This window comes from Mus caroli, unplaced genomic scaffold (genome assembly GCF_978045245.1).
Source record: "Mus caroli unplaced genomic scaffold, Mus_caroli_1 scaffold_14, whole genome shotgun sequence".
Classification (NCBI taxonomy): domain Eukaryota; kingdom Metazoa; phylum Chordata; class Mammalia; order Rodentia; family Muridae; genus Mus; species Mus caroli.
In genome coordinates, this window is record NW_028227269.1 from 30,220,505 (window position 1) to 30,292,593 (window position 72,089).

The 72,089-nt window shown below is 42.5% G+C and overlaps 1 protein-coding gene across 2 annotated transcripts; it reads right to left on the reverse strand.

Moving 5' to 3' along the window:
* Positions 1 to 4,082: 4,082 nt before the first annotated feature.
* Pik3cg (phosphatidylinositol-4,5-bisphosphate 3-kinase catalytic subunit gamma) lies at positions 4,083 to 39,468 on the reverse strand. Of its 2 annotated transcripts, none has more exons than XM_029484962.2 (11): positions 39,417 to 39,468; positions 34,770 to 36,776; positions 31,614 to 31,679; positions 31,279 to 31,504; positions 29,827 to 29,930; positions 26,852 to 26,998; positions 25,305 to 25,395; positions 24,384 to 24,514; positions 23,285 to 23,396; positions 21,764 to 21,921; positions 4,083 to 5,602 (listed from the first exon to the last, which is right to left on the reverse strand). In XM_029484962.2, exons 2-11 carry the CDS (start codon positions 36,762 to 36,764, stop codon positions 5,324 to 5,326), a joined length of 3,309 nt encoding a protein of 1,102 aa, XP_029340822.1. In that variant the 5' UTR covers positions 36,765 to 36,776; positions 39,417 to 39,468; the 3' UTR covers positions 4,083 to 5,323. The 2 variants fall into 2 exon arrangements, with proteins under 2 accessions (XP_029340822.1, XP_021034635.1); XM_021178976.3 differs by having other exon boundaries at positions 39,339 to 39,462.
* Between the last annotated feature and the right edge of the window lie 32,621 nt (positions 39,469 to 72,089).

Genomic DNA, 72,089 nt, shown 5'->3' on the forward strand with positions numbered 1-72,089 from the left:
CAAAAAGCCTCAATACAAACATGTCTTAAATTGTTGTGAACTTGGGACTGAGTTGCTATCTGAATACTCTTCTTCTCCCCCCACCCCTGCCCCCAGTTGTGCTGGACTTAAATATGCCTAGAGTAAAATGATCTGGGCCAGACTCTAGAAGTTCTGGTTTAGCGCTGGTTACAATAAAATCAGGCTGAACCGAGTTCCATTCTTATCTAGTCCTGATCATTTTCCCCTGATCGCTGTGAAGCCTGCAAGGGAACACCACACAAATTCTGCTAAATTGGCTGGTTAACTGGCCAGAGAGAGAACTCTGTCTCCCCGCCTCTGCTCCTCAGCACTGGCCTTATAGACACACTCTGATGCCCAACTTTATTTGGGTACTGGGGGGCTGAGCAGGTCCTTATGTATGCACAGCATACACTTTATCCACTGAGCCGTTTCCCCAGCTCCTTGTAACTATTTCTGATGATTAGTCTTCACACACTTCATCCTTTCTGATGGACAAATTCTTGGATGTGGACCGACTGAAGCAGAGAATAGATACAGTAAGTGTGATAAATGTCATTACTTTGTTGAGGTACCCTTTCCCTTAAGTCAGCACCAGACGTGGCCAGTAACTAATCGTTGCTGATGGAAGATGAACCTAAGTTATTTTGATTGTACATGTTTAATAAACAATGCATTGGGTTTGCTGTCATGGTTACTGGACACACACATTTTATTCTTCTGGAAATTCGCTATTTTCAAGAAGTATTTATTTCTTACCCACTGAATTAGAGTTTCTCATCATTATTACCATTGTCATGGTTTATATATGTTTAAATCCTTCTGACAGTAGCAGAAAACATCAATGACTTCTGGGATACTCATCCAATATGATTCTATGGAATGTTGTTATTCACTTGGAATCAGTACCCTAAGGATATCAGAACCAAGTATCCCAGACTGGGTGGCTTAAAATAGTAGAAATAGATCTTGCTACAGTTCTAGAGGCCAGAACTCCAAAATCAAAATGTTGGCAGGGCCATGCATCTTAGGAAGGGTCTTAGGGAGGATCTTCTGTGTCTTTTCCCTCCAGTGTTCCTTGGTCTGCAGAAGGTTCATTCCAATATTGTGCTTGCCCCATGTGTCACTTCTCAGTATTTAAGGATATCAGTCATTCAACCACATCTTAACTTGAATATACAAATATAATCTGTTTCCACATAAGATTACACAGATACTAGAGCTAGGATTTCCATGTCTGTCAGGTGCTGCCCCTCCCCAAAGAAAATCATTGACCTGAAACTCATTGCCAATACTACATTGGGGTTAGGGAGATAGTTTAGTCAGTAATGTGCTTGCCACACAAGCATGAACACTTGAGTTTGTATTCCCAGAAAGAAAAGCAGGGTGCAATAGGCTGCATGAATAACCCCAGCATCAGATAAGAGGGTTGGAAAGGTTACAGCCACAGGAGGTCCTCCGCAGCTTGCTGGTCAACTATTTGAGCCAATTGGTGACCTACAGTTTCAGTGAGAGAGTCTGTCTTAAGAAATTAATATGGAGTATAATAGAGGAAGGCACCCAATGTTGACTACTGGCCTGTACATGCAGGTACACATATGCATATGCACCAGAACATACAGGTGCATGTATACACAGGAACCCATACACATGCACAAATATCACATACACGCACCAGTGCAGACACACACACACACACACACACACACACACACACACACACACACACGAGTAGGAACTGGGATTCAGTCCATCTTGTTGCGTCCTCAATTCCTCGGCACACTGTGCAGTTTCTTGTAGGCAATGAGCATTCAATAACGATTTCTTAAAATAAGTTTCAGTTTCAAAATGAGTTTCAGAAACATTTGGAAGTTTAAACATTAAAAGATACATAAGATGTCAAATTCTTTTTTTTTTCAATTTAAATTAACATTTGTAATTAAAATACAGGAGGCCGTCTTAGCTTCCAGTAGGGCTAGCCATGCTGTGCTTTAGAGTTCCCTGGCATCTGTCCTTAAATGAGCCTTTGAGAACATGTGAACAAGCACTAAGACTAGAATCAAATGAGCTCACAAGAATTATTCGGTTGGATAAAAATGGAAATAAGTCTACAGAATCATTAAGAAATCCTAGCTCATTTTATTTCCTTCACATTGTTAAACATAATTGCTGATGATTTCAGAAATGTATTTTCTAATTTTTTTATTTAAGATTATATTCAATTGTCATTAATATAGGACTAACAGCTTCCAAATCATGCTATAGAATTCCCAAAATGACCCTTCATGGCTTGCTGTTTTATCTATAGATTAGTATATCTCTCAACCTGCATCAGACCAGTGTCTGTTTGCATAGATGACGATCACCACTGAGATTCATAACTAGTCCTGGTGCAGAGAGTAAGAGCCTGCAGAATACTCACCCCTAAACAGAGCATCTATACGTCCCCGTCTCTTCCCAAGGCTCAGTGATCATTGGAAGAGGGCCTGGAGAGACTGTGAGAGACAGAGGTGGTGAACGAATACAAGGAAGCAGAATCCTCTGGACACGGTAGGGCAGCTGCACATATGAACTCACAGCAGCTAGGACAAGCCCCATAAAAGCTCAGGGCACGTGCACCAAATCCCAGCGTGGAGAGGGGAGGTGGATATGAAGTCCCACCCCTAGCCAAGAACTGTTGGCAATTGATAGCTGCGGAGAGAGGAAGTTTTCTTGAAGAGTGTTGCCATTGATGGACAAAAAGAAAAAAAAAGAGAGGACACAATTGGGTGGGCAGGGAAAGGGGGTGAATCTGGGAGATGTTGGGGGAATGGGTGCATATGGTCAAAACTCTTTGTACACAATTCTCAAAGAACTAATAAAACCAAAACAACTCATCTCCTGAAAAAGATGGACTTACTACACTTAATTTATTTGCAAGTCTAGAGCTTTTTTTTTTTTTTTCTGGTTGGTATATTTTATTCATAATGTCTTTCTGCATTTTTCAGAGCACCACCAAAACCAGTAGAGTCATATTGGACCAAGTCTACCATGGAAGCTTTGTGTCTTTTGTTGTCTTAGATACACACGTAAGTTGCTTTAACCCGACCCATCTGACCTGTGATCTATGTTTTCTTCACTCAGCACTGAAGGTAGAGGTATTGGTATTTACCTGGAGACCCTAGGTCTAGATTATTTTCAAAGGTGTAGAAATCACTGGACAATATCACTCACAGGAATGGCAAGGTAGCATATGAAGGTGGCTTTTACTTATATGCAAGTCTATGGAGTTGAAATTGCATTCTTTGGGAAATGGAAGAATGAAACCCAGTCTAAGGCGCCATGTAGTTCAGCCTTATGAAAAGGCTGGCTCATTTAAAGAACTAATATGCATGCATGTGGTGTCGGAAGCTAAGTATAGATATACTCCGTAATTGTTTTATCATCAAGATCATCGTTTCAGCAATTCAGATGAAAGGCAGAGTCTGTGTATGGTTCTTTAGAAGCCTAAGCTTGCATCTCGTTTAGAGTTAGAAGGCATTACCCTTCCTGTTCTTAGATTAGCAGGAATCACGCTCCAGAAATGCCATAAAATATCTAACTTACATTCATAGAGAGAAACACAGTTTCAGCACAGGGCATGGCCTGTACAGGAGACAGCGTAGTTTTAGAACAGTTACTTCCCAGGGATGAGGAGATGTTTTTGTAGATAGCTATGAGCCAGGGAAGGTCCAGTGCGCAAGGAGGCAGGGTTACCTATACCATCATGCACCAAATAAGCCTCCTTCCCCTGCATGTATGTTAGATTCAGCCACAGTGCTTAGAAGACCATACCCAGGCTCATCTCACACTAATGAAATTATAATCTGAAAGTGGGGTGACTTTAAAATGCAAGGCTATGTTCAGAGTGTCCCTGATGGTTCTCATTTGTAGCAGAATTAGGTGCTACTTGGCTTCGGGAGACACAAAGGGAATGTTGGGTTCCTTCTAATGAAAGTGTCTATTTTGACAATTTAAAAATCAGAAAGAGTTATATCTGATTATATCTAAATATGGACATCTTTGACATCTTTCTTCCTATGGAATTAATGATAGCTAAAGATATTTGATTAAATAATTTACTGATCCCTCTCAAAGGTGGATCAACACTGATGACAAACAGCATAATATTTAAGAAATGAAAAAGTACTTCAAAGGAAAGTGGTTCAATTGTCTTTATGAACTCTGGGATGCCTCAAAATTTAAAGTCCTTTAAACTGAAAAAATGAATATCTAAATAAGTATTGTTATAAGCTTAGAATACATTTGATAGCAGGTATCTTCTATTAAAAAAATAAAGAAAAAACTTCTCAGATTTAAAATGTTAAATTAAAGCATTTAGAAACTAGTATTTTCTGGAACTCTTTTTTTTTTTAATAATATTCTTTTTAAAAATCCATGGAGCGGCTCCACAAATAAGTACCTATAATGCTCCTGAACCTAGAGTAGACTTTCTTTTTCAAGTCATTTTGAGATGTCTTTGAAGATTCCACAAGTCCAGGAAGAAGTACAGGAAGTGTTGCAGCATGGGTAAGGGAGAACAGAACAAGAGGGAAAGATGACATTTGTGGGCATCCAGGGGTCCAGCTAGCGACTTCCTGTTTTTGTGCAGGAGAAGATGACACTGGCTGTGGTAGGTTATTCGCTCTTGGTAAAAGGTCTCACCTCCACTTTTCACATCCGTAACCCTAGAGCCACAGCTGCTGGGGAGGGGCAAGGCTCCGGATCGGAGCTTGTGTTCAGTGTCTGGGCATCGCAGTGGTATACTGTGGGAAACAAACTGCTGACAATACTCTGGTATTCTATGAGCTAACTTGCATTCCTTGCTCTGTGGGCACAGAGGGGATGCTTAGAAACATCCTTTAAAGAATGCAGCAGAGCTTAGCAATGCTTGCACCTTTTTCTGCCAAGAGCTTAGAGAACACAAGGAGAGCCAAAATACATGGTGAACACACGAGAAAGAGTGCCGTGTGTTCTACGGGCTTTCAGAGATATTCAGTACGAGATCATCAGGCATACTAAGCAAGGTTGCTTTAAGCTATTTAAACTGAGAATATTCTTCAACATCATGGAGACTGAAAGGAGGGAAAAGGAACAGAGAAGCCTCGCACTGAATATTAACCAAACCATCAGTAATGCCAACATATTTCCCCCCTCCGGTGAAGAGTTCAGTTGGGGAAAGAGCTGAATTTCTGAAGTGCAGTGTTCAGAGAGTCCTATTGCGTTTTAAATCTAACTCTGATGACTGACATGCTGGTTTAAAAGCTCTAGAACACTACATTGCTCTGGGCCCTAGCACCACATATCAAGCGGAGTGCTTTTCCCCTTGTTTGATGCCAAGAACAAGATGTAGGAACCAGTTAAACTGCACAGTCCATCCTTTGTCTCTACAAACTTCTATCTGATCAAGGAAATATTTCTTAGCGTCTTCCTCGCTTTTTCCCACGGTGAGGGCATCCCGGATATATTCAATGTCCTCTTTGCTTGTCAGCTGGGGCATTCCTGTCATCAGCATCATGGAGAACAAGATGATCAGCAGGTTTGTGTGATGGCGAAGAGCTAGGTAAGCTCTAACGCAGACATCCTGGACAAAGGAGAAGGACATACCATTGTCAGTGTGTTCTAGCTGGACTTTAAATGCTCTGGGTTGATTGTGCCTTTTGGCTGATCAAGGGCGGGCTCTGAAAACTTTAGGCTGTGCTGGAATTTACATGTTTCTGTTCATGCAAAGAACTCTTTGTGAACAAGGCAGGTCTCTGCTGCAGGTAAAAAGTGTGACAAGAACATAAACTATTTTTATGATCTTGTCTACCCATCAGTGAGTTCCAGCCAATGAGTGTAAGGAGAACCAGCTGACTCACAAATCTCATGCTATTGGTTACTGTACCTTTCAGATTCAAGTTCCTTGCTAGGAGATCAAAGGTAGAGACAACTGTCCTATCTGAAGAGGGCTGAGACACTCACTTTTGAACACTATATTGGAATCAATAAGCTTTATGTGAGTAAAAGTAATGTTTGCCAAGAGCTAATGAAATCCAAAGAAACGGAGGGACTTTAGCCATCTATCTATCTATCTATCTATCTATCTATCTATCTATCTATCTATCTATCTATCATCTATCTATCTATGTATCTATCTATGTATCTATCTATGTATCTATGTATCTATGTATCTATGTATCTATCTATGTATCTATCTATGTATCTATGTATCTATGTATCTATCTATCTATCTATCTATCTATCTATCTATCTATGTATCTATGTATCTATCTATCTATCTATCTATCTATCTATGTATCTATCTATGTATCTATCTATCTATCTATCTATCTATCTATCTATCTATGTATCTATGTATCTATCTATGTATCTATCTATCTATGTATCTATGTATCTATCTATGTATCTATCTATCTATGTATCTATCTATCATCTATCTATCTATCTATCTATCTATCTATCTATCTATCTATGTATCTATCTATCTATGTATCTATCTATCTATGTATCTATCTATGTATCTATCTATCTATGTATCTATCTATCTATGTATCTATCTATCTATCTATCTATCTATCTATCTATCTATCTATGTACCTATCTATTTTACAATTTATTGTATTTTAAGAAACAGATGAATTTGCTTTTCACCATCTGATTTTCTAAACTCTTGAATGAGCTTAGGGATTTTAATTCAAATTCCCAACACTGAGCAAAAGAGAGTGCTTAAAAACTGTGATGCTAGCTAGCCAAGCATTGGTGACTTTAAGCCTGTCATCTCAGCCCCTGGAGGTTGAGGCAGGAGGATCACTGAGTTCCGGGCAAGCTTAGGCTACAGAGTAAGTTCCAGATAAGCCTGGCCTACTGTGAGATCCTGCCTCAAGAAACCAAGAGAAAGAAAAACTAAACTAAACCAAACAAAGGGAGAAAGGCAGACAGATGCGAAGGCTGTTGCCTCCATAACCACCTTTGGCAGGCAACAAGTCTTGCCTTCGTGTTAAGCAGCAGCCCATCTATGTCATTGCATATTTTACAGCATAGGGAAAGGTAGAGGGTGCTCGGTCTCATAAAATCAGGACTCACCTAAACATCAGGACCTGGAAGAGAACATGTACAGAAAACCAAGGTGGATGATTATAGATCTAAATATTTCATATTAAGATACTGAAAAAAAAGTAAAAGAAGGAAATGAACAAATAAACCAAAACCCTCCTACACCATACTAAATAGGATCTATGCTCACACTTTAAGATTTTCTGACCATAACTATAATCACAAAAAAGCATCCATTTGTGATTTGTATAAACTATGAAAATGAATATGACATTAAAATGTAACAGTGTGAAGTACTGGATTTTATAAAAATTTTAAATGCCAGAAAAGAAAAAGAATAGAAAAAGAAATGAATTATAAAGTCAGAAAAGTGGAGATAAATTGATTAGGATGTATAAATGTTCATTTTCTTGGATCTCTGAGGGAAAGAAAATTCCAATATTATTATAATCAGGTTTTAGTAAACTATGCTTTGTGTATTTGTGTATGCAGGTAGAGGTCAGATATCAGTGTCAAGACCTTGGGTGGCTTCCTCAGTCCCTTGCAGCCTTATTGTTTGAGACAGTCTCTCTTGGGTCCCAAGGCTCAGCAATTCATCTAGACCAGTTGGCCAGCAGACTCTGGAATCCATCCAACTCTTCCTCCTCAGCCCTGGGAAGTCATGGGTTTGTGCCACCATGATCATCTTTTATGTGGGTGCTAGGGAGGCTGAACTTGCATCCTCACTCTCCTGCAGCAAGTGCTTTCCAACCAAACCATCTATCCACTCATGCAAATGTTTTTATAAAAACATATAGTAAGAAATTAAAAAATCATTTAAATAGTCGCCACCAGTTGGCAAGTACCATGAAAAAACAAAAACAACAGCTGCTGTGAATATTGATAACAAGATGAATGCTATACCTAGAATAAACACATCACAAACTTGTGGAGAACCCACTTAAAGAAACTGTAGAATGGGGCTGGAGAGATGGCTCAGTGGTTAAGAGCACTGACTGCTGCTCTTCCAGCAAGTTCAATTCTCAGCAACTGCATGGTGGCTCACAACCATCTGCAATGGATCCCATTGAAGAGAACGACAGTGTACTCTGATATAGAAAATAAATAAATAAATCTTAAAAATAAAAGAAAATGTAGAATTCTCTTGTGTTATATAAAGGAAAATTTGAATACACGAGATAACATAGCATGTTTATCTGAAAGAAAACTCCTCTCAGGATATTTATTACGCTTGGGTTAATCTACAAGAGGTGATATTTCAGTAAAAATCCTCACTAATTAAATTCAAGTATGAGTTTTAGTTCGTTCAGCTTAGTCAGGGTCTGAGAAGACATTTTTAGAGATCACAGTAATGAGAAGCTGTGCTCGCTACAACAGATAGTAAAACATTTTATGGGGCTGCAGAGATGGCTCAGTAGGTTAAGAACACTGTTTGCTCTTGAGAGGACCCGGATTCTGTTCCCAGCACCCACACGATGGCTCACAGCCATCCCTGTTTCTAATTCTAAGGGAGTAGAAACCCAACAACAAAACAAAACAAACAAACAAATAAAAACCCAAAACCATTTTTGAAGCTATTTTAAAAAAAGGGTGAAATCGTACTTATTGTTTAAAAACGAAGGTAAGAAATTTTGTGGAACAGAATAAAGAGTGTGAAGACACAACTGAGTGCCTAGCAATTGTGAGATGTAACCAAGACAAGCGTGAAGATTCGTGGGGAAAAGGTCTATTCTTTGGTAAATGGGGTCTGGATAACCAATTCATTATTCGGGGTAAATAAAATTAAGATTTCACTCCCCGAGACAAGACAAAAGAAATTCCACATGAATCAAAGGTTTGTACAGAAAGAGGCCAAATATTGAACCAATCAGGGCGAGGAAGGTGCTTTACCAAGGTGGAAAAACATGGAGACATTATAGAGATGCAAACACACACAATCAATTGTTAACAGGGACTTACAAAGAAAGCATTTGTGCAATGTGACACATGACCGTCCTATCCTAAAGTACAGGCAAGGATATGCAAAAACTCACACTGGCAGACAGGAGAGCAGATGAAAAACCTTGAAGAATGTGAATTAGCAAGCCAACCAACAAACATGAAGGAAGGCAGAAACATTCCATAGGCAATGGAAAGGTTTTACTCTCTCAGTTTCTTACAGATAGAACCTGTTCACCTATAAGAGGTGATAGGAGGGCACAGCATGACTTTACGGACACACCACTTGATAACATAGTTGCTGTTGTGATAGGGACTTAGCTGTGGAGGTCAACATCACATTGGTCAAAACTCAGAACTGTACACCTAAATTAGGTGAAAAGTTCTGGCTGAAATATGCTTCAAAGTTGGACATTTAAAAGAATTTATATGACTGGGCAGTGGTGGCACATGCCTTTAATCCCAGCACTTGGGAGGCAGAAGCAGTCGGATTTCTGAGTTCGAGGCCAGCCTGGTCTACAGAGTGAGTTCCAGGACAGTCAGGGCTATACAGAGAAACCTTGTCTTGAAAAAAAAAAAGATTCTCTATGCTTTCCCCCAGATACTTCTATGCTAGGAACTGAACTGTTAGTAAGTTGGACACCTTTTCCATGAATTTACCTACAAAAGAAAGTTCTCAAGAACATCATGCAAGAAAGCGGCAACCTAGTGCCTGACAAATACAGAAGTGGCTGCTCACAGCCATCCATTGGACTGAGCATAGGGTCCCCAATGAAGGAGCTAGAGAAAGGACCCAAGGAGCTGAAGGGGTTTGTGGCCCCATAGGAGGAACATCAGTATGAACTAACCAGTACCCCCAGAGCTCCAAGGGACTAAACCACCAACCAAAGAGCACACATGGTGGAACTCATGGCTCTAACTGCATATGTACTAGAGGATGGCCTTGTCAGTCATCAATGGAAGGAGAGGCCCTTGCTCCTTTGGAGGTTCTATGCCTCAGTGTAGGGGAATGCCAGGGCCAGGAAGAGTGAGTGGATGGGCTGGTGAGCAGGGGGAGTGGGTAGGGATGAGGGGAGGGGGTTTTTTGGAGGGGAAAAGAGGAAAGGGGATAACATTTGAAATGTAAATAAAGAAAATATCCAATAAAAGTCCATTTAGTGCTGAAAAAAAAAAAAAGAAGGTGGCAACCTCAATGTCCTGTTCTAGAAGATGGATAGGGAGGCTGAAGAACACTACCTCAGTCATACTTTCTGAGTCTCTGAGCTGGCGGAGAATAAATAAACAATTGAAAGTGTGATATGAAGCAGGACTGAGAGGACATATGGCTATCCTCACATCTTTGTCAGTTAACACAAGATGACTTTGTCTGTATCTACCAGTCGCTCTTTCCTTATTACTATGACAAGATGCCCACATCCTAAAGGAGAAAGGATTTGTTTCAGTTAATGGCTTCAGAGTGATAGTCTATCACTGTAAGTAAGACGGCACAGCAGGAGCTTGAGGTGACTGCCTGGTCACACTGCGGCAGACAGGAACCTGAGAACTCAGTTTGGAACCAAAAACAGACATAACCTTCCAAGACATGTGTCCTCCAGCTGTACTGTGTGTCCTAAGGTTCTGCAACTTACCCAAACAGTGCTGTCAGCCCAGGACTGAGTGTCAAGATGCATGTAGGTGTGGTCTCAAACCATAACACTGTAACAGTGACCACAATGACAATAGAGGTCAGGCCTGGATCACACTGGACAGTGGAGGGTCGACATATTTACCCTAGCTTAATCAAATGACCCAGATCATTCTGATCCAACTAAGGCAATTTATATAAAATACAGGCACAGCAGGCTGCACAGCCTGAGTATGCCAGACATGTTAGTCCCTTCCTTTCCTCCCAGAACCCAGAATCTCCTTTTTGCTCACCGTAGCAGAAGGGCTAACACAGTCCCCAAAGCATCTTGGGGTTGTTTCAGCGGCAGCCCAGATTTCAATTGTTACCTGGCGGCAGCCCCAGTACATTAGTGATCTTGCATTCCAAGTGACGCCTCTGATGCCCGGAAATCATTTTCTTTGCTTATCCAACCCACCAAGGCATCTCGAGTTTCTTGGTAATTACAGAAGCTGAGTGCAGACTTCACCTCAGGCCACAGATTCATTAATTTGCCAACTCTTGTGCTTTTCACACAGACTTAGGAGGACGTCTTTTGATTTGGAGCCAGAAGTACATTTTGATTTTTAATTATTTCCTATTCTTCTATACACTAGAGGCTCCAGGCAAATCTCCTGATGTGTGAGCCCACTGTGGGGTCAATCTCTTTTTAATAGAAAAACTTCAAGGAGGCAAATTAAGTCCAGACAAAGTCACTGTCACCCCAATCCATAGGTGTTCATTAAATACTTTCAGTTGATGGTAAGTAAATCCAACTATCCCTGTGCCCAAAGAGATACACAATGGGAAAAGGGCAGGTGTCCTGTGTCTCTTGAAGGCCATCCCACCCATATGAGCTATCATCTTCTGGAGGATGTTGAGGAGGGAACTCAGAACCTTATGCATACCCGGTGAGCATTGTATGACTGAGCTGCATTCCCGGCTGCAAGACTGGGTTTTTGTTGGTTTTAGCTTGTTTGATGAGTGGTGACTTTCACATGCAGGCTCTTCTGTGAGAAAGAAATGTCTTCCCTGAATTTAACCGCATGTTTCGTACTTGGCAGACAGAATGTCTAGGTTCCAACGGACTCTAGAAACTTAAAACTTGAGTGCAGACATTACCATCCTCTGCTGAAGATGGAGTGGAACAGCAGCTAACACCTGGCCTCACACCTAGTTGAATGAACTCAGATTTTGCCTTTCTTATTAACAATCAGAGAGGCCATTTGGACCTCAGTGTTTTCATCTGTAGGGTGAGTACAATAGTAACGTCCATTTCCTGTGGCTGTGGTGAGATTTAAGTGCTGTGTAACTAGTTCCCTTTCATTACTGAATACTTCAAAGAATTGCATTATTGAATACATTTCCCAATGCGAAATGCATCCGTTTCTTATGCAGACTGTCCACCAAATGATTCCACAGACAGTTCATTTAGCAGGTGAAGGGAGTGAGAGTGGGCGACTACCTTTTTTTGCGACATGTATGGAAAGGGCTGTCTTCACACTGGCTCGCGATGAAGGACACACAGCATGCTGCACACTGGGCTTCTATGGGTACTTCTTATCTTTTGGGGATCACGGTTGGGTACTGCTCCACCAACACAAGCCCCAGAAGTTTCATTTCTGTCCTTTATACTCAGTGACAAGGCTTGTGAGTGTGCCCTGGTCTCACTGCTTCAGCCCAGAGGGCTGTGGTTTGGAATGGCTAAAAGGATGTGGCTGGGGAGCTCAGGGGAAAACCCAGAACACAGAAGTTACTACCTGTTGAAAGTGACTTTTTTTTTCTTCCAGGGTTCAAACATTGCTCTTCTTAACTGCCTGTGAGAGGCTGTGTGTTATTGAGTGAAGAAAGTCTGACTCAGGGGTCTTGGCTTCATGTATTACTTACTGTAGAGAACATTCCACTACCAATGGTGGCATTAGCTGGCACACTCTCCATTAGTAGCTAATAAATAGGTTGAGCCTGTGTAGTACATCTGCTCCTAATTCCATTGCTGTCTAAATGCCTTAATTGTAGCATCTACGCCCTGAAAGAAAGAAATGTTTTTATAGGCTACCACCTCCGCACATCTTGGAAACAAAGGAATTCATTACCATTTTAGGGCTCAAACCTTGCCTTGATTTACATTCTAGTCACTGAACCAACTCATTTCATCTGTGCCATCAACTAATTCTTAACCACTGAAGAGCAGTTCTAGAGTGTTCAAGGTTCAAGGTCACATGGATACTTTTTCTAACAACTGAAACCCTCCAGTCTCCCTAGAGATGAACTGTGCATATTCAGTTAAGTAGAGAAATGACACCGGGACAATGAAACAGAAACTCCAGGGAGAGATTCTGAGGCTGAGGGGTAGAAGAAAACTGTCAAATATTCATCACTGAACCAAAAAAAAAAAAAAAAAAAGCCTGTCTGTCTAAGAGACACAGTTGAGAAAACAATAGTTCAATCCAAGGCATGCATTAAATGTATTTTAAAATAAAAGTCAATGTATTGCCCCAGCCTACATTCTTAGTATTTATCTTAACAAACCAGCAAAGGTTGATTCATAGACTTAATGCAGGAAGAAATACTCTGTGGTATGTCTAAGCACAGAGTGTCTGACCCTTCGCTACTTATTTATTGAGGTTAAATTAGTAGCTCCATATTTATGGACTTGAACATGAGTCACAAACTAGCTGTTTGCCAGGGAATGGGATCTACCATTGTCTCTCAATTCATTAGGAATACAAAGGCTATAATTAATTTTTTTCAAAGTTTGTATTAAGAATGGTTTCTCTGGTTTCTCTGTGTGTGTCTCTCTCTGTTGCTCTCTCTCCCTCCCCTCCATGTGTGTGTGTGTATCTTCCAGCTTTGTACCAAAAAAATTTGAAGTGATGTATTTGGATATATAAAAGTAAAAATAATGTAACTTAAAGGTAGATGAAAAAAGGAAGGAAAATATTCACAATAGGCCAGAGATTAAAAAAAAAAAAACTACAGATTTTTCATATTTACAAAGCACGATCTTCAACTACATTTCTAGCCAAAGGAACTGTCTAATCCATATTTTCATTCAACTTTGAGTAGTTAAAAACAAAACCAAACCTCATTTATGAGAAGCAGTGCTTTTATAGAAACTGAGACCAATGGAAATTTCCCAAGAAGACTGTTATGGAGAGAGAGCACGCTTGGAAGATAATGGAACACATACCCCATAGTATTGTAAAGTAGACACAGCAATCCTTTAAAGGAAGCTAAACACTAGAAGGATGCCTTTGTTGACATTCTGAGTAGTGCTTAAAATGACTGGGGCTCTACTATCTTGGGTGCTGAATAACATTTCATGCTGGTAGACTAACCCATAAATGACTTTATTGGTGTCCCAATGCCATGCCTCCAGGCCTAGATTTGTATGAGTTCCAGATTAAATTTAACAGATAAACCAAGTCCCAAGAATCTGAAAACCCCATGAGAGTCTTCACCTGAGGGAAATACCTTAACATATTCAAACTCTTACTCTTTCCTATGTGTCTTCTTACAGGTAACATGGAGAGATGGGCACTACTCAGTCTTCATGCTGCGATGGAGGAGGCTGAGCCTGGCCTTGTTAATTGGCCAGAGTGAAAAGCCCAAGAAAGGTACACTTGTCATCTCCTACTTGACCTAATTAGTCATTAATTAGGGTAATTTGGCTTAACCAGTTGTGTTCTAAATGAGTTCTCTCTGCTCTGCTCCCTCCCTCCCTAGCCTGGGGCTCTGTTTCGATAGAGGGACACTTCCCTTCCCAAGTCCGATTCTAAGAGAACACTCCACAGAGACCTGGCTTACTCCTAGACTGAGCAGTTGTACTTTGTGTTCCTAAACACTTATTGTATGCACTTTGCCAACTGATGTACTTGCTCATGGCTTTTTCCCCCCTGCTTAGATGTTCCTTCCTCTCCCTGCATCTATCAGCAAGATGAAATTGAATTCATCCCCAAAGGCTTCCTTCTAGGAACAGTCCTTTCTTATCTTCCAGGCAGGACTAATTATTCTCTCTGCAAACCACTTTCCGTTCACTAGTCACACAAAGTATTCCTTGGCATGGCACGGTGCCAGTCTGACTTACAAGGCTGCTGTGCCTCTGCTTTGGGTCACCTGTGCCCAGTATGATGTTCAACACACTGCCAATAACCTGCCCATGTGAGATGGCTGAAAGTTTTCTGTACAGAACACAAGTTAGATCTTGGACAAGACTCACTGCTTTAAAATGACAAGGAATTGGAGAACAGTGACATTTGAAGGGGATTAAACTGGGAAGACCTGTTAGCCTCTTCAAGAACAACGCTGGAGTCTTTGTCCTATCCCAGTGGCAGTGTCCTGTCTCACATGTGCTGAACACAGCTTGATGATAATAACAACAGGATGGAGCCGGAGGCTGGGAAGTACAGTCAGCAGGTAACAGACATACACAGGCATGACCGTGTCCCCCATAGACAGGAAAGGAAGCTCAAGTGGGAAGAACAGTAAGATAGTCACACAGAAGATTGTCAGATGGTAAGGTCTCCTTCATGCTGTGGCTGGGCTTAGAGAGGATAGTTATGTCTCAGTGAAGCAAAGAAAGAGGAAGTCAGCATTCCACTCCTAGATGGAGGTTGAGGCAGGTGCCTCTGGTGGGGAGGATGGGGCAGAAGCAGTTAAAACAACCCAGGAGCCAGGGGTTCGGCCTGACACTAGCAAACATGGACTTCAGTCAAGCACCCCCAGGTTCCTGGCAATCTTCTGAGTCAGGCCTCTGTCCTTGGACATGTACTTGGACCTGTAGGCTGAAGGCCTGCTGTACCCTGATATGAGGACAAGATAACAGCTGTAGAAAACAGAGCAGTCTGGTAAGACTGGCAAGGTAGCTTCAACCGGTGTAGATCAAAGTAGCCAGCCCTGGACTTCCTGGTAAATGCTCCCTAACAGTGACATCTAGGGGCAAGTGGCTCTAGGGACACTCCTCAACTTGTCTCCTCGGCACAAATGAATGCCATTTGGTGCTATAGATGATCAGCATTAGCTGACACATTTGCTCAACACCCGCAGTGTGCCAAGACTGTCCTCCTTTACAAAGATCTGGTCTTGGGATATCAAATTGCTCAAGATCCATGAAATAAACTTGGATTGAACATGTCCTATAGGAATGCATCCCACATTCTGTTCTCTGGGTATAGATAGTTGCTTTGCTTCACACACACACACACACACACACACACACGCATGCAGGCACTGTTCATTTCAGTAAAAAATTCTCCACACAACATGGTAGGTAACACATGATATCCCCTATTTATATTACTAATAAAACACTAGATTTCCTCATAAGATTTGGTTGTCATTCCTTGCACGGGTAAGCTATTTGTGTAGTAAAGTTTTCTAGGTGGTTTGGAGTGGTGATGGTTATCAGTGTGTGCCTGAGTCAATAGCTCATACACCCACAGAGTACAATGCATGGCAGGGAATCAGGCTCCTGGGAGGGGGGGTGTGATTCAGTCTGATCAACTCCTCCCTTTGAAGGATTTGCCCTTTCACCCCCTGCCCTTTCACTAAGCAAACATCTTCCAAGTGTTTGCTGTATCACATGCAGCCCTGTTGACATTTGTAAAGGGAGAGGCACTCAGGACAAATAGCTATAAACATGATAGATGCAATGCAGGAGACCAGGTAGGCAGAAAGACCTGTGCCAGAAGTTGCTTGTGCTATGACATTTACTTTGAGACCTAGAGGGCAGGGCAGGTCTTCTTAGTGGTAGGTCCAGGCAATGGGGCAGCATGGGGTGGTAGAAAACATGGAAGGCAACTACAAAACAGTGGAGCATGGGACTGCTATGAGTGAAGCTGCAGGAGCTGAGCTGCACAGCACGGGCCTTGCAGACCACTTGGACGCCAATCAAAGGGATGAATGTGCAGCTCATAGAAGGCAGGAAGCCATCCTCAGTTCACCGTTTGCAGTTTACAGTAAGGAGGGAGACCCCACTCCCACCCTGTCCCACAAATGCACACATATGCACAGGATCTTAGGGTCTTAGTATTTAATCCAGATAGTCCAGGCTGACCTTAAAGCCATTCTTTGGTCCCAACCATTCACGTCTATTTTTATTTTAAGTTCTAAAGCAAATTCTGACTTACGTCGACTTTTGAAAAGATAAATGTGAATCAGGAAGAAGCCTTGACAGCTGGCAGAATTGTCTCTGGAAGGTGAGATAACAAGGCTTACGTATCTGACATTTACAAGAAAATTGCTTTTGGGTGGGCACAGTGGTAAATGACTTTAGTCCAGTACTTGGGAGGCAGAGGCTGGCTTACTTCTGCAATATGAGGACAGTCTGCTCCATACAGGGAGACTTTGTTTCAAAAAGCAAAACAAATAAACCAAAAGGTTTTTTTTTTCCCGGCTGTTGTTGTTTTAATAAAAAAAATTACTGCTTAGAAAAAAAACCAAATACAATTCTTATTAAATAAATAGAAATCCAAATTTCATTTGGACTTGAATTAAATAAATTTGCATGTTACATATGTTTACAGCTAGTCACTGAAATTTGAAATATAGTGCTATTGAGACAGGATAGAAAGAAAGTAAATTACAGGACATAGGAACAAAGAGGGACTTCTCATCTGAGCATCTGATTGAAGCCTCTTCATAGATGACATGCAAGAACTGCAGCATGATTGACATCTGCTGCAAAGGTTGCTGGCTTACAGACAGTATTGCTTTCATATGTAGACATTTTATAGGAAAGCAAAGAGCTGGGTTGGAGACCCAGTGTACCATGTCGGAGCTAGCCTCATTGCTGTCTCAACATCTTCTGGGAATCTTAAACAACACCATTAACCATGTTTCCAGTGACGATGTCCTACCTTCCTGTGTCCCATGATCTAGACTTTAACTTTATTGCCACATACAACCAGGAACCACCCTGTGATCTCAGATCATTTAGCAACCTTAGAACACAGCAACTTGAAGTATCACAGACTTTGTGTATGTGTGTGTGTGTGTTTGTGTGTGCGTGCGCAGCAGAAGGAGTTCCTTTAATCCTTAAATGTTATGTTGTAACAGTTCCCGAATAATGACTCAGAGGCTAATATTTATGATTAAATGCTTAGGCCATATGCTAGGCTTGTACACACACACACACACACACACACACACACACACACACACACACACCACACATTTATGAAGACAGTGAAGGTCATCTCTTAAAGAGCCATACCTGTGCTCAGGGGATTGTCTTACTTTCTCTACAGCACCTCTCTTTTTAACATCCATGCTTAAAGTCTACACTAAAATATTATTGATAAACTTCAGCTTTGTTTCAGATTTGCTTGCCCTCAAAATATATTCTGCAGGGAAGGCACTGATCTGTTTTTGTCATAGCGGCAGCCCCTAAATGATGAAAGGGGTGCTGGAGAGATGGTTCAGTGCATGGAAGTGTGGGCCCTGCCATCGGGGCAACCTGAGTTGGATCTCAAAACCGACATGAAGGTGGAAGGAGAGGAGCGGCTATCGTGCGGGGAGATAATCTCTTGTGTACTATGTAGAAGCATCACCTGTCAATAAAAATCTGGTGGCCAATAAGCTGAGGCAGGATTAGAAGGTAAGACATCCAGCAGAGAGAAAACGGAAGCTGGGAAAGAGTCAGGCATAGGAAACTTCACCATTCGGACTAGGAAGAAGTCGAATGTATGAAACTGAGCAGAGGTAACAGCCACATGGCAGACACAGAAGAGTATAAATGAGATAACTGAGCTATGTGATAGTTGGGAACAAGCCTAGCTTCTGGCCTAGCATTTATTCATAAATAACAAGCCTCTGGGTCATTATTCAGGAACTATAACAACATAACATTTAAGGATTAAGGGAACTCCTTCTGCTGATCTATAGCACCACATTGTGCTTCCATCCCTGTGACTGCTGGTAATATAAAACAAATCACCAATGTGTTAAAAGCTATTTACCTTGTTTAAAAAATATTCTTAGTCAAAGAGATATGGAAATTGACATCATTAAATTCATTTAATCCCTGCCTGTGGGAGGCTGCCCTGAAGGTTACAGATGTTCATAGATTCAAATAGTGAGATTTGGTTTCGCTTCTCTGCCTCTGCATAATCACAACTTGTTTTTAATGTTTCCCCCTACTCTAGAAGTAACTGATGGATATGACCCCAGGCTAGGCCAGTTGCCTTGGACAGAGGACAGTGAGACAAAGCACAGCCTTTCTCTTTTGGTCCCCTATTGCTATCCCCAGGCTGTGGCCTCCCATGTTTGTATTATATATGGAGAAGGTCCACCACACTCTTAACAAAAAGCAGGCAGTCTTTCTTTACCCTGCCCAATAGGTCACTCAGTGACACATAGTAATTAACATCATGGGGTCAAAACTAGCAAAGGGGACTTTTAGTTCAAATGCAAATATGTACATTTCCTTGTTTGCCTAAACATGATGACTTTATTATACCAGACCCCAAGTCATTGCTGAGGGAATTTATGCACACAGTCCCTAAGATAAAAGAACCTTTGCAATAACAAGAACACAATTGAGATACATAAAATTTTGAATTAGCAATATGAAGAAAGAAAGGAACAAGGGAAGGAAGGAGAGAGAGAGAGAGAGAGAAGAAAAGAAAGAGAAAAGAAGTGAAAGAAAAGGCAGATGAAAATTTGTCCAAGTCTGGAGTTAAATGATGGAGCCCAGCTGCCCAGTTTTGTCAAACTTTGGGAATTCTTTACGTGGATAATTTCCTGCTTCAGTGGTTAGCTCTCTCTTGTGTACAGAGGATGAATGGGTTGGGGTGGGGGATGGGATAGTGTGAGAACAGGTAGAGGCCGGATTCAGTTCTCTCTTTAACCATAATAGGCTACTTGGCCATGTTTTGTATATTGCCCGAGATCTCATTTCAAACAATGGCTTCTTAAAATTTTCAATTTGGAAATTTTAAGAACATTTCCATTTCAAGTTGGAAGACTTGCCTGATGTCTAACGCAATGATAACAGAGTCTCTGCTGTGGTCTGAGATGAGCTACTCATTCTGCAGTCTTCATTGCAATGATGCTGAGCAGCTGGCTCTTGCCACTGCTATAGCCACAATGCTTTCTCTAGGTCTAGAGCAGTGGTTCTCAACCTTCCTGGTGACCCCCAGCAATAAAAGTATTTTCATTGCTACGTCATAACTGTAATTTTCTACTGTTATGAATTATAATGTAAATATCTGATATGCAGGATATCTGATATGTGACCCTTGATATGTGAAAGGGGTCACAGCCCGTAGGCTGAGAGCCACTGGTTCAGAGCCATGGGGCTAATGGTCGTGGTTTGGAACCTTCAGAGCTGTGAGCTAAATAAAAGCTTTCTTTTTATAGTGCTAACTAGATCAATAGTACCTGGAAAAACCATAAGTAGGCCATGTTCCTTCTTTACAGATGAAGAAAGTAAGGTTCTAAAAGGCTAAGTGACTGCCATTGTGGACTTAGGTCTGTCTGCTACAAAGGCCACTCCTTTGATCCCTGTGCTACTGGTTAGTATGTAGGTAATACTCACAGGTGTGTAAAATGCTGGCAGTCTTCCAGAACTCAGGTGTGTAAAGCACAACACAATTCACAGGAATGTGCTCTGGGTGGTACATGCTGTATAGACATCAGGTTTAATTGCTTAAGAAGCAAGCTTGATCAGAAAGGATGGAGAGATGTTACAGACTGTGAGAAACCCCCCACATGTGTTGCTCTGAGTTGATGTTGCTGGGTGGGGCAGGGATCCTCTCCTGGCTTCCTCATTATGAAGATCTTTTCATCACAAACGTTTTAAAACTGAAAACCATTGCAGAAGCAACAAAGAAAGCTAAAGGGGAAAACTGCTGGGATTTGGTGGTGTGACATGAACTCTGTGTGAGTCCGTAAGGACAAAGGGATGGACTTCTAGGAAATTTCACTCATTAGAAGAAGGAAGAGACCATGTATCTATAGGAAAGAAGAGACTCACGTCTAAGGCAGAATTCCATGTATTTATCTAACATTCTGAGCTGTTGTTATGCCCTGTCTAAAGCTAGTCATATCAACCTCACTTTCAAGAGAGTAAAACTGAGCGCTTTCTCTTCGTTAAGTAGTAAAATCCTTCTGCTCCCCCCATGAAATGTGTCCAGTTTTTGGAAACTGTCTGAAACCCAACCGAGTGTGTGCAGAAGAGCACATACCCAAACTCCTGAAACTCTGAGCCGAGAGTGTGAGTCATGCCATTACCAACGAGACAGCCAGCCAGTAGCTCAAAGCACAAGTTACAAAACAACACGAGGAAGTAGCTCTTCCCCTATAGCTCAAGGCCGCATGTCCTTTCCCAAGCTCATGCTGGATTTGAAGGAAAAGCCTTCTCCTTAAGATGTGGAGTGCCAATCAAACCACAGTGAAGGCACACTAAGGAAGAAGGTGGCTGTGTTCAGACAAGGCAAGGCAAAGGTCACTCTTGGTTTCTGTTTTGTGACTCTATTGTTATGTATTCAGTATGCTTACAACTTTTCTGAATTGTATTCACTCACAGCTATTACGTTTGAAAGTATAAGATGCTCTCATTGTGCGTTTAAAGCCAAATACTCCTGTGGGGGCTTGTTTGCAGGCTAGTGGAACCAGAGCTCACCGCAGAGCCTGTGGTCAAGCTGATGAGACTGCCAACAAGAAAAGGGCTACTCTTAATACCAGCAAAAATCAGTATGTGCAACAAGATTCCCCTGTTGGTAGCATGATAAGTACACACACAGTACCAAAAATCAAGTGAAGCTCACGATTGTTTGCAAGCCCTGAAACATAGTTGAAGTTTGAATCTTCTACTCAAAGTCTTGAGTAGATCAGTCTCCATAACTGTCCTTCTTTGAAGCTGTCCTGAGCACCTAGCCTGCCCTCAGAGGTCTGTGGTCCCCAGGGCCACCCCTTATGGAGCATTTTTAGTTGCTGTTTGGTTTTAATGAGCAAATCCCTGAAAGCACCACCTTGCATGTACTTGTGGAATGAACAGAGGTGAGGAGGAGGAAGGAGGGTGGCCATATCATAAGGGTAGGGAGAGGTGACTTCTACAGTGTGATTGGTTTGTATTGGCAGGAGGTGAGGAGGACTGGGGTGACATACCTGGAATTTCTGGAAGTGTGGACTTGTCTTTTTTCCAGAAGATCCCATCACAAACAAGAAGTCTGGGGTTAGGACGAAGGGCACTCTCTCTTTATTGATGCCCAGGAAACTCTTGTAATTCCCAAGAATGTGTCCAAAGTCTATATGAAATAGGTTTCCTTAAGAGAAGAAAATGCCTGACATCATTACCTGGTGTGAGTGTTTATTAACATTTTGGGGTTTTTGGTCTTTTTTTTTTTTTAAATCAGTTGCCTGAAAATGAACTATTTTGAGTGAGCGCACTTTATCCTCTTTTATTATTAGCGTTTGATATTTTCAGCCTTAACAGGTGCTTGAAAGCAGTAGCCACAAAGCTTTCAGACAAAACCAAGTGTGTTTTTTGATAGGTTTGTTCTTTAGATGATACCAAGATGTCATTAAAAACAAGCAAGCAAGCAATCTAACAAGCAAACTTGTCTCCAAAGTACTCTTAGACAGGCCAATCAAAACTCTCGCTAAGTTGTGACCATCATGCTGAAGAGACTTTATGTCCTTCATATAGCCAACAGACTGGTGCTGTATTTTGTCTGCCAAGAGTGATGTTATTAATGTTTTACTTTTAAGTAGTGCTATAGAAATACCATTTTGAATCTCTTTGGGGTCAGCTTCTAACACTATTGCCAGTAGCAAGACCATATTAGTTTTTGTTTATTTGGTCTTTTAGCACTTCTATAATCCGCAAATGGACTGTTCTTTTGTGTTGACCCTGTTCTTGCAAGGAATAAAAGTAATTCGCACCAAGCTCCTTTGCTTGTTCCTAAACTCTACTCTTTAAAAATAATTTTTGTGTTAAAGTCTTTCTATGTAGTCCAGGCTAGCTTTGAACTTGTGTTCCTTTTCCTTAGGCCTCCTGAGTGTTGGACTTATAGACATTGGCTATCATGCCTGGAAGACTATAAAACTGGATTCAGATTTCATATATGAACATTTCATGCTATGGTGGCCATTACAGGTCACTGCCAGGGTAGTGTGAACCAGTATGGCTGTGAGAGTTAGGGACTCAGGTGTTTCAGAAGAGGGACAGCTCATGTGCTTTTATTATTTGGTCTAGTTGGGTCTTGGAACATTTGACATTGCTGATGCCTCCTTCTAAGCTATCCTCCCCACTCTCTCTTTTTACTTCTCCCTGTAATTTTTTCCTTTATTTTAGTCTTTATTTCCTTTATTTCCTGCTTTTTCTTCCCTCATCCATTAACCCTCAAGAAGGGTGGTCTGTCTACAGTCACCAGTGTCCCTATACACAATGACTTGTAAATCTGGGCTCCAGCTTAGACTCTCACTCTGTGCCATGAGGATGGGGTAGTGGGGAGGCAACGCTTAAAGAGAAGAAGTGCTTCAGATGGACAGTGGTGATGGGTGCAAAATAATGTAATTGTATTTAGTGTCCCTTGTCTGAACACTTAGGAATGATTAAAACAGAACCTCTTATGTTAAATGTATTTTACTACAATAAAAATGTTACTTTACAGTGGGCAAACTCACCTGTCTCTGAGATCATAATGTTGTCGTTGTGCCTGTCACCGATCCCAAGAACAAATGTGGCCACACAGTAGCCTGCACAGGAGTAAACGAACCTTTCCACTGCGGCCTGAAACTGAGGAGAATGGATTTGAATGTTGGTTGCTTTCCAGTGACAGAGAGCACCCCAAGTCAATGGCAATGTCTCCCAGAAGAACAATGTTCTGAGAACCACTTCAGACAGCAAGCAAGAAATTTGAGTCCAGCCTCATTAGTACATCCCTCATATCAAGGAAGTGCCAACTGTCACTTGTATTTTTAATTGTCGGCTTGTGTTTTCAGTGAAGAGTCATCCAAACAGTACAACATGAGGAAGACCCAAGAAGAAAAGGGCCACAGAAATTTATCAAAATTTCCCATCCTTCCTTTTAACCACTTGCCCACAACTGTACAGAACTTGTAGTAATTTCTGCAATTATGCTTTGCTTATAACCATTTAAGTGTATGGATGGTTTCACAAGCTTTCATGTATAACTGATTAATAAAGGCTACTAATTATATTTCCTCTACCAAAGGCTGCTGGCCACGCAAGTGTGAAGTGCTATTCCCGTGCAGTAGAACTGACTTTAAACAGCACCCACATGGCCCAGCCAAACAGTTTGTGAAGGATCCAGCATATGTTCTTCAGCAAGATAGACATTTTCAACATTCATAACTTACCATTTAGAGCCACAGTAGAAATTGTAAGTTTTTTGGTTTGGTATGAAAGAATGTATATATGGTAACTAAATCTGTGTGTTAAACAACAAAAGTATCCATAAAAAGTGCTAACAGAGTATTTCACAGAACCAAATTCTATGCAAAGCTTGACTGGTATTCAAAACCGAAGCAAATGTTTTCTGGGTCTAGAAGTAGGTGCTCTGTCTCACAGATAAGCTGTGTCATCAGGGGAAAAACCCTCACAAACCCCGACAGCCTCAGGAGTAAAACTCTCGACCAGTATGTTGGGGAACAGAGACATCCATTAGAAGAGCCTGTTAGACCAGCAACCACTACTGTCCAACCGAAGACAAGCTGTATGGAGAAGTGAGCCTGGGCTGAGGAGGGGAGAGCAAGAACTCACCTTTTCTTCAATAGGACATTTTTCCTTGAGCCAGTGATTCAGGACTTCATCTTTGAATGCGCCCGTGTTACCCACTGTGCTTTGCTGAATCTGAGCAATCGTTGTGGCATCCTTTACAATCTCGATCATACCTACATGAAGAGACAGAATTCAGGAGAGGCCGATGCTGCTATAAGTCTTGGTGGAGCAGAGAATGGAAGGTTATTTTTATTAGGCCGAAGATCTGTTTTCCAGTTCTGAGCTATTTTCTTGTTGTTTGCTTGCTTGCTTGTAGGGAAGATAATAACAGTAAGGCTCCAGAAATTATAAAGAATACTTTCTCAATATTACTAAGGAGAAAAAAGGGCTGCTTTGGGGAAGTGACAAATAAAGCCATCTGTGTGCCAACCTTAGCCATCCTTGCTCGGAGATTGGAACTAACTTTTCCTTTATAGGTAACAAGGCCAAATGTTTTGTACATTTCTCATATCAGAACCTTGAATAAAAATAAGTGTGATTAAAACTAAACTGTTAAATGTCTATAAAAGTACCTGAGTGGAGTGTGTAATGGCTTCAGTAATGTGAATCCTGGAATTTAAAAAGAACTGACAGTTCCGTCTGTTTAATTTTAAATGTTATTTGCGAAAAAAAGCTGAACGTGCAAAGAAATGAGTTGCGCTTTAGAGGCAGAAAAGAGCAGGGGAGGAAGCAAGTTCTTGGGAAGGCTGTTCCCGTGTAAGGGCCCAGACCCGAGACAGGTGTCCCTGCATCGTCATCATGTCCTTATTGAACCGAGAGTCTCTATCCAGCCTGGGAACATCTCCTCTTCTTGTCTATGACTACAATTTTCCCGTTAAGGACTGCTTTCTTTCCCTGAGAGAGTGATGTCCTTTTAAAGCCAGCGGAGTGCTGTGCCGCTCATCTCCTGATGTAACTACAAACCTATTTTGTCACCAGTTGAGATACAACCGTAAGGCAGAAGGCACAGGTCCAGAGATTCAGTCTCCCAAATGGACTCCATGATGCGTAGAATCTAGGAACCAAGGCACAGGCACTACTATTACACATAGATGTTGGCCAATGCATTTTTCCTTCTCTCTTAAAAAGCTAGTAATCTTATCTGGATATGTACAATATATGAGTAGATGCAAAACACATAAGCAATAGTTTTCACTGTTCAGACTGATACTCAAAAATTTCCTGTCATTGCAAATCTGTTAATTTCAGCCCCTGGGTTATATGTTGAAGAAAAGTATGAAGAATCTTTACTTATGGGAGGCTTTTTGCCAGGTTTCATTATCTATCTTATCAAAACATTTCACTTTGTTATGTATTTTTTTTCACATAATAACTGTAATGTTCTTATATATGTTTAATATTCTGATATCACACGATCCATGCTACAACCAAGGCAATGAAATCAATAATGGTTGATTGACTAACCCCAAACATTAATTGGTTGCTCTTTTATGTGTGATTCTTATAGTAACCTTGTATCGGGTATATAACTGCTATTTCCTTTCAGTGGTACAGGAACAACATCTTGGAGAGTTTCAGTGCACAGTGGGCTCCAATAATAAAATTGAAGTCTAAGCGCAGACTGTCTCTCGGGATTAAAGGACCAGCAGAGCGCTGTTGTGTGGCTTTGAACAATCCAAAGGATTCTGCAGATTTATTTAAAACTAAATTGATCTTTAAAAATATTAAGGGATTTTTTTCATTCTTTTAAAAAATATTTCTTGGACAAAAAGGAAAACAACTGTAAGGCAACCCACCCTGGAAGGGAACCTGAGTACTATGTTAGAAATAAGTCAAAACAGAATCTTAAGATGAATGGAAAACATTGTGTTTTTAAATAGGCTTCCCTTAACTTAGTACACTTTATCATGTAAATAAACTGTGTTAGGTTTTAGTCACCCTCACCTCCTTCTTTGATGAGGCACTAAAATGTGGATAGAAAAGACTTATAGACTTGTGATGCTGTCTGCACAGAAATGTCAAAAAACCTGGCACAGACAGTGTTGGTGCCTTGCTGTTCACCTTTTTCTCACCGTTCACCTGCATAATCACCTGCCTTCTGGTCTTTTTTGCATCAGATCATTACATGAGTTTGAGTATGAATACTAAAGGATATGTATTTAGGGAGTATGCCTACTGGTGTGTTGATATGTCTGTGAACAGGAAAAAAATTGGGTACTGTAGGCAAATAATCCCATAGTCTATGCTTCCATGCATAGAATGGAGTGCTTAAAAAGAGGCTAGGAGAGGCAAGTGTATATGGCTACTAGGGAATGTTGAATTTGCATCTTTGAAAGGACAGAGAGAACTAAGGCGCTAGTAAAACTTATCTATTAGGTACCTTTTGATTGCTGTTTATCATAGGGAAAACGAAACAAAACAAAACCCACAGAAGGCAGGCATGTTTGAGAGCAGCACAGCACTCTCTCATCAGATAACTGCATAAGCCCACTCCCTTCGCATTAACCTACCTGCAAGATCAACATGTCTTGGCGCAGATCATCACCATGTTTAAAGATGATTCCAATGGTTTCATTGGATAGGACTGTGGGATCAGCACACTTAAACTCAAGCCACAGGGGCTTCTTCTTAGAGGCCATCACTTTGCATCTCTCGATCTGTAAGGCAGTGGTCACACCATCACACACAATGAACACACATGGAAGAGACACAGATTCTCTCATAGAGCATTGCTAAACACAGGGGCCATGAACTGGCTGGAAAATGATTTTCAATGTTTGGATAAAATTATAGAAGGCGTTCTCACCCAAACTGGAAATGGGTGAGAAAAATTCATAACCCTTAAAACAATGTCTCTCAGACTCTAATTTTAACTCTAAGTTTCTGTGAAGGGCCTGTGGGGTACAGCAGGTGCCATTTTAATCACCCTACTTCATGGGCCTCGGTATGCCCGCTAAAAGTGCATCGTTCAGAGCACTTTCTTTCTTTCTTTTTTTTTTTTAATTAGGTAATTTCCTCAATTACATTTCCAATGCTATCCAAAAAGTCCCCAATACACTCCCCCCCCCAGTCCCCCACCCCCCCCACCACCACTTGGCCCTGGCATTCCCCTGTACCGGGGCATATAAAGTTGGCAAGTCCAATGGGCCTCTCTTTCCAGTAATGGCCTACTAGGCCATCTTTTGATACAAATGCAGCTAGAGACAAGAGCTCTGGGGTACTGGTTAGTTCATAATAATGATCCACCTATGGGGTTGCAGTTCCCTTTAGCTCCTTGGGTACTTTCTCTAGCTCCTCCATTGGGGGCCCTGTGATCCATCCAATAGCTGACTGTGAGTATCCACTTCTGTGTTTGCTAGGCTCCGGCATTGTCTCACAAGAGACAGCTATATCTGGGTCCTTTCAGCAAAATCTTGCTAGTGTATGCAATGGTGTCAGCGTTTGGAAGCTGATTATGGGATGGATCCCTGGATATGGCAGTCTTTAGATGGTCCATCCTTTCTTCACAGCTCCAAACTTTATCTCTGTAACTCTTTCCATGGGTGTTTTGTTCCCAATTCCAAGAAGGGGTACAGTGTCCACACTTTGGTCTTCGTTCTTCTTGAGTTTCATGCGTTTAACAAATTGTATCTTATATCTTGGGTATCCTAAGTTTTTGGGCTAATATCCACTTATCAGTGAGTACATATTGTGTGAGTTCCTTTGTGAATATGTTACCTCACTCAGAATGATGCCTTCCAGATCCATCCATTTGCCTAGGAATTTCATAAATTCATTCCTTTTAATAGCTGAGTAGCACTCCATTGTGTAAATGTACCACATTTTCTGTATCCATTCCTCTGTTGAGGGGCATCTGGGTTCTTTCCAGCTTCTGGCTATTATAAATAAGGCTGCTATGAACATAGTGGAGCATGTGTCCTTCTTACCGGTTGGAACATCTTCAGGATATATGCCCAGGAGAGGTATTGCTGGATCCTCTGGTAGTATTATGTCCAATTTTCTGAGGAACCGCCAAACTGATTTCCAGAGTGGTTCAGAGTACTTTCTACCATCTGTTTATGCATTCCCTTCCTCAGATTTAATTTGAAAAATGAGGCCCAGTGCTTCCACAGTGTCTGAAATATTATTACTCCAGAACCCAATGTAGGCCAAATCTAACTCAGGGAAATTTAACAGAAGTAAGTGGAAAATCTGGCACCTGATCACAGGGCTTTCAGCCCCAGCCCCTCACATCTAAGCAGAGCACTGTGACTGCAGTCATAAGAATAAACCAAACCTTTCATGGGTTTTAGACAAAAGTGAGTGCACTATGAATCACAAATATAGCGTAGAGATGGAGAGAAGGCTCAGCGTACTGTTGGGGGCTGTTTCTTGCTTAAAGCATGGAAAAAGGCATCCATGCTGAGCTTAGGGTCCAGCAATCTAGAGTACAGTAGCCGTCTCAGAAAGAAAGGCCAGATGAGAACAACAGAAAATAATAACAGTCAAACAATTTCCAAATATGATAGAAGATACCCACAAGCCCAAAGACCTGGCACCTTATACAAGAAACCGTGCCAACACACACTGTAATCAAACCACTGAAAGACAGGGAGGGAAGAGGTCGGAAAAGATATAGGGGGAAAATGATGTATTGTAGATAAAACATCAAAGACAAAGCCAGAGTGTTATCATCAGGACATAGGCAAGGCAGAAGAAATGGTACTACAAGAGAAAAACAGTAAGCTAGGATTCTCTGTCTAATGACAATATTGCTAAAAAATAAATGCATAGTAAAATATTTCAGCTAAGTAAATTTTGAAAGAATATATTGCCACCATCTTGCAGGATAACATGTTAAAGATCAGAAGTACCCATATCCAGCATAATAATATGTGGGCAAACATTTAAAATGGCTTAATCTAGTATACGTACATTTTTTGTTTAAAACAAAAATAATATATACATTTATAATGCACGCAGAAGAGGTGTATTAGTGTAAGTGTGCCTCTGTACAATTCTAACATGCCTACAAAGTGGTCTCTTACACTATATGGTATATGCACATAGACATTTCAATCAACAGAAGGGGTCAGAGATGAGTCACAGATGCACCTACAATATGGACAGCTGATATTGACATAAAGAACTTCTGTTATACTTTTAGAAGAATGTTCAGTGTTTTGATTTTTGCTGGTGGCTGCATAGAAGCATTTATCTGTGAAAACTCACGGAACTTCACCTATGGACAACTGTTTGTGTAATGAATACATCAATAAATTGACTTAAAACACAATGCAAGGCAACTACCCTTCCATTGGTGTGTCGTATTGGGTGTTGGGATGTCTGGTACTAGTGATGAGAGGGTGACTTGACCGAAGCCCATCTGGGGATGCTCTTGATTCTGTGTCTACTGAAGATCCATTGTGAAGGCCCTGGCTCTATAAAGTATGCTAGACATTTGCAGGACATAAGGAACATCCAGAGAAATCCCACTGATACCTACCACCAGGGTACCGGCTTTTAGTCCAGGATCATAGGGAACTCTAAAGCTCTCGGGGAGATTGGAGTTCTGAAGGCTTTCAAGCTTTTGCTTAAGCTGTGAAATAACTGCAATTATCAAAAGCATACAGGAGTTAAGTGAGCACAAGACATTATCAGTACTGTCGATGATATCAGCACTTCCTGACGTCACACCCCTTAGAAGTCCATGTATATCATTTGGGAAATTAGTAGTAGGAAAAGGGATGTAGAGCTCTGCCTTTGGGGATCTAACCATTCCAAGTAGGCAAAGTAAGTCAGAATCACTGTGAACAACTTCAGTGTAAATGTCCCTGCAAAGGCAGAGGGCATATGTGAACACATGTGTAAAACCTCCAGTCAAGAGAGTGTGCTGAGAGTGAACCTATGCAATTGGTGCTGCCATCATCTTTCTAGCCCGTGAGACTTTCAACAGCCCTCTGGTTTGTGGAGCAGACATTTGAACACACTCTTAACTAGAGCTGGGTTAGAGTTCTGCAAATTCTCAAAGGAGGAAGTTAGGGTGTGTACAAAAGATGGGGCAACTTTGAAATTCTCAAGGCAAAACACACAGAGTACAGATTACTGGCTGGATAACAGTCAGAAGCCAGCCCAAACGTAAGATTGTTACTGCTATCGTTAGTAGCTTTGGGGGTAGCATGCTCAATGAACTAGAAAATGATTCAAAGGGAAGGTTATAAATGTAAAATATTCAAAAGCTTTAACCACTGGGCAGGGATGTTAGTGCCTGTTTTAAGTTGACGTGCTAGGTCTAGGTTTGTAAATTGAGTAAAACATACTTTCTAGGTTCAAGCTTCATATACTTTATTGTGTCAAAAAAGATGTGTCAATGGTATCAACCCAAACCTTATAAGAGTGGTTAATTTTCCTAGAGCAGAAGAGACAAGAGGTTGAGAATGACTACAGAGAGGAGGTGCCCACACATGCACACACACCCATGTGTACAAGTGTGAAGGTGACATACATTTATCTATGTGTATTATTCTGAGATGCAAATGTATGTATATGATGAAATTTTAAAATCAACCTAACCTCTCAATATTACCTTCAAATTCTGACTATTTGAAATCAGCACGAAAGTATTTAAAGATGAGGAAAAGGAGGTTTGGAAAAGGAGTTCCATATACTTCTTGTGTGTGGAACTGTTATTGAAAATTATGTCTTCTGTTCACACAAAGTTCTTCAATTTCTCCAAGTTTCACATGCACAACTTCACTTGTAAGAATATATACATTTATGATCACAAAACATCATGTCTTATAGAAGGAGAACTTTAAATCTATTTACTTCATTGAAGATAAGAGACCAAAATGTTTTCTTGGTCACCTTTTGCAAAATACTACTTGGATTCCAGAAAGAAGATTCAAAACAATTACGGCATTTGGAAGGAGAACTGAGAAAAATGCAACCACTGTACCTTGGGAACTGACGTCATACTTCTCAGCCGAGAGCGATTTAATATCAATGGTGACTTTCTGTAACATCTCAATCACATGGACCTGCTGTGTGAAGTCCTGCAACATGGCTGTGCCACAGCCTCGCAGGTACGCCTCCAGGATCACAGCGAACCTCTGCTGATAGTGTCTGGACTGTGCGATCTCACTTCTCAGGAACCAGAACAAGAAGTGACCGATTCTTTTGTTCTGAGATGGGTGCAAGATGGTTGAGATCATGGTGACTAATGCTGTAGGTTTACTGGGCAATTCCTGGTAGCCTAAACGGTTAGACTGTTATCAAAGTGGAAGTACTTACTCTCAAGCCACGCTTCAGCAGGAATCTGGCCAGTGCACTGTCGTGGTACGGTTCAAATTTCACAGCCTACAGGAAGAGCACATTGACATTTGAAGGACTGTACTCTGTGGTGGTCAGTCAGAAGAAAGGCAATGGGGGAAGCCCATGGTTCTGCTTCAGTGGGTCTTTCCAGCTAAGGTGGTGAGTATCTCCCCAGCTACTCAAATCCAGTTCCCTGTTTAGCAGGCACTGAGGGCAGGAGGAGGAGGCACTTGCTTAGCATTCTATAACAGGTGAGGACCAAGCTGGGGCTGGAGGCCAGGACTTGTGATGCACAGTGCTGTGATCTGGGTCATGGCAGAACTGAAGTTGCGAAGGCTTTTCCTCTGCGTGACAATGGCTTGGGTTATTGGAAGGGCAGAGGTGGATACGGCTATGATAATTCTTTAAAGTGAAAGGTAAGGATGGTTATTACAAAGCAAATGGACCACGAAAATGCAGCACCATCAGAAGGCCAGCAGATGCAAACGGGCCAAGGATGAAGATCCTAAAACCCCGTAGCCTCCCTTTTGAGCAGCTCCCATCTGCTTCCTGTAGGTAAACAGCAGCCCCCACCCTGCCACACTGCGGTACAGAGTGCGGTGTCAGACTATCCCTGATTTTCTATGCTTCTCTAGGCAGAACTTGATCTTCATTGCTAGTGTTTGATCATATTCACAGTGTTGGTTCTGGGTTGGATGTTGACTTAAGTGAAATGGCAGCTCTATTTTGAAGAAAGCCAATAAAATGGAAAAAAGAATAAATTAAATCTTGGTGGGTCCCGGTATATTTTTCATATTTTATTTTTCAATAGGCTTGAAATAGCTAATAGTTTTGAAGGCGACAAATATTATTTAATTATCAATGCATATATTAAGCTAGAATGTAGGTAGTATATGTGGGTCTAATATTAAGCTAGAAGATAGGTAATGTATATAAGTCTAATATGGACTATCTTAGAACAGTTCCTTTATAAATAGAAATGATCTTTTCCTCCAAAGAATAGAAGACATTTCCACTGCAGTCCATACTATGGGGCCTGAAGTCTTCTTGTTATGGTCATGGTTCTTCACACTCTGGGTTTCTAATTTGCTCTGATCAGTACTGACCTTAATGTTTCAATGTTAGCCCTCCTTCCAAAAGTACTCCTTTTGGGTGTGGTCAAGTAGGTGCCATAGAACTGCATCTCAGTCGAGTTCTGAGAATGCGGTTACCCAATCAACAGAACTCACTTTAAATGTGTTTTAGGTTTCTAATCTGATAGCTGGTCTTTCTTCATGTTTCACTTCTACAACAATGATGCAGATCGCAACCGAGAGACCATTTTAGCCAGCAATGAGTCATTTAGTTGGAGCTGAAAATGTTTCAAATCGCTGCACAAATGAATATCACTCTTCAAATATAAGCCAACACATCCAAAGTTAATAAGACTGATTGACCTCTTTCACCTAAAATATTTCTAAGAAAAATCTTACTTATCTTTGAATTCTGCAATTTTCTTTGGAAAATTACAAGGAAAAAATTGTTAGACCAAGCATTGCCTACTCTGAACTTTCCCTAGATGCTTTAATCACAATTAAGTGTCACCTGATCCCCTATTTGCTATTGGTATTGTTTGGTTTTCCCAGAAGCCCTTGCCATAATTTCATAATTTTATATTAAACACATGGTGTGTATTTGTGTGTGCTGCAGCAAATCTAAACGTTTGTCTTCTTACTGAAGACATTGTTGAACTGAGGACTGAGCAATCTGTGCCGTACAATACCATTCCCCTCCCCCGTTCCCACCTCTTACTTTCCATTCCCTTGTCAAGCAACACAATGTAAGATGAGAATTACTAAAGTGAGCAGAACTATCGATCTTTAACAACCCAGCTAAATCTCAGGCATATGGCTCACTGACCCCACAGAACCCCAGAGAGCATCATGGGAACTGAGTGAAACCAGTTTCCTGCCTGTTTAAAGAGGGCAGCTACCAAGATCCTACTCAGCACAGTTCTTTAGCAAAATAGCAAAAGCTTGCTCTACCCTAGGGCCTATGACCTCCCCAGCCATGGGCTTTTGACGAGGATTACGGTACCAAGCATGACATTTCCCTCTGTGGAGTAGACCTGAAAGCCATCATGTACTCAGAGTAACTGTGGTCACCTGCACAGGATCAACCCAGTCAAAGTTCTGCCATAGATGGGGTAGATAGGTCTCTAGGCCCTACCTCTTATTGAGGAGCTAGTGGCAGTGGAAAGTTGCTAGGAGAAAAAAAAATCATCCTTTTTGGAAGATGTGGCTACTGGTAGGATTCCTCTGCTCTCGTGGAAGGTTCTACACCCATGGACATGTGGAGAGTGCTTGTTGGACTGAGCAGTTATTAGGGGGAAATGGCATTAACTCGAGAGGGGGGCATATTCATAAGGGCAGGAAGAGAATCTGAAGTGGAAATAGGTATGTATAATCATCTTTCAATGTATACCTATATATAATACTCAAGAATAAAAGCAAGTATTTAAAAGATTCTACCCAGATACAACATGCTGTTCTACAAAGATTTAAAATATCTCTAGCCTGTATTATCCTGCTGCTTGATTCCTGCAAGATATTTGAGGCTGTAAAAAGGACAAAGCCTGGAGTCAGTCAGCCCTTTCATTTCACCCATTGCCCTTTAAAATAAAATATGTGGTCCTGGACACATAGCTTAGTGTCCTTGTATCTCAATTTCCATATGTATAAAATGCAAATCCAAACTCTAATCTGACCACCATCGTAGTTAGTAGTGGAATCAAATGACACAATACACAGCAGTCCATGTAAATCATGAGCCTCGGCCCAAGGAAGTTTGCAACGAGTTCAATCTATCATTAAAATAATTAATGAGGACTATGTAATTTCCACGGGGACAATTCTCCTAAAACGTGAAGGGCAGCACTGGTGTCTTTCAAACGCTCACTGCCAAACCCTCAAAGACAGTAAAAAAAAAAAAATGTCAATGGAAGCAATTACTACTTTTTTGACGTGGCTTCATCGGCACTAGGCTGACTGATCATGAAACTGAACAAAGGGTACCGGATGACGACTGAAAGGGGTGCCTGTGTACATGCAAATGAGCTCTCTGAGAGAGCAGTTCCTGCTAACCAGCAGCCCCTACCTGGACCAGCTGGAGAAGGTAATGTAAAACATCGTCATCCTCTAAGCTCTCCAGTTTCTGAACCGCAATGGCCCGGACGTTCTCGTCTGAAAAGTTGCAGTCCAGGAGCTGCATGGTTAAGCCAACGTCCAAAGCACTTTGATCCCAGATCTCCCTTCTGGCTAACAGCTGGTACGTTTTGGCAACAATTTCTTGCTGCCCCCATTTCACTGAGCTGAATAGCTTAGGGTAAGCCTTCGGATGCTTCAGGCTTTCATAGCGAAAATGCCAGAGCAATTCTTTGTCCTCTGCTGTGAGGGGGTTAAGTGGATCCGTGGCTATGATCGCCTCCAATTGCTTTCGAAGCTGATTGGGCATTTCAGCTCGAACCCTGTCTCCCTCTGGGTCAGGGGTGGGCCGGTGCTTTGGCAAGGCTATGGGGTGACAGTAATTGTCCAGCAGGATGGAAATGGACATTGAGTTGTCCTTGTCAGGATTGGTTGCGGATGTGAGCTTGTCAGCATTGAAGCTGCCCTGCTCCTCTGCCTTGCCAGATATCTGCCACATGTGGAGCACATAGTCCCCGTGGCGGAGGAGGAAACGGTGGTCTATTAACAACAAGTTCACGTAATAGAGAAGCTGGGCTTTGCCCTTGGACTCGGAGCCTGGAGTCTCTGCAGAAGCCTTGCTGGACAGTGATGGGGTTTTGCAGCAGTAGATCTCTAGGTTCAATAGAGCCCCTTTGGGCAAGTCTTTGATTTTGATGCCAAACTCCAGCCACACATTCCAGAGTACCTCTTCTGTGAAAGGTTTTGGGCTGGTTCTCCTTTGGCAGAGGACTTGTTGCCCGTGCTGGATGTTCGCTTCCACAAACACAGTGAGGTCGGTGTTCCGAGGTAGGACAGGGATATCAATGCCTCTGATCTTGACCCTGAACTTTCGGTCGCAGTCCCACAAAGACACCGTGAACACACTCTCGTGGTCCTTGCCATGGATGGTCAGCTGCTCGTGGTAGCCAGTGACTCCAGTGCAGTCATCCACCAGCGGCCATTCTTCCTTCCTCACCTCATCAAGGGCTGGGTCTGGAGGCGTGTCGAGCACCAGGTGTATTTCATCTCCGTTCTTGAGGCACTGCCTCACCCACTGGAAATTTTTGAGGGGCGTTTCACCCACCAGGTACTCATCGCGGCCACAGACTCGCAACACAAAATCCTGCTCACTTTGACTTTCTGGGATATTCATTAGGGACTTCTTCTTGGCCATCTTGGTGAAAAAGCTCTGGAGGATGGTACCAGGAGTATCATCTGCGGAGACCTTGATGGTTTGGGTGGTGGTACCGCGGTGGATGACGATGAAGATGCAGTTGTTGGCAATCTTTTTTGATAGGTAGTCTGGGAGAGGTTTGGACGTTACCCAAGGGTGCATGGCATAGAGTTTGGCATCCCGGCCAGCCACTTCAGCCATGCGGGGAGTAACCAGACGGCGGCGAGTGAACTCTAGCTCATCATCGTGCACATTGCTGATGTCAGTGACGTCATAGCCAATCAGGGAGGTGAGCTGCTTCTGGAAAGCCAAGGTCTCCTCAGAAGGTACGTGTCGCTGTACCACGTGGATCTGGCCAGGGCTCTTGTGCATCAACTTCCAGTAATGCAGGCAGTCTAGGGTTTGCACCACTTGGTACCTGTCATAGATCTCATACCATTGTCCCTTCTTCTGGTAGAGCAGGAGGAATTGGTCCGGGCCCAATCGGTGGTAGAATTCCGCAGCCACACTGGTCTCCAGTGCGCGCAGCCACACCTGAGCTTTCATCTGTTCCACATTGCCATGGCCCGCCACATGCAGCAGCGCTGTTTCTGGAGTCTTGCTGATGCGCTGGCTGGTGGGCAGTACGAACTCAATGGGGATGAGCTCCATGGAAGACAGGCTGCCTGCTGCGCTGCGTGGCTTCATCCTCCGGCGCCGGCGGAGGTTGTCCTCTCTTAGAACCACCGGTTGTTCATAGTTCTCCAGCTCCATGCCCTATGTGACCTGGGAGTGGAGAAACAGAGCTTTGTCAAGAGACACTGCTTCCTGCACATTCCTGTATGATGGCAGAGAGAAGGTGTGGTGGGTTGATGTGAGCACAAGGCCTGGAGTGACCAAGAAAGATGGAGGCAGCGCTGACTTTAACAGCGTTGGTCAGGACGTGAATCTCTCCCAGCCACTTACTGTTTGAGTGATGTAGCCTACTTAATCTCCGAGCCTGATTCCTATATGTCAATTTGATTATTTACAAATAGAAGATGGAGGTAAAAGTTAAATAAGGCAGTGCACCTTTTTAAAAAACCATGCTAACACAGTTTCTTTAGTTTTGCGAGGGTGTGTTTGTGTGTGTGTGTGTGTGTGTGTATGATGTTTTAATTTAATGCACCATGGGGTTGGAGAGATGGCTCAGTGGATAAAAGTGCTTCCTGTACAAACATAAGGTCAGAGTTCATACCCTACCTCCCACATAAGCATTACCATTGTCCCCATGGACCTGTAAGCCCAGGGGTGGGTCTCTCTCTTTCTGTCTCTGTCTGTCTCTAACTTTTTCTCTCTGTCTCTCTGTCTCTTGTCTCTGTCTCTCTCTGTCTCTGTGTCTCTGCCTCTGTCTCTCTCTCTCTCTCTCTCTCTCTCTCTCTGTGTGTGTTGGGAGGAGAACAGAGATGAGAGAACTTACTGGGGCTTGATGTCTGTCTCCCAGCCTAGCTCCAGGTTCAGTGAGAGACCCAGTCTGAAAGGAATAAGGTGGAGAGAGTCTCCTCTGTCCTCTGCAGGTATACTTGCACACCTGCACACACGCATGCTCACACCACACACATATACCACCCTCACATGTGCACAAAAATATGTTAGACCCTCATCTAGCACAGTGTCTGACATTTACTGGCTCAAAATGGCAACTGTTTGTAATACCCTGAAACACACAGATGCATAAGACAGTACAGTGGAGGGCAAAGGCTGAGTCCTAATGTGCCGCGTGAGACCCTGAACATCACTTTGAGAACAAGCCAATGCCGATGCATTTCCTCTGTTCAGTCTCACACTTCTCTAACCTAGACACCCAATCTTGCTTCATCTTCTCTATTTTCAAACTGTCTGAACCCAGTCTCCCTAGTCAACTTCCTGTCTTCTTTCTTTTCATTTTTTCTTTCTATATAAGAAAGCTAGTCATTCCATTCATAAAACTCAAGTGTAGTAAAACTGGTGAAGATTGTAATCAAAGCCGTTTGGAGACACATACCATTTTGGTCATGGAATGCAGAGCATTCCAGCTATCACTGCTATATTAGGGCAGGGGGAGGTGCCAACATACTTGGACTTTCCCAATAGGAACTTTTAGGTAATTTTAACTGAGCCAGTTGGTTTGGCCTGCCTCTGCTTTAGAGGGGACACAGTAGAAGACATGATTCCTGCCCTCCCATGACCCAAAACAATAATTCAGTTTCCTTATGTCCTAATATTTTCATCTCCATAGCAGGAATTTACAAATTTGTTCCCATCATATTACCTATATCTAAGTATTTGCCCTCTACAAAGCATTTAAGCGTAACTATGAACCCATCAACTAATGACTGAAATGCTCAGAGTACCAAAACTAAAAAATAATCCATAAAAATGATTCATAAAATATGATTCATAAAAATTTTGATTTTAATATTTAACATTGCTACATTGGTACTACATTATATTCTAAACCACATTCAAATATTGAAACAAAATATTTCAGAAAATATCATTTACTCTCTAACTGATGTTAATGAGATCCATAATTAGTTATTTCCTGAAGAACAGTGGAGTGTTAATTATATACCCCAAAGGAGATCTTGATTAAAAGCTATAAAAGACAAGTTACATTGGATCTCAACTTATGTACAATTCTTGGCTTAAACTATTTTAAAAGTCAATTCTCCCTCCTTTTAAAATATAATGAAGCTATACTTAGTAAATAAATGAAACCAACTGTCCCAAACAACTGTTGCTTGGTAGCTTAAAGCATTCACTTTGGTCTTTTGGTACATTATAGAATAACCAACAAAGGAAAGAACCATAAACTATTTTGATACTGACATGAACTTAAAATAAAACATGTCCAAATTTAAGCATACAAATATAACTCAGTTATCTGCCTCAGTGACAGCAGGGACTCACGCTATATAGCATGATACAAGGTACAGAAGAGAAAAGGCTGACCAAATACTCACTGGGTTTCCTCATGGCTGGGACTAAGTAGCTTTGTCCTCTTACAAAAACACTGTCTGGACAGAATTCCCAAGCATGCACTTGGTCGACTCTGGAGCCTGGCCGTCACGGGCTCTGTGGCTGCCCCTTTCCGCACAAACAAAAACAGAAAGAACTAGTGCACCTGCAAGCCCTTGCTGGACGGAACTTTGTGGATGTACACAGCCTAAGCGCGGCGAGACAAGGAAACGCAGACGTTCGCTCAGGGGGTTGGCTCAGCTTGAACCGGCAATGGATCCAGACAAAAAGATTCTAGCTGAGAAGGAAGTGTTACTGTTCCAAGTCATACATACCAAGCAAAGAGCAAACAACAGAAAGCAGTCGTACCTGAGACAGCCCTGGAGGTGATGCTGAGGAAGGATCATTTGTTTACTTTAGGAAAACAAAAAACTAATTCAGACCTACCCTGGGCACCTCTCGTCTCTTCCTCTTTTCTGGGGCTCCCTTCATATCCAGATGCAGAGGAAGTGTTGCAGTTACCAGGAAGGAAGTTTTAACCAAGTTGATTATACATGTGATTGCTCATTTTAAAAGTGTCAGAAATGCATTTCCTGCTGAAGCACACACAGAGCAGAGCAGAACAGAACAGAGAATGGCGTTTACCTTACTATTTCTCTCACTTCTTGAATTAACTCTTCAAAGACTGTGAGAGACTCAGACAAACCAAAAATATACCCAAGGCATAAACAAGTGAAGCGTGTGTGTAGCTAGCAATAAGTAGAAGAAAAGGCTACACAGCCACAGTATTGGATAACTTGTTAAGAGCTAAGTGAAACCTATTTCCCTCTGAGAATTCGAATAAGCCCTGCTGTGTGTGTGTGTGTGTGTGTGTGTGTGTGTGTGTTGTAACTGTGGACTGTTGGGCTCAGTCTGGATGCTTGCAAGAGCAAAGCCTGGGAACTCACTTCCTTACATTGGTGAGACCTCCCCCTGCCTCCCTTCTAGACCATTCAAGTCTCAAAATATCACAAACTGAAAGTCCTGCAGCATGCAATGTGTGTGCCTGTCGCTGTTAGGCTGAGTGTGTGTGTGCTGGTGCATGTTGACGGTGGGCTTACTGTGAAAACAAATTAGTCAGACGAAACAGGAGGAGATTCCTCTCCTGACGACATTAGGGAGCTAGAAACTGCCAGCACCAGGCAGGTAATCACTGAGAGATGGCTTCCAGTTTCCACAGGCTTGGAGAACAGGGAGGAGACAGGTTCTGAATTCTTTTTATAGCGGTCCTATATTTTCCAAGTAACCTCAATTCCTTCTACAATCCTAAGCATAGCCAGTCATCCCCCATTTCAGGGGTCTCTATACTAGGGCTTATTCTCCCCGACTAGGCTGTCAAGGATTCCAGCTGGAACAGCAAGAAGGATAGAGGAGCCTCACCCAGCCCTCAGAAGCACAGCCTCATGAGTTTCTTTGAGCTTCGTGGATATCAAGATAGAGTCTCTGATCTGTTCTACTTCCTCTCACGCAGTCCTTGTGATGGTTCGTACAGATTGTAAACTTGACAGGATCTAGAATCTAAGAGACAAACCTCTGTGCATCCCTATCAGCCTGTCTCTAGACTGGCTTAGGTGAAGTATATAAAGGTCCACTCTAAACATGGGAGCTGCAGTTCTGGATGGGAGAAAGCCAGCGAGCGGCAGGTGCTGTTCATCTGCTTCCTGATGGCAGATGCAATGGTAGCAGCTGCTCTATGACCCTGCTGTCCTGACTTCCCTGCCACGATGCACTGTACCCTCAAACTGGGAACCAAAATAACTCCCGTTCTGCCTTAAATTGCTTCTGTTGGGTGTTTTGTCACAGCAACAAGAAAAACAGTGCATGTCCTTTGCGTCTTAGCTTCTAAAATAGTGGTCTAAGAGCCAATAGCAGTGGTCAAGTCTTGATTCAAAGGCTGCTGAATTTCAGATATGTAGAGGGGGTATCTCAGCTTCCCCAAGCATATTTCTATGTAAGCATACTTCCTTGAGAGGTTGGTACCTTTACAAGTCTCAGGGTAGCCTGAATTGTTTAGGGGGGAAGACTTGCCAAGTTATGCTTCACTCAGTGTGTGTGTGTGTGGTGTGTGTGTGTATGTGTGTGTATGTGTGGGGGGGGCTGACAGCAGGTGAAGTGAGTAGGGCTCTTCAGAGGGGACGCTGACCTGAGGGGACTCTGAGCTGACTAATTCTCAGGTTTCCGGGTTTTACACACACATGCCTATGCACACTTTCAGAAATGCTAGACTCAGGCTCTTGGGTCCTTTTTCTTTTGAAAGGACTATTCAGCTAAGTTTACTCATGTGAAAAAATGTCAATTCTCTGACTAAACTTTCAAATACTTTAGGCTTACCGGTGGTTTGAGATTAAATGTCCCATAATCATCTTCAATTGCTCATACAGCCACTAAAATTTACTATTTGTAGTGAATATTGTTAGGCAGAAGTAATGAGACATGCCTTGTGCCTCTTTTCTCTGTGTGTACTTCTCCACATGGAACCTCACTTTCCTAATAAGGAAATTTTATCCCCAGAATTTTGGGGTCAGCCAATCTCCAGGCTACCTCACTTATGTTAGTGGTAGCGTGCTGCTGCTTTGTCCATTCTGAGAGTCTCATGCATCTAGCACTATATTCTCAACGGAGTAATCAGGTTACATTTAGAATACAGCTATCGTAGGAATGACAAGATGGGATCGATTCAAAGCAGAAGACAGAGTAGGCAGTGCTCATGGAGAGGGATGCTCTTTGCATTTGGTCCTCCGAGATTATCCACAGTATTGTTGGCGAGCAGAACACCATGTATAGGCATTGTCTGTCATCATGCAGAAGAAAAGGGTATGTGCAATGTCACTACGACAGTAGTCCAACCATCATGGCACCACAGAGGCACAGGCTTTTGTGTTATATATGTTTATTCTTGTTCATTTGGGGGACCTACTATATGCCAGTTCATCTGCCTTAGCTTTCTAATCTGCTCAAAATGTCACAACCCGCCCCCGCCTATTTTAGAAAGTTGTTAGAAATCTTTTATTTTCAACTGAACAAAACTACTAGCTATATTATATACATATGCAATATCTTACACATTTTGAGTGTGCTAACGGCCATGTGATGCTTGGAGTCATTGTGGAGAGAGAGAGAAAGAAAACATCATGGCATCTCTGTTTTGTTTTCAGTGAGAAACAGTTTTTCCAGCAGCCTCCTTTGTTCCCTCATAGCTCTGGTGAGAGTTTTGGCAAGTGCACATCCTGCAGCAGCCAATCAACGGGAAGTGTGGAGAATTATTAAAATGGTTTGAGTTCATCAGGAGCCTTCCCCTGAGTGACCAGCTGTCCAAACCATTAGAATATATGACAATGACTGCTGGAGAAGCAGACTATAATCCTGGCATGTGAGTTGAGGGGAGCCACTTCAAATCCCAACAACAGCAGCAGCAACGAAAAAATCTCAGAGGAGATCAGTTATCAACCAAACCCCAGAGATCTGCAGTAGCCAAGGTGTGCCTTCGGAACATCAGACACACTTAACTCTCCAGTATTATTAGCAGAAACTGACTATGGGGTAGACTGTCCTTTGTTTCCTGTTCAGCTCACTTTTCCTATGACAGTTTAAAGAGCACCTCAGAAATAATTGTTTTGTAAGAGGATTTTTAAAAATCAAAATTCCTTAACATGAGGCATTAGACTCTATGATGTATCTTTGGCCCTTTGCCTCATCTTCAAAATCACCTCTACAACTAAAAGGAAACTGGTCTCTGCTTTCTACTTGCTGGGCTCAGCTATATGCCACCTGTGTGTGCAACCTCTGTCCCCCCTTTCCTTTCTCTTCTCCCCACCCCAGGTCCTATAATGGCCCTAGCCATTTGTCATGCTCAGGTTGGGTTACCTCCTCTGGGAGCACTCTCTGGTTTGGCAAAACACACTTTTAAAGAATATCTTCTTCACTGGTGGGCAACACAGTCACAGTAATGCCAATACTGCAGGAGCAAACTCTTCTGACTGGATGTGTCCTGCTCAGTTATGAGCATTTTATATGCCCATTCATGTAACCCTTGCACCATCCCAAGGGCAGCAGTGCTACTGTGGTTTCATTTATGATGAAAACCAGGCACAGAGAGGTCAAGTGGCCACTCCGGGCTCTGCAGCGGATCAATGGCACTCACCCTACTGATTTCCCATAAGAAGCCATCTCCTTACTCCGCTGCTGACATCCTCCCATCCCCACCAGATCCTTGAGCACTTTATGAGAAATGACTGCTGTGCTCATCGCTGTTTCCCAGGGCTTGATACAAAGCAAACGAGGACATAGATAAATATTTGCAGAATGAGTAGTTTGTATTTCTGGAAGGTCACCAGACTTCTCTGTACTTACAAGACTGTTGAGGAATTGTGAAGAATATTTCCATATCTTTCAGACCAATCAAAATCCAGATAATTCCTTCTTTCCTTCCAACTATCTGACCTAAGCCTCAGTATGTACCCCCTTTCCAGGGACAGAACATGGAACTCAGGAAGAGAGTGTGGAATTAGGAGGGAACATAGTTGGACTAAAACTATGAGGAGCGACAAGCCCTTCAGAGCCTTTCTGTTGATCCCATCTAATGTTTAATGCTGTTCTCTTGTTATTATTGACTGAGTTTAAAGACCCCAAACAGCAGCTCTCATATCCTGTGGGCAAGAGCTACTTCTTCTTGTAAAGGCTTCCCCACAGACTCCCCTGGGACCTTGTCTTCATGATTGTCTACAGCATGCTAAGGGTTTTACTGTCTGCTTACATGCCTCTCTAACCCACTTCCTGTCTCTCCTTCTCATATATTCCCCCAACAGACAAAACTGTGGGAAGGGTCTATAGTTTCCAAACCCACTATGGGTTCTCCATGAGTGGTTCCCCCCTCCCCCATATTCATTGTCATTGGCAACAGGATGACAGAATGAAGCCTGCACTCAGAACCCTGGTAGCATGGTGACAGCAGTTGCTGTTCTTTCCAAACCCCTGGATTCTCAGCTTTGATTATAGCAGGAGTCACATCCCACTGGAAGGAAGCCAGCCAGATCCTCTCCAGGTTCAAAGAAGGGGCTCTAGAACGTGGCTGAGGCTCAGGCTGAGGTGTGCAGAGTGGTGCTAGCTAGAGCTGCACTTTCCTGGTCTTGAGAAGATGACAGCTCCCCTCATCCCTATTATTCCACAGCCAGCTTGGCCTTCTGCAACACAGTAGGCTGTGAGATCTACCCTTAAAGAGCCACTCATTGAGGGGTAGCTAAGGTCCATGCAAGGCCTTCTCTGTACCTGCTTGCTATGTGCTGTACCTAGGAGGAGTCCTCTTCATGTCCAAGAACAGATAGACAAATATTCTTTGTCTATCAGATCACAAGAAAGTTGTGAAGATCAGGAAATATCATGTGTGAGTACATGCATGTGAGTGTGCGGGCATTGGCCTCCTGCAACTACAATCCCTCTTCTCTCTTTGAAGTGCCCTCCCTTCTCCTTTCTCCTCCCTTCTTGCATCTCTTCCCTTTCAATTAAAGTGGTATGTTCTGACTTGAGGGGAAGGGGCCTTTGGGTCACTAGTCCTATGGTTTCTTGATGGGATGCTGCTGTCACTGTTGATGAGTGAGACTCAGCTGACCACACTTACAATGGTCACTTTCTCTAGGAGTAGTAGATACAAAGCCGTTTTACCAGATCTTTTTACTAACAGTGGCCCAATCAGTAAGCCACTTCTAAACTTCCTTAAGCATCTTGGTACCCCCTATTCTTGCAGATTCCTATATGAATCCTCTTTTAATTGGGGCAGTTCTTACCCACTCTGACCTCTCTACCATTGCTCTATCTTTGTATTAGCTGTAGACCCATAGGGCCAGGAAAGGTATTATAAAAGGAACAGGATTACTTTGGGGGCCATCTGAAGGGGAATGGGGTCTTATTCAAGCTGATGCTGAAGATCTCCACCCACATATCCATTGACATGTGCATTCATTTCCTTTTGTCCATGAATTCTTTTTAGTATTGATTATTGAATACCTCTAATATGTTGGCAAGTTTTTGCAAAGATGTTGTGAGTCAACTGGGCAGAGACGCTCTAGTGTCATCACCACCCAGTATAGGACATGAGATGTGTCCTTGGAGCCACTCAGGGAAAAGGCTGGGGATGCAGAGCAGGGCGCTGTCGATTTTAGTCAACCCATCCTGAAGGGAATCCTCCAGGGCATCAAAGAAAGCAGGTAGAATGTGAGTAGGTGGAGGAGGTGGGAAAGAACATTCAGGCAGTGTGAAACATGAAAGACAGCCAGTTCCTGAAAGAAAAAAATCACATAAGAAACCCAAAATCTAGGGGAAGGTAAAAGAGGGTGGACTATAGACAAGTCACCAGTTTTTTTTTTAATATTGTGTTTTTAATTATGTGTCTATGCGTGTCTATGTGCATGTGGGTAAAGCTGCCTGTGAAGGCCAGAAGACGGTGTCAGATGGATGTGTCGAGGTCACCAGTTCTTGACAAAGCCTGGCAAGACCTGTGGCCTTCAAATTCTAGGATACAGGGGTCCACAGAACTCCCAGGCTGGCTCGTGTTTAACAAGTGTTTAACAAGTGAGAGAAAATGTATTCAAGGGTGTGGAGCTACTAGAATCTTGGGTTGTCTTGAAACTGCAGTCTAATTTAACATGTGACACGATAGGTTGTTTCTTCTCAAGAACTAGGCTGGCATGGTTGGGATCAACTTTTATAAGGTTATTCTTCCTTTAGTGAGATTTAAAGTAGTTTTGTTAAAATTGGCATTAAAGGATATAAAAAATGTTTATTCATTACATAAAACACCTTGTTTCAAATACATCAGAAAGTGCTATAAATATCTTTATTATTTGATATTTACAGCATAGAAACAAACATTTTATGTGGCATTTAAGGCATATGTTTTTATAAAAATAATTAGCAAATGCCTTTCACCAGCAGCTTTTTTAAAAAAAGAGTAAACATTTTCAGTTTTTGATAGCTTTTAGCAGGATTGCGTTAAACCAAACTCTTTTTTTCCCCCTTTGTGATATTTGTTCCCCTTCCTTACAAAGATTTTGTGTGTGGTTTTTCTCAGAACCTCCTCTTCCTGTCCATTCTCCTTTTGTCTCCTCAGTTCTGCTTTGGAAATCCTACTACTGTCTGCAAATTGCAGTGTCAGAGGCAGACAAGATGGTGACTACAGAAGATCCTCCCCACGGAAGCATGAAGTTCAACATCTGCTTATGCACCAAATGGTCGCCACAGCTGCTGAGGAAATCAAGGATGTAGTAGAAGGAGATGAAGGGACATCTGGAAGAAGGCAGAAAGGATTGCCTGCAACATCCCTTCTTCAACCATAGGCAGTCAGCATGCTACTTAGCAAGAGTGGGGGAGGACTGAGTTCAGGTTTTAGACTTGACTCACTTCCAGGCTGTCCACTAGTATTGAGAAGATGCCTGGAACCCTTCTACCATCAGATCAATACCCATAGACCCATCCACTGGAATAACATTAGGCCTCCTTTCCTTGGTAGAAGAGCTAAGGAGTGGGGGTACTTAAGCTTGCCTATGCTTTGTTTTGGAGCCCAGTGAGGCCCATCATGCTGAGACTTGGTGCTGGTAGAAACTAAGGACCTATGTGCAGTATGGGCTTCATAGATGGAATCTCTCAGCTCCCCTGGCATCCTGCAGAGACCTGTGTGGCAGGACTTGAGTACTATTCTCATAATTTCTGGCTTTAGAGTAAGTCTGTGACATATCTCCTCTATTTATGAGATAGCATAAACCTTCATGACGGTGAGAATGACCCAGTTTAGTGTCAGCTTTCATGGCTAAGGAACTGTCTGTATCACCTGTCCTCCAACCTCAAGCAGCACAGCTTTTGCCAAGTTAGTGGTCCCCAGGTACATCTCTAGAACAGTACCAGTCAGAGGCTTGTGCCCAGTGCAAGTGACTCTGGTTTCGGTCTGTTTCATGTCCAGCTGCCATATGGGGACTCTGTGTACCCCAGAGACTGGACAAGTCACTGAAGCTGTGAGGGTTGGGTAGAACCCAGTCAGGGGTCAGATTAGCATGCAGAGGAGCTGACTGTTTTAACTAACACTGCCGAAAACTCAGAAATGCCAGCATGATGCAAGATCCTGTGGGCAGGGCAGTCAGCACCAGGCATGAGTGCCAGGCTGATGTAGCCTTAACACTTGGCAGATCCTAAAGGCCTGCGTTCCTAGGAGTACCTGGATAACAAACTTCTAGAACATATCCAGGGCTAGGAGAAGGCACACAAATGAAGTTTACCAGGCTTCCATTCCAGAAAGCATCACCAGTGGCAGGCATTAAAGGTCCTGGTTCATGAGTTTTGCTCTGCCCACCCCTGCATGAACCTTCCTTACTACCAGTGTTTAGTTGGTCTTAGAGGCTTGTTGGTCACCCAACTGAAATCAATCTTTAATGCCAGCTTGGTTTACTTGTGTCTTAGTGTGAATTTTCCTTCGGAGCATAAGAACAGATACTGCTGCTGATGTTTTGTGGGACTTGGGAGGGGGCATCTCTCAGCACCCATAACATATGGTGCTGTGACTTCAGAGATAGGAAAATGAACTCCATATATGCTCAAGACCTTGTGCCTCTATGCTCTTTGGCCTTTGGCAAAGACCATGCTCGCCTCTTACATCTTCTCACTAGTCTCACATGTCCTGTGTGTACTCTTTGTCTTCCAGCTGTGTCCTCTGGCACAAGTACTCCTATCCCTCTGTTTGTCCTACTTTGCCACCACCTATAGCCCCAGTCTGGACTTCACCACCACCTAGCATTGTGTTTCACTTCTTTCTTAGATCCGAGGACTTAAGGACTGGTAACTTATTATCTATTTTTTTTAAAACAAGGGATAACATTTAATTGAGGCTAGCTTACAGGTTCTGAGGTTTAGTCGATTATCATCAAGGTGTGAGTGTGGCAGTGTCCAGACAGATGTGGGGCTGGAGGAGCTGAAAGTTCTACATCTTTATCCAAAGGCAGACAGACATGAGAAGACTGACTTCCAGGCAGCTAAGAGTAGGGTCTCTCAAAATCCATCCTTGCAGTCACACACTTCCTCCCATCAAGGCCACACCTCCTAATAGTACCACTCCTTGGGTCAAGTGTATTCAAACCACCACACTCTCCCTGTGTAGCCTAGGCTGCTTTGAGCATTCGCCCTCTCTTTTCTTCCTGAGAGCTTGTTTTACTGGGGGCTCTTAGATACCTTTGTGAACCAATCTTAAGTTGTTTTGTAAGATGACCAGCGATGAAACAGGGCTGGTTGGTCTCTGCAGCATTGAGTTACAATACAGCCGGTCTGTGAACCACTTTCTTCTCTTTCTCTTGGCTTCCAGAACACCATGCACAGCTAGTTTATCTCCTACTTTTCTCTTTTTGTGTATTTTCTTTTCTTCTTGGCTTCCAAATATTGGGGTATCTCATACCTTTGTCTTTGGCTTTCTCCTTATTTCCATGCTATTTAATCTGTCTTTTAGGTACAGTCTGAGTGCTGGTGGTACCATAACTCCGTATCCAGCATGAATCTCTTCACACAACACAAGGCCCACAAATCTTGGCACCTTATGTGCCCAGCAGACATTTTAAACCTTATGTGTCCTGAGATTGGCACCATATCATCTTTTTGTACTCAGCAGACATTTTAAACCTTATGTGTCCTGAGGTTGGCACCATATCATCTTTTTGTACTCACTTGGCTTGATGATAATTTCATTCTTCTATGTGGCTTTCTCTTTTTATGCAGAGACGACTGCAAGACTGAGCTCTCCTGAGCTGGGTCAGGAGGTCAAGCTCCAGCTCCTATATCGATCAGATGGGAACCTGGCCAGTGCTCTGGCAAGCTTGCAGGTCATCCATAGGGGACAGCCCTAACATTCTTCTGTTATAGGAGAACTGGGGATGAAGATCTTTGTCCCTGTCACTTGATAAGGCTCTGGCATGTGTCTTCCAGCTTCAGGAGTATTATCTATGGCTGGGATTTTTCTAGTTTGACCAAAAATAACATGACCAAAAAAATAAGTGTCTGGCTTTCATGAAGCATAGTGAATTGGTGTCAGATTGTAAAAATGCAGTATCACTAATAGCCTACTCCACAGGATGGTAGGCACTGTGCTCATACTGATATTTTAGCATACAAGGCAGTAGTGAGCAGCCTTCTCAAACATTGCCATGTCTGATAGACCCGGTCCAGGTAATAGAGGTTATGAGTGTAAGCCTTCCTACATCCTTTCTCCTTTTCTTCCTTTATAACTTTTTATTCTTCAAGAAGAAAATGCTCAGCAGGGGCAAGAAGAGGACACCCAGTGTTCTTCCTATGCTGACTATACAGAGTTCCTGATGGTGCTAGAAAACCTGTGCAGTTTCAATGTCTTCTCCTTAAGACCACAAGACACCCAGGTTATTCTGTGTCTGTGAGACTTGGCTGGGTAAGATGGGTATTTGCACAGTTGCCATGGGCACGTCCCCAGGTTCTGCTCAATGTCCACATGCTTTACATGAATGGGCAGTCCCAGACTGTGCTTCTAGCACCCAAGCAGCTGCCAGCCTTAGGCATGTGGCCAGGAGTGGGGCCAAGCCGCACCTGGACTCCTTCCAGCAGTTCCAGAGTGCTGTATTTAGATGGTGCATCTCCTCCTCTGATATTTATTAATGCAGAAAAATATTCAAAGTTGCTACCTGGAATTTCCTTCAGATCCCGACCCTCAAAATACTCTTCATAGCAGCTCCCACAGTTGGAATGGCTTCTTACAAGGGCTAATTATCCCTGCAAGGTGATGCACTGAATCCTTGGCCTGTAGATGGGGCGCTGTTTTAGAAAGTTGTCAGTACTTTAAGATGTGGGACATGCCTCAGGATGTAAGTAACTGGGGAGTAGAGCAGTCTCCTCTCTATGTGTCTCTGCTTCCTGTCCACTGTGAGGCATGAGAAGAAGCCTTTCACAGCCACACATTTCTGCTTCTGTGGTAGAGACACCAAGTGCAGCCTGAGACATTTAAAACTGTGCACTGGTAAACATCCTTTCAAGTTGTTTGTGTTAGGTATCTGGTCAAAATGATGATACAACTAACATTTCAAACCAAGATGTTTCCTCTCAGTAAAGGACATCAGAAAGAGTGCATAAGTGACCTGTAAAATGGGCAAAAAGTATTTGTAAAGTTTTGAGAAAAGTTTGGTATCCAGATTATATAAAGAATTTTAAAAGCTTCAACAGAAAGTTAGAAAAACCTGGTTTTAAAGGGGCATAGGTCTAAGCAGATGTACAAGTAGCCAATAGATATATGAAAAATGCAAATAATAGGGACAATGAAAACATCATCTCACCCAGGAAAGGGTGAAAGACAAGGAACAAAGGGCATTCCCACTGGTGGAAAGGCAAATTAGTACAGCTGCTATGGAAAACAGTATGGAAGCTTCACAAAGATCAAAAATGTAACTGTCTCATGATGGAGAAATGCTACTACGTATATCTAGAGGAAATGAAACTGTATGTCAAAGAGAAATCTGCACGCACATGTTCAGTGTGGCACCATTCCTAATAGCCGATTTACAGCATCAACCTAGCTGTTTATCAATGTGTAACAAAGGAAATGTAGTAAATGAATATAATGGAATACTATTCATCCCTAAGAAGGATGAGATCCCACGCTGGGGAGATAGCTTTGTTGGTAAAGTGCTTGCCATCCAAGCGTTAGGTCATGAGTTTGATCCCCAGAGCCAATGTAAAAAGCTGGGGCTTACTGGCTAGCCTGCCTAGTCTAATTGGTTAGTCCTGCTGACAGATTCTGTCTTCACGAAAAGGTGGAAGGCTCCTAAGGACTGGCACCTGAGGTTGACCTCTGGTTTACATACATGGCATGCACGCGTGCGTGCATACACACACACACACACACACACACACACACACACACACACACACACACACACTCACACACAAACACATAAATGCCCTAAAATGAAAACAAGGATAAATCCATGCAACACCATGTATAGAAGTAGAAATTGTTATGTTGAGTGAAATATGTCAGATACAAAAGACACATACTGCAGCATCTCACACGTGGGCTCTCAACACATTGATCTCACAGGAGTGTAGATGAGGATGGTGATACACCAGAGACTGGGAAGACTGCAGGGCCAAGCAGTAGATTTACCAATGATTACTACACCACAGTCATACAGAATAGGGAACATAGCAAAGGCAGTTGCCTAGAGATTAAAAGAATTTCAAAAAGAGAGAGGAAGCATTTTGAATGTTTTCAGCATAAAAGATGATAAATATTTGAGGAATTGAATATGTGTAACCCGATTTAACATATGTATGTGTAGTGATAATATATACTACTCCATTAGAATTGTATGTGTTAAGTTAAAAGACCAAAGGAAAAAATCAGTTGCAGTATTATATTTATCAGTTGTGCAAAGGTTTGTCAAGGGTGGATGCCTTACATCCTGGACTCCAGGAAGCCTTAGTCAATATAACTGACAGCAATCCCAAGGTTCTCCTGTGTTAATAGAAAAGCTTGATGTTCCAGGCTCAGTAGGAGACAGAATGGGATCTGCTAGGGGCTTCCAAGTGTCTATCTTTGTTCATGTTATGGCAGAATTCTCTTGGTCTCAGGTGTCATCTCAATCTTCCTGATCCAAAACACCTAAAGAAGTATATAGGAATCTGATCCGTCTAGATAGCTCTGCTGGATACTGGGTCTTTCTCAGCTAAGGCCATTCTATCTGTTTTTCATTGCTAGGATAAAATATTTGAGGCTCTATCACTTCACAAAGAGGCTTATTTATCTAAAGTTTCAGAAGGTCCAGGGACGTGGTTGTTGTTGTCTTCAGTTGGACCAAAGCCATGGATGATGAGTGTGGGAGTAGGACGTGGCACGCGGCCAGAGAATGATCCAGAATGGGGACTTGAGGTTTAGGGCCACTGATTTCATGAAAGTGAAGTCCAGGCCCTATGAGGACTCCAGTGGATTCTGGGGCAGTCAGTGTCCTTAGTGACCCAAGGACCCTAACTAGTTCCTTCCTCTGAGGTTCCTTCCACATGAGCTGCAGGGCTATAGAACCCCTCAGAGCCACATCAGCTGTGAAAGGCCCTGCAGGAGTCAGAACACATAACTGTTCAGCTCTTTGTCCCTGAGAATTCAGACATTAACCTCCATCCAGAGCCACCTGGGGGCCGAGCGGTGGGAGCCCGTGGGAGCAAAGAAACAGCTTTGGTGGCCATTTGAATGTTGAGTTAGTGAAATATTTTTCCAAAAGAGACTCTTTCAAAGTTCCTACAACTGAGGTTCTTTAGTGAATGTAATGCTTCCCTGTCAGTAGACTCAAGAGCTAGATACGGCTGGTGATAGACACCATTTGTTCTCCAAACAGAAGGATCATGGGAGTCAGGGCACTCTCTCACTCTCCAGGCCATCTTGCTTTTCCACCCTTTTTTTTGGTATTAAGATGATACCTTAATAAAATTATGTGGGAACGACTGTTTCCCAGAATATATTTTGAAAATTCTCTCTCTCTCTCTCTCTCTCTCTCTCTCTCTCTCTCTCTCTCTCTCTCTCTCTGTGTGTGTGTGTGTGTGTGTCTTTGTGTATGCTTATGTACACCTCCCCCTTATCTGTGGTTTTGTGTTTTGTTTTTTTAGCTATCCATGGTCAACCACAACTTTACCCTCACTTATATCCTAGTGGCTTCCAAAAGGACTTACTATCTCCTAACACTAGTGTGGTTAGAATTCACCAGAAGAGGCTGGGTCTGAGGACACAACATTCACCATGTTATTGGGGCAAGAAAATAAGTTGTCCCAGAGAAAGTAGAGATGATTGTTGATCGGGGGTGGGGGGTGGGGGGTGGGGGGGTGGGGGTGGGGGTGGGGATGGAGGGAGGGGAAAGCAGAATCCAGAGTTTATTGACCTTAGTGACGAAGTATTTCATTCTGATGTGGATACAGCAGTTTCAGCAGCGAGACAGGACATCCCTGTGAGGCAAGAGTGGACATAGGTGAGCTATGAGAGAGCAGAGGAGAAAAAAAAGATGGCTTCAACTCTGAAACCATCTTACCACCTTTAGCCCAGATTCAAGGGAATCACTGGTAAACAACCTGGAAATGTTCCATTTACTTCAATCAATGACAATCAAACTAGCCTATCTGTAAATCATACTCAAAACAATGACTCCACATATTATTCCCATTAGTTATCGAAGATAGCAGCTTAGTGGGTAGAGACTACACACTAGTGATCTGCACATGGAGTTGCCAGAGTGGTGTTATTAAAACAACTTGGATATTACACTTTGACTTGAACATGTCTGTTCATGGAGATAGCAGAGCTTGCCAACTTCCAAAATAGATTTCTTCCCTCTAGATCTAAGTTCAGAAGGAGACATTTAAATGGAAACAAGATACAGAGATTGAAGCAATTCTGTAACTTGTATGCAATGCTAAATAAGAGTTCCATTGGGGTATTGTAGAAATTATCTTTGGATTCCCTCACCAGCCCTTCTATGACATCCTTCTACTGCACCTGAATCATTGGCCATGTACTCAATTAAAACACATCTGGGCATGTGTTTAATCCTTTACTTAGGAGGCAGAGGCAGGCATATCTCTGCGAGTTCAAGGCCAGCCTGGTCTGCAGAGATACTTCCAGGGATACACAAAGAAACTCTGTCTTGAAAAAACAAGGGGGCTGGAGAGATGTCTCAGTGGTTAAGAGCACTGACTGTTCTTCTGAAGGCCCTGAGTTCAAATCCCAGCAACCACATGGTGGCTCACAGCCATCCATAATGATGAGATCTGATGTCCTCTTCTGGTGTGCCTGAAGACAGCTACAGTATACTTACATATAACAATCAATAAATCTTAAAAAAAAAAGAAAAAACAAAACAACAAACAAAAGAGAAAGCAAGGATACTGTCTGGAGCCACACGTGCCAGCCCTCTCTGGTTTCCTTCTGTTCTGAGGCCTCCATGAAGTCCTGTGGCTCTTTTCACTGCCCACTCCTCAGAGAAAACTTGCTTCCTGATGGCAGAGTCTCTGCTTTCTTCTCCTTTCAAGCATTTTTCCAGAACATCACATAGTTTTGCCTGGAATTTGAAATCAGGTGATCTCTATATGGCAAGTTGTAGCGTCCCAACCAAGCCTGGCTCTGCGCATGTGTAAATTCACCTCTAGAGCAATGGAAATCAGAGAATTAAAAATTCAAGCTCATTTCTGCTACATAATGATTTCAAGGCCAGTGTGGGCTATGTGAGACCCCACCCCATTGCAAAAACAAAACAAAACAACAAAAAACAAAAAAACCTAAGCCAACAATAGCAACAACCCATAATCTATCCACATTTCTGGCTGCACATTGAACTACTCCCCTTAAAAGCAACTTGAATATGATTAAGACCAAAACTGCACACAGTCTCTACTTACTTGATGCCTCATTTCCTCTCAAACCTGTTCTACTTCTCTTGGTTGATGACATTCAACATCAACCTAAACAACTGAGCTAGAAGCTGGCATGATCTTTTAGGCGTTCTCCTTCCCACCACCCACATTTGTCTCCAAGTTCTTCCTAATTGGCCTTAATATTTTTTTACAGTTGCCTCCACGTCTGTTATCTCATTGATTTCGTACCTCATAGATAATAGAGATACAGAGAGATGGCTGTAGAAAAAGATTAAAGCCATATATGTGCTTTATTATATTATTTATATGTAAGAATTATAATTTATATTATATATTTAATATGTGTTTTATATATATATATATATATATATATATATATATATATATATAAAATGAAGAAAGTCCTTGGAAGAAAAATGAAACAGTAAGAGGGTACAAAGAGAATGATAGAAGGGGTTGCCACTTCTAATCAGGTGAATCGATTGGAAAGAACCGCTCTGATGAGGTAATAAGTGAAGATGTCTATAGTGAGTGAGGGGAGGCTCCTGCATCTGTGTTGCCTCTGCCTGGGTTTAGTCATACCTGTGCTGCTAAGTAGTTTTCAGGATCTGTGCTTCAAACTCCATTCTTCTTGGTATCTAGTGACTCCTTTTCTGCCTTAGAACATAAACCATGGCATCCAGTGTGCTGGACTAACTATGGTTTTGTGAATATCCTTTTTCATTTCCTTAAGGTGTGTGTGTGTGTGTGTGTGTGTGTGTGCGCGCGCGCGCGCGTGTGTGACCAAGTTTTGTTTCTGAGACTAGTATAAATGGATCTGCCAACACATCCACTTTGAAGTGAGTTTGTAGAGGATACACTGTTGCTTCTAATCCGAAGGTTATTGATTGATCAAATTGTTCTATTCATGATTTAACACCAAAATATTGCTATCCTTTCCCTACCAAATACCATCAGAATGGTTTTCAGGGTTCATGAGGTTTCAATTTCAGCAAAATAGTGGTTCCTAGTGTCAGGATAATTGTCCACACAGGGACCATTGCTGTTGAGGATGTCACAGACAACATAATGTGCACTATTTATTAATCAACATTGAGCCTCATCTTTTCTTGGATGTGTGCTCCATGGAAGATGTATACCTCTGCTCTCATGCACTTAATCCACATTCAGCCAGCCATCGTTAAGAGGCTTCTGTGGCTGCTGAGAACAAGGGAGAATGTAGTGCATCTGTTCTCACATAGCTATCTACCCCTTCAGGATTCACAGCAGTGTCCTGGAGATTTGCTGGGGTGTACCACAGGCCTCTCAGAATCAATGATCCAAAAGTTGAATGCACCAAGCCCCACTCTCAGACCCTCTCCTCCTCCTGTGTTTCCCGTGTAGTCTATTGTACCAACCTCAGTCCAGATGGGCATGGCAGAACCTAGAGGTTCTCCATATCCTGTTCCTCAAGAACCACACCAAACGGACCCCAGGTTTGGTTGGTTTTAACTCTAAAATAATACTTGAACCATGTCCATTTCATCGTGTCCCACAGCAAAAACTCCAGTTCAGATTGATAGATTTGTTACACAGTGACAACTTGATCGCCTTGCATCTTTTATTCCTCTATTGTCCACTTTCTCCCTCCCCATTTAATCATGCATGACAATATTAATGGTAATATCTACCTTCAAGAATGGGAAAAGCAATGTCTGAAAACTTAAAATGTAAGCTGTTGAGTTACTTGCTGGTCCATGAAATGTCTAGAGTGCATACCCCAGCTGGTGAGCAATCTCCTGATTCTAACTGATGGACCTGGTGGTGGTCGTTTATTATAACTCAGTACAGTGGGACCATTTGTGTCCTAAACCTGACAAAAACGTCCAGGTCTACAATAGTGCAACTGGGACCTGGTGATACAGCATGGTTGGTAGAGCACTCACTTGTCATGCAGAAAGTCCTGGGTTCAACCTCCAGCCCCACGTGAAGCTGGGCTTGGTAGTTTATGACTGTGAATCGCACTGGGAAGTGGAAACAGGACAATCAGAAGTTCAAAGTCAACCTTGTATATCTGAGATCTGATCCTATCTCCAAAACAAAAGTAGTGACTGTGGAATTTTCCAGGTACGTTAGAAGAACTCTATCATGTTCCACTCTGTCCCCTGCTTTAGGGTGATGTACCCCACCCATCAGTTTGCTCTTCCTTCTGTGGTGTCCTCTATCCATCACCCTAGGAAGTTACTATGAGCAATCTACCGTAGTTTGGGAAGACTAGTAGAAGACCTGAAGTTCATGGTCATCAGGTTATGGCTAAATGATAATATGACAGGGCACAACACCATGGATTTTCCTCTTTGATTTGAAGCCTTGGGCTTGGATGGGAAGTGAGAGAAAGAGTAGCTTTCCTGGCTCTCCAGAGCCCCCCACCCCCACCTCACCTTTGTGGAGATCAGCCAACTAAGGTTCCTTTTTCCTCCAGCATCAGTCACTCTAACACTTTCCCCTCTGATGTGCAACTCCCAGGGAGATGGGGTTGCTCCGTGAACAAATCACTTTTGACATGAGTCACTGTGGTTGGTGACAAGATGTGTGCCAAAAAATTAAAGAAGTAAGTGATATTAGTTAAAACAAAAGACTAATCCAATTAAAAACACTTATATGGCATTTCTGAGTCAACGTGTTCTTCTCAAGCTTTAAGAGCCATGGTGTTCTCGGTTGTGAGAGGCCTGGATATTTTTAGCCAGTGTTTGTCAAATTACAAGAAGAGTAAATGAAAAGAAATCTTGATGTAATTCTGTACCTTGTGACCCAGTTTCCTGAAAATGCCTCCAATAAGTCTTAAATCTATATATCTTGGTTATAGGCTCACGAAAAGATGAGAATCTTAAGGGTAAAGGTAAGATTGCTTGTGTGAAACAGGTCCTACCTACAGCTTGCCTTACTAATGGCTGTTTGTATACAGTATGCATATGTGTAAAGGTAGGCAAATTTATGTGACATATAGCAATAATTTCTAGATATACCTATATTTTTTATTTTTAGTTTGTTATTTGTGAGTGTGGGTGTAAGAGAGAGTGTATGTGAATGTGCATATGTATATGTGTGTGTGAGAGACAGTATGTGTGAGCATGTATGTGTGTGAGTATGTATATGTGTAAGTATGTGAGTGTGTGTATGAGTATGTGTGAGTGTGTGTATGTGTGTGTGAGTGTATGTATGTGTGTATATAGTGTATGTGTATGTGGTGTGTGGTTTGTATGTGTGTGTATGTGTTGTATGTGTGTGTGTTGTGTATATGTGTGTGTACATGCATATGTTCCTGCCATGGAGTATATGTAAATATCAAAGGAAAACTTTGTGGAATTGGCTCTCTCTTTTTACCTTTCATGTGTTTCAGAGATCAAAGCATCAAATTCAAGTGGCCAGGCTTAAGCCTTTACTCATTGAGCTAGCTGACTGACCTGCTTATAACTTTGCATTAATGAGAAAAATAGGAAACAAAATATGTAAATACTATTATAAACATTTCCTTCCAAACAACTTCCTTTAGTCCTGGATCCCAAGCACTTTGAAATTACTAAGCTGGCTCACGTCAGTTCTCAGTTTCAGTGACTTCCTAGCTCTGAATCACAGGGAGTGGCAGGGTGTCCCACCTAGTGACAGGGAAGCCCTTGAGCCGGAATGATTGAATCATGTCATCTAGTGTCTTCAGGGACCAATAGTAGGAATAATTCCTTTCATAAGAAGTGCAATTTAACTTAAAAATTAAATTGAAAAAAAAGGAAAGATATTTTAAACAATTTGAATTACCTGGAGAAGCTTGGAGCTATATTAAATGTCTGGAGACATCTTGAATAAAAAGCAAGTCATTGTGGACTGCTGGAGACAACTCAAACCTAGAGGTGGCATTTACAGAGCAAATGTGGTATTCAGAGAGAGTGAGAATTAATCAAAATTAGCCATGCAAATGTGTGTGCAGCTTTGCTAACAATGCTCTGGAGGCCACAAAGTAAACTTATTTTACCTACGTTTTGACTAAGAAATGAAGGTGTCAGCAGGAAGCTGTGAGAAGCAGACAGATTCAAAGCCAATTCGTTGAAAATGTCCCAGGTTATATTTCTACTGGTAAAAGAGCAAGGGTTTTCAAATCATAAGCTTAATCCGAAGGAGCCTAACTTCCCCCAACTGGTTTATAATTACTGTTTTTGAAATTACGTATGAAACTGATCCCTTCAAAAAAAAAATGTTCTCTTGGTATTTAATTGTAGCACAGATCCAGGTGGTAAGTCTCAATCCTTTATTGCTTTGAATAGAATGGAGAGAAAGGGGATGGAAGAATTTGTTATCATTGAGACATTTTCAAGGGAATTTGAGTTTGTGTGAAACCTTACAGTGTATGCACCCAGTCACTCAGTGTCTCAGACCAGGTGCCCCAGGAGCAGAGAGAACCTATGGATAAGAGTGTAGAATTCTTAAATTCCTAAATCAGACACTCACTGCAGGTAGCCCAGGGGAGTTGTAAGTTTCCTGGCACTCTGAGAGAGGTGGCATGGAGTTCCAGCAGCCCCAGTGCTCTGTTACTAAGACAGATTGGACAGAGGGAGGTTGTACTGGCTAGTTTTGTGTCAACTTGACACAGCTGGAGTTATTACAGAGAAAGGAGCTTCAGTTGAGGAAATGCCTCCATGAGATCCAACTGTAAGGCATTTTCTCAATTAGTGATCAAGGGGGAAGGCCCCTTGTGGGTGGTGCCATCTCTGGGCTGGTAGTCTTGGTTCTATAAGAGAGCAGGCTGAGCAAGCCAGGGGAAGCAAGCCAGTAAAGAACATCCTTCCATGGCCTCTGCATCAGCTCCTGCTTTCTGACCTGCTTAAGTCCCAGTCCTGACTTCCTTGGTGATGAACAGCAGTATGGAAGTGTAAGCCGAATACACCCTTTCCTCCCCAACTGCTTCTTGGTCATGATGTTTTGTCCAGGAATAGAAACCCCGACTAAGACAGAAGTTTTGCAACCAAATAGTGAGAAAAGGGACAGAGAGACATTGCAAGGAGAACAAGTCACAGTCCAATCAGGAAAGAGGACTGAGGGCATTTGCTGAACTCAATAACCATACAGTTCTCAGTATCTGTGTGTTCTTCACCCTTGTATATAACCAGCCTACACCAAAGATACCTATGCAAAGTGTCATTAGCACTGGACATGGGCTGACTCCTTTCTTGTCATTATACCCCAAATCACACAGCTCTATACATTGTACTAAATACAATAAATAAAGCAGAAAAGATGTGTGCACACAGGAGGATGTACGTAGGTTAGATGTCAATGCCATACCATGTTATATAGGCACCTGAGCATCCTGGAATTTTGGGATCTGTCTGAGGTCATGGAACTAATCCACCAAGGGAACTAAGGATGATTGTGTTGAGCACCTCCTGTGCTGTGATCTGTGCCATGGCAACCGAGTAGCAACCAGGGGAGGGAAGAAAGAGCAATTAGACGTTCTATGTCACAGAGTAATTAGGGAAGGTCAAACAAACAAATTCTATAAAAAGTGCTTCAGGCTTTCATGGGACTCTTCCATGGGGAAGTACGGGCATTGTGCATTGTTCCTTCTGAGCCCTGGGAACTTCTCTCACTCGAGCTGGTGGAAGGGAAGTGAACCGTCCACTGAATAAAGCCTTCACAATAGGTATTCTTGACATAGAACAATAAACATGAAATGCACAGCACTCACCTCCACACAGGTTTGCTTCTAAATGTTTCGATATTTGGGGCAGTAATGGAAAAGGTCATAGGTTTTCTATGTTAAACATTCCGAACGTGTCCACTAGTAGTCACCACGGCCGTGTTTAAGAACACACAAAGGATCTGTTGTGTGTAGGGGGAATAAGAACAGATAGCAAAGAGGGAGGCAATGTATTGACCTGACTTGGGGCATGAAAATATCTTTGGATTTTCTTTGGGGAGAGGGAGGATAGCCATAGTAGGGATTGGACCCAGAGCACTGTGCATAAGAGGCAAACACCGAACTATATCCCTAGCCCCATCTTTCATGTATTTTAATTAAAAAATCCAAGAGTCTAAGTGACAGGCCCAACCTTAAGAGAAATATGCTGTTGCAGAAGTGATCGCCAAGACCAATCCTGGATCATCTTTCAGAGGTGACTGGATTCACTAGGACTTATACATGACAAGCAGTCTGTTAGCTTCTAGACTTATATTTGTGGGACATTTTACTGAAAAGTGACATTTTAGATTTTTTCCCCCTCCAAATTATTTTGCCAGAAGTCATTCCAGTAACTCCAGACATCGCATCCCCTATCACTCCTTAATTTCTCTCTGGCTTTTGGGTCAGGGAGATAATAAGCAAGGGGCAGCAGCTGATAGACCCAAGCAGTTAGCAGGGACGGATGCTGGCTCCCCGTATCCTTCTGCTTCATCCTGAACATTTCAGAATCCTTCTAGTAGAGAAGGGGGGGGGGAGATGGAACACAGGCAAAAATTGTCTCATGGTGTCAGTTTTCATAGGAAACTTGTTCCAGCTTTGTTTTGTTTTGTTTTTTTCAAACATACATTTTATGTTATAGAACACTACTGTTTCAACTGCTCTGAAATTGAGGCAGGAAAATAGCCATGGATAATGAATATGTGAATGAATGTGCATGACTGTGTTCCGTTAATATTTTATTTATAATAAAAAAATAAAATCTTAGCCTGGGAAGAGAGTGCACTAGGTTAAGTGATTTTTAAACCTCATCAATGGAAATTCACCACCACTATCAACATATTAATAATTCATAATTCTAAAATTAAATAGCATCCAATCAATCGAGATAATCAAGCCTCTGATGAAGAGGAATTGTCAGGCGATGCATACCATGCCAACCTGTTAATAACCATGTTAGGAGGCTAACATGCACAACGGTACCCAGCTCTGCTTAGCGCTGCTGTGACAGAATACTTCAAACCGAGTCCTTAAGTGAAAAGCCAAAACCCAAACTTACTTTCTCACAGTTTAGGAGCCTGAGCAGCCAGGAAGAAGGCACTGACAGGTTGGGTTGTCTGGTGTGCTTCCTGCTTTCATGGAAAGCAGAGGGTACGCTAGCCAAATGCTGAGGGAATCTCTGTATAGCGGTCTGAATTGCCTCCTTCAGAGGAACCTCATGATCTAACCGCTGCTTAAAAGACTCATCTTTTTTGTAAATTAGTAAAATCTGGATCTGGACTGCCCACATTCATGACCTAACTGTAAAGGGGTCAGCTATCTGCCTGCTTTGGTCTCTCTGACTTTTTGAAAACAGAAAATTGCTAGAGGTTTGTGAAGCCAGAGTAGATTAATTCAGTTATCCCTCAACAAATGTTTATCACTGACCTATTATTGATCAAGGTGCTGTTCATACAGCGGTGAAGACTGGAAAGACTGCTAAATAATTGTGAATGTCAGAATCCAACGGGAGCCTCAGTGCCAACCCCAACACAGCACCCATAAAGGAAATGACCAGACAAGACCCTCAGAAGAGACTGCTACAGCTACAGCCTGTACAGAGGCCGCCACAACTGTACACAAAAGTACCATGCATCCTTACTGTTCGAGAACTGTTTTTTTTTTTAATTTATTTTTTATTAGGTATTTTCCTCGTTTACATTTTCAATGCTATCCCAAAAGTCCCCCATACCCACCCCCCCAATCCCCTACCCACCCACTCCCCCTTTTTGGCCCTGGGGTTCCCCTGTACTGGGGCATATAAAGTTTGCAAGTCCAATGGGCCTCTCTTTGCAGTGATGGCCGACTAGGCCATCTTTTGATACATATAAAGCTAGAGACAAGAGCTCCGGGGTACTGGTTAGTTCATAATGTTGTTGCACCTATAGGGTTGTAGTTCCCTTTAGCTCCTTGGGTAATTTCTCTAGCTCCTCCACTGGGGGCCGTGTGGTCCATCCAATAGCTGACTGTGATCATCCACTACTGTGTTTGTTAGGCCCCGGCATACTCTCACAAGAGACAGCTATATCTGGGTCCTTTCAGCAAAATCTTGCTAGTGTATGCAATGGTGTCAGCGTTTGGAAGCTGATTATGGGATGGATCCCTGCATATGGCAATCACTAGATGGTCCATCCTTTCGTCACAGCTCCAAATTTTGTCTCTGTAAATCCTTCCATGGGTGTTTTGTTCCCATTTCTAAGAAGGGGCAAAGTGTCCACACTTTCGTCTTCGTTCTTCTTGAATTTCATGCATTTAGCAAATTGTATCTTCTATCTTGGGTATCCTAAGTTTCTGGGCTAATATCCACTTATCAGTGAGTACATATTGTGCCAGTTCCTTTGTGATTGGGTTACCTCACTCAGGATGATGCCCTCCAGGTCCATCCATTTGCCTAGGAATTTCATAAATTCATTTATTTATTTATTTTTTATTTTTTATTTTTTTTGGTTTTTCATTTTTTAAAAATTTTTAATATTTTTTATTACATATTTTCCTCAATTACATTTCCAATGCTATCCCAAAAGTCCCCCATAGCGCCCCCCACTTCCCTACCCACCCATTCCCATTCTTTTGGCCCTGGCATTCCCCTATATTGGGGCATATAAAGTTTGCAAGTCCAATGGGCCTCTCTTTCCAGTGATGGCCAAATAGGCCATCTTTCGATACATATGCAGCTAGAGACAAGAGCTCCGGGGTACTGGTTAGTTCATAATGTTGTTCCAACTATAGGGTTGCAGATCCCTTTAGCTCCTTGGGTACTTTCTCTAGCTTCTCGATTGGGAGCCCTGTGATACATCCAATAGCTGACTGTGAGCATCCACTCCTGTGTTTGCTAGGCCCCTGCATAGTCTCACAAGAGACAGCTATCTTTGGGTCCTTTCAGCAAAATCTTGCTAGTGTATGCAATGGTGTCAGCGTTTAGAAGCTGATTATGGGATGGATCCCTGGATATGGCAGTCTCTAGATGGTCCATCCTTTCATCACAGCTCCAAGCTTTGTCTCTGTAACTCCTTCCATGGGTGTTTTGTTCCCAATTCTAAGAAGGGGCACAGTGTCCACATTTTGGTCTTCATTCTTCTTGAGTTTCATGCGTTTAGCAAATTGTATCTTATATCTTGGATATCCTAAGTTTTGGGCTAATATCCACTTATCAGTGAATACATATTGTGTGAGTTCCTTTGTGATTGTGTTACCTCACTCAAGATGATGCCCTCCAGGTCCATCCATTTGGCTAGGAATTTCATAAATTCATTCTTTTTAATAGCTGAGTAGTACTCCATTGTGTAAATGTACCATAATTTCTGTATCCATTCCTCTGTTGAGGGACATCTGGGTTCTTTCCAGCTTCTGGCTATTATAAATAGGGCTGCTATGAACATAGTGGAGCATGTGTCCTTCTTACTGGTTGGGACATCTTCTGGATATATGCCCAGGAGAGGTATTGCTGGATCCTCCGGTAGTACTATGTCCAATTTTCTGAGGAACCGCCAGACTGATTTCCAGAGTGGTTGTACAAGCTTGCAATCCCACCAACAATGGAGGAGTGTTCCTCTTTCTCCACATCCTCGCCAGCATCTGCTGTCACCTGAATTTTTGATCTTAGCCATTCTGACTGGTGTGAGGTGGAATCTCAGGGTTGTTTTGATTTGCATTTCCCTGATGATTAAGGATGTTGAACATTTTTTCAGGTGCTTCTCTGCCATTTGGTATTCTTCAGGTGAGAATTTTTTTGTTCAGTTCTGAGCCCCATTTTTTAATGGGGTTATTTGATTTTCTGGAGTCTACCTTCTTGAGTTCCTCATATATATTGGATATTAGTCCCCTATCTGATTTAGGATAGGTAAAGATCCTTTCCCAATCTGTTGGTGGTTTTTTTTGTCTTATTGATGGTGTCTTTTGCCTTGCAGAAGCTTTGCAGTTTCATGAGGTCCCACTTGTCAATTCTCGATCTTACAGCACAAGCCATTGCTGTTCTATTCAAGAATTTTTCCCCTGTGCCCATATCTTCAAGGCTTTTCCCCACTTTCTCCTCTATAAGTTTCAGTGTCTCTGGTTTTATGTGAAGTTCCTTGATCCACTTAGATTTGACCTTAGTACAAGGAGATAGGAATGGATCGATTCGCATTCTTCTACATGAAAACAACCAGTTGTGCCAGCACCATTTGTTGAAAATGCTGTCTTTCTTCCACTGGATGGTTTTAGCTCCCTTGTCGAAGATCAAGTGACCGTAGGTGTGTGGGTTCATATCTGGGTCTTCAATTCTATTCCATTGGTCTATTTGTCTGTCACTATACCAGTACCACGCCGTTTTTATCACAATTGCTCTGTAGTAAAGCTTTAGGTCCGGCATGGTGATTCCACCAGAGGTTCTTTTATCCTTGAGAAGAGTTTTTGCTATCCTAGGTTTTTTGTTATTCCAGATGAATTTGCAGATTGCACTTTCTAATTCGTTGAAGAATTGAGTTGGAATTTTGATGGGGATTGCATTGAATCTGTAGATTGCTTTTGGCAAGATAGCCATTTTTACAATGTTGATCCTGCCAATCCATGAGCATGGGAGATCTTTCCATCTTTTGAGATCTTTTTTAATTTCTTTCTTCAGAGACTTGAAGTTTTTATCATACAGATCTTTCACTTCCTTTGTTAGAGTCACGCCAAGGTATTTTATATTATTTGTGACTATCGAGAAGGGTGTTGTTTCCCTAATTTCTTTCTCAGCCTGTTTATCCTTTGTGTACAGAAAGGCCATTGACTTGTTTGAGTTAATTTTATATCCAGCTACTTCATTGAAGCTGTTTATCAGGCTTAGGAGTTCTCTGGTGGAATTTTTAGGGTCACTTATATATACTATCATATCATCTGCAAAAAGTGATATTTTGACTTCTTCCTTTCCAATTTGTATCCCCTTGATCTCCTTTTGTTGTCTAATTGCTCTGGCTAGGACTTCAAGTACAATGTTGAACAGGTAGGGTGAGAGTGGACAGCCTTGTCTAGTCCCTGATTTTAGTGGGATTGCTTCAAGCTTCTCACCATTTACTTTGATGTTGACTACTGGTTTGCTGTAGATTGCTTTTATCATGTTTAGATATGGGTCATGAATTCCTGATCTTTACAAGACTTTTATCATGAATGGGTGTTGGATTTTGTTAAATGCTTTCTCAGCATCTAAGGAGATGATCATGTGGTTTTTGTCTTTGAGTTTGTTTATATACTGGATTACGTTGATGGATTTCCGTATATTGAACCATCCCTGTATCCCTGGGATGAAACCTACTTGGTCAGGATGGATGGTTGTTTTGATGTGTTCTTGGATTCGGTTAGCAAGAACTTTATTGAGGATTTTTGCATCGAGAACTGTTTGTTTAATCTTGGGCTGACACTGAGGTTGTTACTAGTTACCATGCCTAAGGATTATTATCTCAAATCATCTGATGTAGGCTCCCTCCTTTCTCTGAAAAGTCCCTTTGCCTCAACCTCTTGGATAGACCCAGTCTCCCAGACATGTCTTCTCAATACAATGCATTCTGGCCCTGTTGTGCCGCTATGCCCAGGTACCACCATTTGGATGTTCTCTCTCAGACAGTTTTTTCTTTGAATTGCCAAAGTTCTGCCCTCACAGAGCTTACATTGCAGAGTTAGAATGCAGACACTGGTGAACATTTTGGCAAGTGTGATAAAACAAGTGGAGCACTAGGGTAAGGCTTGACAAACATTTTCTATTAAGGGCCAGGCAGTAAACACCAGGGCTTCTGGTCCTATACTTTTGTTTCAACTACTCAGCAACCGAGGCAAAAACATCACTATGGACAATGCATGAGATGTTCCAGGCAGTGTTCCAATAATCCTCTTATTACTATTATATCAATATCTATATCTATCTATCTATCTATCTATCTATGCTTAGTCTGAGGTTAAGTAACCATTTTATAAGTGTGAGAACCTGAGTTTGAACTCCAAAATTAAAAACTGGTAATCCTAGCCCTGGGGATGAAAAAGTAGACCTATCCCAGGGCTTCCCAGCCAAGCAGCCTAACTCAGCCAGCAAATTCTAGGTCAGGGAAAGACCATGTCTCAGAAAGTAAAGTGGATTAGCACCTAACACTTGAGGTTTGACCTCTGGTCTTTGCATGCATATGCACATATGGTACCTGAACACATATGAGCACACACACACACACACACACAGAGACACCACCCCTCAGAATTTTACCTGAATGTTGAAATTATCTGACTCCTGAAGCAGGAATACATACAGATCTTAAAGTTGCCATCGTCTGCACACCTGAGAGAGAGCATGCTAGTGTATGATAAGTTCAAATGTAAAGTACACTTGACTGATAAGCCACTTAAATTTCAATTTATGATTCAAGCTTTATGCTAGGAGATTGTCATGTTAGTGACATTTGGACATTATTGAAGCCATCAGGCAAGAGTATCCGTACTCAGGGATTCATAGCTGGAATTAGATGTTCAAGCTCTGATTTCATCCTTGGTGAGGCAGCCCTGGCAAGTGATACAGGATAACTTGCTACATAAAGCCAAGAAGGCAGAGTGGGTTATTCGCCTCCTTGGCAGACAGCCAGAAAACATGCCTGCACTTTAACTGTCCTCCCAAGAAAGCCTTGTCCTTGGCACAAGCTAACTCCAAGGAGCAATGAATTCATTTAACAGGGTGAGAGGCAATCAGAGACAAGTTCTAGCTTAGGGGATGCTGATTGCAAGACAGAGCCAGGAGCAAGTGTTTACTTTTATAGCCACAGCCCATTTCTGTTCAATGGCTTGACATAACACCCACATAAAGCCCTGTTTTGAAAACTGCAGTCTCTATCATCAGTCATCACACCCCCTTCCATCTCTCTTGACTCACACTCCCTGCCCAGCAAAACCACAGCCCTGGATGGTGGCAACCATGCCCCATGCATGCTCAGCTGACTGTGGTGGGGGAATGGCATGCTCCACAGCAATGCTCATGGGATGGACGAACAAAACTGAAGCCAGTCTGTCAGAGCACACTTCTCCATCCTTTCCCTGGGTGAGTTTTCCTCGTCCTCCATCTCATGGTGCATCTCATTTCTTTGAAAGGGAGATGTGCTTGACACTCAATGACTTGCACAGAGCATAAAGTATGTAGTTTGACAAATTTGAAAGACATGGAGCCCACATCTTGAGTCAAAAGAGAGAACACCACCATCACACCAGAGAGTTCTCTGAGCTCCCTTTCCCCTCAGTCTTGCTCCACTGTAGACACGCAGTCCCGCCAAGCCTCATTCTCTGCTGACAATTTCATTTCAGTGGTCCCACACTATTCCCTGCCCACTCCTATGCGTGCACCAGCTTTGTTGGGTATGCAGCTTTTTAAGAGAGGGTTTCTCTGTGTAACCCTGGCTTTCCTGGAAATAGCTCTATAGACCACACTGGCCTTGAACTCACAGAGATGCCCTTGCCTCTGCCTCCTAAGTGCTGGGACCAAAGGTGTGTGCCACAACTGCCTGGCTCCACGTACCAGCATTTGCGTGCATATACTTCCTGCCTGCAAGTAGACATTTGTCTATGTCTTAACTAAGCAGGACCCTTCCATCCAACTCTGTGTCGTCAAAAGTTATACACTAGCAACTCTTTCCTCTCTTTTATACAGTTTTTATAGATGGTTAGATCCACTCCCATCAGCCTGATTGATTGATTGATTGATTGATTAATTGATTGATTGAGACAGGGTTTCTCTGTGTAGCACTGGCTGTTCTGGAACTCACTCTGTACACCAGACTAGCCTTGAGCTCACAGATCCTCCTGCCTCTGCCTCCAATGCTGGGATTAAAGGTGTGCACAGCCACCCCTACCTGGATCCCATCTTAAATCAAAAATAAATCAATGTCCCCTAGCTCCACTTTTCCTACTAGTATCATGTCTCTGTCCCTTCTTTTTCACAAACTCAAAGTGCTTGCACCCTCAGGCTTTAATCTTACCTATTTGCTCTTAAGTCCATCTAGTGTGGGCTTTCTCGGTACTCCATATAGACTACTTGTCTCAAGGCCACCCAGTGACCTCCAAGATGCTAAATAAGTGGCAAAATCATTGGTCTTCAGTAGGAGATGAGGCAATCGATCTTCCTATCCTTCTATAAAATGTTATCACTGGGCCTTCATAATGCCCTGGGTTAATTCACTGCTCTGTCTTCAGTTTTATTTCCTCCTGTGAGTTCCACAGCTTCCTCTATTCTTCCTGTTGTTGCTTCAGGCCCAGCCATTTCTCTGCTAGCTTTATCCATTCTTAAGGATCACATCCATCACCGGTGGACAATGTTCTGCAAACATCTATCTCTACTCCAGTTACTGTGTTATCACTAGGTGAAAGCTGTGGCATCTCAGAGACAGATAGAATGAGACCTCTATTTATCCAGTGTTTCCAGGTTCTTGTCTGTATCGAAGGAATAATTCAAAGATGACACAAAGCTACCACTAGGGGTAGTGACATCACTGGACAGGTGGTCCTCAGCAAGCTAAGTGAGCCGTGAAGAACAAGCCAGTAAGCAGCATCCCTCTATCGTCTCTGTTTAGGTTCCTGCTTAGGCTCCTACCCTGGTTGTTACTGTAATTTGTAAATGTAAGTCAAATAAACCCATCTTGCCTTTGGGTGTGGTATTATCAGCTTTGAAACATTGTTTCATCTGAGGAATAGAGAGTACACAAGCCTGCCTCTATATGACACCAAATCCACAAGGTATTATTTAATTCCTTCTCATAAGACATCTTAATTGAATAGTTGTGAACAGCTTGGTCAGGATATGTCCCGAACAAACTCCTGGTCATCCACTGTAACTTATATCACTCTTGAGACTGCTCAGACTCAGATCCTTAAACATATGTCTCTTTGTTATATTAACTTTCCATAAATGCCCAATGGACATACATCTTAAAAAAACATAATATAAAAAATCATGTTGAACTTTCTAGTTTAGCAGCAGTCCAGCAAGGGTCCCAGGGACTAGATAGAATGGGATGAAGAGGGATTAATAACGCCTCTCGACCTTGGGACTTATGGTGCGGGGAGGATGATTAAGAAACAGGAGGGAGAGGCACAATGTTCTGAGAGCCTCTGGTCATCTGAAAGAGTAAAAACAAAACCAGGACACCAACAAGAGTATCGGTTGACCAGCAGATATCTGAGCACCTGTGATATGTAAATGACAGTATGCATAAATAGCATGGATACTGGAAGTTTAGCTCTGACTTAGATGATGTATGTCCCCCTGTCACATGCAAGGTTCAGGGAAACTAGCCCTTACAGTAAGTGGCTTTTTTCCTTCTCTTCTCTTCTCTTCTCTTCTCTTCTCTTCTCTTCTCTTCTCTTCTCTTCTCTTCTCTTCTCTTCTCTTCTCTTCTTTCTTTCTTTCTTTCTTTCTTTCTTTCTTTCTTCTTTCTTCCTTCCTTCCTTCCTTCCTTTTTTTTTTTTTTTTTTTTTTTTTCTGAGGCAGGGTTTCTCTTTGTAGCACTGGCTGTCCTCGACCTGGCTCTGTAGACCAGGCTGGCCTCGAATTCACAGTAATCTATTTGCTTCTGCCTGCCAAGTGCTGGGATTAAAGGCATGTGCCACCAATAACCGTCAGTGCATTATTTATTAAAATAGACTTGTATATTTTAAGATTATAACATAATTACACCATTTTCTTCATCCCTGCCCCTCACCCACTATAGCACTTGGGAGAATGGGCTTTACACCTCACCTGAGCAGCAGAGTAGAGCTGGCCTTGGTAGTGTGTGTGTGTGTGTGTGTGTGTGTGTGTGTGTGTAAACTGACCCTGAGGAGGGAGGGAGGGAGGGAGGGAGGGAGGGAGGGAGAGCTGTCCCTGACACTCCTCTGCCATGAGGTTGGTAGGGGGAAGAGGTATGCCCTCTGCTCCCTTGCCCCTTGACAAATGAGGTAGTTGGGAGAGCTGACCCTGCCTTCTGCCTGATTGAGCCATTGGGCAAGCTAGCCAGAGCAGTGCTGGAGGGCTTGTCCTGGAGGGATAAGGAAGAACAGGCATGTTGAGCAGCAGAGACAACACCCAGGTGCAGATCCAGCACTCTGAACTGGCCTACCCCAAAATCTCTATCATCTGTGAACAGTTGGGATGTGTGCAAGGGTCCCACTGTCCCAAAGCTATGAAAGGTCTCGATAAATGCTCACCATCACTAGAAATTAGAAAAATGTGAATCAAGACCACTTTGAGATTTCATTTTACCCTACTCAGAAAGGTGTGTTCTTCTTGAGGACCCCTGTTACGGGCCAAGCACATTGGGGACATTCTGTTGACTATTGTTCTAGTTTGCTTTCTGTTGCTGAGCTAGAACTCTGACCAGAAGCAACCTCTGGAGAAAAGGGCTTATTTCTCTTATAGGTTACAGGCAATCATCAAGGAAGACAAAACAAAGATGGGGAGAGAACTGAAGTGAGACTGCTGTAGAAGAAATTACTTACTGCCTTGCTTCTCCTGGCTTGCTCAGCTATCTTTTTTAATTCAGCCCAGGCCCATCTGCCTCGTTGGGGGTGGGGGTGGGGGAGGCAGATCCACAGTGGGCTGCACCCTCCTACATCAATCAACAATTAAGAAACTGCGTCAAAAGCACGACCATAGGCTAATCAGATGGAGACAGTTACTCAATTAAGACCTCGTCTTCCCAGGTGTGTCAAGTTGCCAACTATGATTAGCCAACAGAAACATGAGAATGCAGACTGCAGGCTGGTCTATGTCTACCGTCCGGAATGACTACAGTCTGAAGCCAAGGTACTCGTCTTTTAACCAAGCGCACCAAGTAATTCTTATGCACAGCTCACACCACTAGAATCCCTGCTACGTGAGTGCAATGTGAATTAAGATTAGATTTACTTTTGGTCCAAGTGGTCCTGGGGATAGATAGTTTCATGGGGGGATAATTTGAACTGAGGCTGTAGCCAGGTTGTCTTAAGTAGGACATCAGCCAGGAAGTGTTCCAGGATGGAGGAGTGGCTGGCCAGGTGAAGAAGCACAGAGGGCCAGTTGTTGTCTGTTCTGGGTTGCAATCAGCAAGTCACCTACTTCAAGAAGTGCCAGGGCCCAGTCCTCCTTCCTGCATGGTCTATTCTGCAGTCCTCCAGGCTACTCTCTCACGTGATGTTGGAGAGGGACTGAGGTATGCAAAGCTGATTTTTCTTTCTGCTCTCTTGTCACAGAGTTAGCTAAACTCGCTGGCTTTCCGCCTTCTGTCAAGTCGGCTGTTCTCTGAATCCAAGCAGAAGTATGAGAATTTTTTTTTTTCCACTCTGGCTTGAATTCTGCTGTTCTCACCACTTTGAGAAAGCCACAAGCTAGCAGACTCAATTTCCAAACGAAAAGCAGCGCTCTCCACAGTACCCCTGCAGTGTACCCAGGAGGCCAGCATATGGCCTAAACATCACCTTTTGTAGCTCTGCAGCCTTTGGGGTGAGCATGTGACATGTAGTAGTTAAGTTGTCATAAAGAACTCAAACGCCTGAACCAATAGTTGCACCCGGGATGGGTTCATACTGCCCTTTCTAGGCTACACGGAGACTGCCATTAAAATAAATGCAAGTCTTTAATGATTGGCTTGGCAGCTTCTCACTAGTTTTCAGCTAATGTTATGTGAGACACTGAAGGAGGCAGAGGCACTCATGTCCCTGTGGAGTCTAGGGGCTGGTCTCACTGTCTTAGTTAGGGTTTTACTGCTGTAAACAGACAC

Coding starts and splice junctions, on each gene's coding strand:
- Pik3cg (XM_029484962.2), bottom strand. CDS start 36,764: ATGGAGCTGGAGAACTATGAACAACCGGTGGTTCTAAGAGAGGACAAC. Junction 29,931..31,278: donor GTATGACGTCAGTTCCCAAG/GTACAGTGGTTG, acceptor TGATAATTGCAG/TTATTTCACAGCTTAAGCAA. Junction 21,922..23,284: donor CATTATGATCTCAGAGACAG/GTGAGTTTGCCC, acceptor TCTTCTCTTAAG/GAAACCTATTTCATATAGAC.